Genomic DNA, 65,092 nt, shown 5'->3' with positions numbered 1-65,092 from the left:
CCTGTCTCGCCTCTCCTGCCACTCCTCTCTCCTGTCCTGCCTCTCTCGCCTCTCCTACCATCCCTCTCTCTCATGTCTTGCATCTCCCTCTTCTCTCCTCTCCTCTAATTCTCTCACTTCTTGCTTCCCTTCCTTCATCTCTCTGACTTCTACTTCTCTCAATCTCTCTCGTGTCTCTCTTTCCTCCGTCTCCTCGTCTCTCCTGCCAGTGTCATCGTGTCTCCCTCCTCTCCATCTTTCCCTCCCCTCTCCTCCCTTCCCTCCCCTCCTCTCCTGTCTATGTCAACGTACCTGCCTCCCAATCCAATCTGTCTCTCTCCTTTCATCTCTCCTATCATCCTCCCTCCCTCCCTCCCTCCTTCACCCCCTCCACTTTTTCTCCTCCCTCCTTCACCCCCTCCACTTTTCCTCCCCAGTTTCCTTCACTTGCCCCTCCTTTATTCCCAATCTCTCTTACTCCTTCCCTCCTTTTCATTCCTCCCCTCCTCTTTTTCCTCCCCGCCTCCTTCTAATTCCGCGCCATTATCTCCCTTACTCCTTATTTTTTTTCTCTTCCTGCCTCTCTCCTTCCTTCCTCCCTCTTTTTTTTTTTTTCTCTCTCTCTCTCTCTCTCTCTCTCTCTCTCTCTCTCCCCCCCTGCCCTCACTCCCCCTTTAACCTGTTCTCATTGAAGACTGTGACTGGTACCGCTTCTGGGTTTGTTTTAATCCCCCCTCCCCTCCCCTCTTGTGTTCTTCCACCTTTCCCCTTCACCCTTCCCCTTCCTTCTCTTCCGACTCATCTTCTCTCCCAGTCCTCCCCTTCCTCTTCCCCGTCCCCTTCCCTTTTCTTTCCCCCTCTTCCTTCAGCTCCCCTTCCCCTATGCCATCTCTTCCCCTCCCCCTTCCTCTTCACCCCCACCTCCACCTCCTCCTCCCCACTTTCAGCTCTCCTTCTCTCCCTCCCCTTCCCGCTCTTCCTTTTTACCTCCCTTCCACCTGACTTCCCCTCCCCTCTCGTTCCCCTACATATCTCCTTCCCCCACTTCCCCTCCCCCCACTTCCCCTCCCCTTCCCTCTCCCTCTCAGTCTTCTTCTCTCAGCCCTCCTCTTCTTCCAGTCATCCTCCTTTCCACCTTTTCAACCTCTCCACTTCCTCCCACTTCCACCCTCCCCCTCTCCTTCACCACATTTCCTTTTTCTTTCTATTCCAGCCCTCCCAGTCATCATCATCATCATCATCATCATCATCATCATCATAATCTTGAGAGTAACTGATGTGTTGTAATTGTGTACTTCTCTCTTCCCACAGGATCCAGCAGTGCAGTACATTGAAGAATACCGGTAGTACAGTACACAGCAGTGCCACTCAGCCCACCGTCCTCTGAAGGTGAGTGGAAGAGAGAGAGAGAGAGAGAGAGAGAATTACACACCATCCTCTGAAGTTGAGTAGAGAGAGAGAGAGGGATAGAGAGAGAGAGCAGATGTACGGGACGGCACGAGAACAGCAAACAAGATAAAAGACAACAACAGTTACATCGACCCTCATCAACAGCAGCAACAGTAACAACACAACAATCACCCCCACCGCCGCCCGAAAATCTGCAACAACAACAACAACAACAACCTTCCCCCTGGCGGCCTTTGACATCGTTTTCATCTTCCGCCGATTTCACAATTCTCTCTCTCTCTCTCTCTCTCTCTCTCTCTCTCTCTCTCTCTCTCTCTCTCTCTCTCTCTCTCTCTCTCACATTATTATTATTATTATTGGTGATGGTGGTGGTGGTGGTGGTGGTGGAGTATGTGTCTGCTATCCATCCAGACGTAGGTTCGATCCCGCCTTGGCGTTGCATTTAAAGGAAAGCTGTAGTGTGTCCTTGCATGTGTTCCTACAGTTTCCCACTCACTCAAGGTTGCCTAAGTGATATATATAAATGTTCTCTCTCTCTCTCTCTCTCTCTCTCACACACACACACACACACACACACACACACACACACACACACACACACACACACACACACACACACACACTTGATGATTTATTATTATTATTTTTATTATTAGTATTAATATTATTATTATTATTATTATTATTATTATTATTATTATTATTATTATTATCATCTCCTCCGCTTCCTCCCCCCCCTACCTCTCTCTTAATTCACCCCACCTCCTTTCTCCACTCTACTTCAGTCTTCTTTCCCCTCTTCTATCTCTCCTCTCTCGCCTTCACACCCTTCGACTCCCCTTCTCTTTTTTCCCCTTCCTTTCCCCTCCCCTCCCATCATCTCCCATTGGTGACACATTCTATTTCTTTCCCTGCAGACCCCCCCTCCTCTCTCTCTCTCTCTCTCGTTTAATTCTGACGACCTCCATCCATTCTCTCCCTCCCCTCCCCTCATTGACGTCATCAGCGTGCTAGGAACTCTAAGCATTTCCTTCATAGTTTTTACTAGAACGGTGACTAGGAACTGGGTGTGTGGGAGGTAGGAAGGAGAGGTAGGACTTGCCACGTGGGATGGAGGAAGGAGGGGAGGAAGGAAGGAATGATGGACGGAAGGAAAAGTGGTTGGATGGATGGATGGAAGGAAGGAGGGAGGGAAGGAGAGGAAGGAAGGAAAAAAAAGATGAAAGAAGGAAAGAAGAAAAAGATGAATGAATGAAGGAAAGAAAGACGAAGGAAGGAGGATTAAAGGAAGGTGAGGGGAGGAAAGTCAATGGGATGGATTAAAAGAAAAAAAAGATCGAAGAGAATAAGTTGTTGAAAAAAAATGAAAAGAAAGGATAATATAGGCAGCTAAAAAAAGGAAGAAAGGAGAGTGATGAGAAAGGTTGATAGATGGAAGGGGAAAAGGTAGAGAGGGAAGAGGATAGATGGAGGATGAAGGAAGAGAAAGAAAGAGGGAAGGAAGGATGGATGGATGGATGGATATATGGTTGGATGGGAAAAAAATGATTAAATGGTAAATTGAGAGAAACAAGCATCGAAGAAAGATAGATATTAATGTGTGGAGAGAGAGAGAGAGAGAGAGGGGCACTCCTACAATGACGCAAGACACGAAAACACTCCTGAATGAAGCGAAATAAAATGAAAAAGATGTAATGTACAAACAGCCTTGAATTTCTGACTCTTGATATATTTGTTTTTATTGTCAAAAGTTTTCGTTCGATTTCACTTCCTTTCGTTGTTCTGTTTTCTTCATTTTCTTCAGTTGTTTGTTAAGATCTTCCTTCCTTCCTTTCTTTCTTTACTTTCCTCCCTCGTTATTTTTTTCTTCCTCCATCCTTTCTTTCTTCCTTCTTTCCTTCAATCATTCATATCGATTTCATAAGTCAGAGTTTACAGCGTAGTTTTAGAGAGAGAGAGAGAGAGAGAGAGAGAGAGAGAGAGGTGGGAAGTAAGTGTGGAGGAAGTAAAGAGGCTGATTGCAACAGGTTGAAACAGGTTAGAATGGCACAAGATTTAACAACTCCCGCCTTGAGCATCACACAGTTTTCTGCACCCCCCCCCCTCCCTCTCTCTCTCTCTGTTTAGTTCGCCATCACCCATTACACCATTTTTTGCAACTGTATCTATTTGTCTATGTTATCTATCTATGTCTGTCTCATCTGTCCACTTTCGCCACGATTGCACCAGCAGGAAGTATAAGAAAAACTGCAAAAATAATAATGAAGCCAGTAGTAGTGGTAATAATAATAATAATAATGATAATAAAACACACACACACACACACACACACACACACACACACACACACACACACACACACACACACACCTGGCATGCTCACCTGTTGCATCCTGGCTCATTTACTTCCTTCGCTTCTTCTTTCCTTCCTCTGCACCAGTTCACCATCTCTTTCGTCCTTCATTTCTTCTCTCCCTCCTTCGTCCCTAACCTCTTTCTTCTTTTTCTCACCCATACATTCCTCCGTCCTCTCCCTTTTCTCTCATATTTTTGTGTCTTTTTTCCGGGTTTCCTTTCCCCCCTCGCCTCCTCTCCTTGTCCCGTTTACTTCATCCTTCTTTTTAACCTATCTCCCGTCGCCCTTCTTTCCTACCTCTTCCTCCTTCACTCCCACCCTCCTTGTTTACTCCGGTTCTCCTTCACCACTCCATTCTCTCGTCTCCCCTGCAAAACTACCTCCAGTCGTCCAACATTCCTCTAAACCCCTTCCCCCATCCTACCTAGCCCAACCTAGCCATGCCATCATCCTACTTACACAGCCAGCCCCCTCCTAGTCTACCTCTGCCTGCCTAACTCCAGCTTACCTCCGTCCTACCTATAATTCTGCCTGTCTCTACAATCAGTCAACCTAACCTACTCCGTTTGCTTGATACCCACAACCCTACCTCCATTTTTCATACAGTCCAACCAACACTTACTTCCATCCTGCCTACTTAAGCAAAACCTACATACCGGTACCTAATAGTCTGTGACGGATTCAGAGTGGGTTGAGGGAGATTGAGAGTGAGAGTAATATTAAAAATTGCTGTGTATCATTAACAACTTAAGCATAATCAAACCTACCTAACAGACTTAACTGCCTTCATCCAACCTGACCTAACCTGTCTAAGCAAACTCCCTGCGTCTTACCTAACCTAACCTAACCTGGGTGCCTGAGCGTGTGTAGTCTCCGCCCTCGTCAGGTATGCAGGGCTGCCTCCTACCTGTACCCCGATGACTCACACACCTTAGTCACTCCCTACACCACCTCACCTCACCTCATCTCACCTGCAGACTGACCTCCCATGACCTGTAGGGGCCATAGGTGTAGGTGGGTGTATGTAGGTGGTATATGTAGGTGTAGGTGTGTATAGGGGTGATGTAGGTGGGGATAGTGTAGATGAAGGTGTGTGTGTGTACGGCGGATGTAGATGATTAGGTGTAGGTAGGGATAGTGTAGATGGTGATGTATATGCAGATTGTGTACTTGTTGGTATGCGTAGGTGTAGTGTTGGTTATGAAACATATGGCAGGGAAAAAAAGTGTGAGTGTGGGTGGATATGGAGTGAGTAGCTAATGATTAATGGATTGCATCATGAAAAACACGTTGCTTTACCCTAACGTATCCTGGTGGGTGTGCAGAAGTTGACCCCAGGCTGATGCTAAGTGCCGCCACATTACCACACCAAGCACCATACTACCACACCAAGCACCACACTGCCACACCAATCAGAGGCAGGAGTGAGGTGTAGCTATCAAGAAGACCACCTAATCTTTCCCCTCAGTTACGAATACGACCGTACCTGCCTTTCCACCAATAAACACCCTGTCGAGGTTTTCTCTATCCATTCTCTCTATTACTCATTATCTCTACCACTCCTAACACATATCCACATTTACCCCTCACTACTTCAAACTTTATCATCCATAGTACCTCATATACGCGTGAATGGGAGTAGGTCATCTAAGGTCATCCTGCAGTGAGTGAATGTAGTGTTCCTTTCCCCCGCGATGTGTTACCCTTCAGAAGCCATAAAACATAACTTGAGTATGTATGGGCCAGCAAATCTTCCCTGCGTGTAGGCGTGTGCATGCCGGTCGCTACAGTTCATTCATGTGTGTGTGTGTGGAAGTGTGTATGTCCATATAAGGTGTGGATATGGGTACGGGTGTGAATGACGAGGCTGTGGATGTGACGAAAAGGATGTGTGTGTGTGCTCTTACCTAATTGTTGTTACCTAGCATTTTGACAGGACTGAGTCAGACTTCCAGTATCTTGTCTTATGGTTGGATTTTATTATATATGGTATTTATGGAAGTGTGTTGTTACTTTGTGTGTGTGTGTGTGTGTGTGTGTGTGTGTGTGTGTGTGTAAGAGAGAGAGAGAGAGAGAGAGAGAGAGAGAGAGAGGCAGGCGGATATGAGGTAAGGATGAGGTGAGTGTGGAGTGTCGTCATCACTCCTCCACCTCTTCCATTCTCTCCACCTCCACCACCACCTCATCTGTTCCTTTCATAACCTCCACCTCCCTTCACCTCCTCCTCGTGCCACTCCCGTATACTCTTATGCGTCACCGGAAGCAGACACTTTCTTCACTCCATTCACAGTTATTCACCTTTCTGCATTTATACCTCTTTATTTTTTTATTTGTCGGTACACATTTATTTATCGCATTTATTTATTTGTTTAGTTATTTATTTTATTTTATGCATATTTTTTATTTACAGGTATTTATTTATTTTTATTCTTTATTAGTATTTATTTATTTATTTGTTTTATTTATTTATACATTTTTTCTTTGTCAGTTTTATTTGTTTATTGTATTTATTTTTGATTGTTATTTCCCTACCGGTATTTTATTTGTTTACTTTTCATTCGTGTATACAGTATATTTACAGGTATTTCTTTCTTTTTTCTTTGACTAATGTAGGTTACAGTACATGACCTTTTTCAGTAAGTATCGTTCATTCACCTTAACTTGGCAGAAATTTTCGTTCTGTTGCAGCTCCTTTCCCGTAGCTCAGTGGCGGAATAAGGCAATACTATTACTCTACAGCCTGTCCATAGCACTTCTTCGTGACGAGCACCGTATTCTAAATGTTAATTCTATGTTACAGCTTGGCATTCACGGTGCAGAGATGGCAATTTTACGGCAAGTTAAGGTGATCTGCCTATACACCCGTTTTACTCCGAGTTGCCCTAAAATTGCCATCTATCCATCTTAAGTTATAGCAGTAGATAAACCCTAGGATATGATACTAGTCACGAAGAAGTGCTATGGAATGGATGTGCAGCCATAGCATTGTCTTTTTTCTGCTACTTAGCTACTTGAAAATAATAAACCACAAGAGAAAAAATCCGGGCCAAGTTAAAATGAAGAGTGCATAGTATATCAAAAACATTCTGGTGTAAACGTGAATACGATGGTAGTCACGAAGAAGTGCTAGGAAAAGGATGTATAGAGTTTTAATAGTCATATTTTGCCATCTAACTAACGGGAAATAAACTGCCAAAGGACGGAAATCTGCACCAAGTTAAAATGAATGAACTACAGCCTCCTAAATTCTGTAATGGCCGCGTCAGCTGTTACTTATATGAGCTCACGTGGCAGTATTTTACGTTAGGAAGATGGCTCAGTCGGCTGGTGTGGGTGTAGGTGTGGCAGTGGGAGTAGGAAGCGGGGTTAGAAAGTAGTGTGGCGTGGGTGTGGCAGTGGGAGTAGGAAGCAGGGTTAGGTACCGATGACACGAGCCGTCCCCACAAAAGACAAGAAATCGCCCGACAGAGTGGAAGTGGTCACCCTGTACATAGCCTTCATTAACCCTTTCACTACGACAAAACCATCCTACTTTAAATATTGTCTAAGTAAGAGAAAATAAATACGAGAATACGTCATCGAACTGAAGAGGCCAAAACTGGAACGCGTGTAGAACCGGATAGACTCGAGGCATTTCTGCTGTCTCAAGGAAATAACCACTTAAAATTCTCTCCAAAATTCTCTCTAAAATTCTCTCAAACTTTCTACTAGGCGATTATCTCATTTCCTGTATCCTGTGAGCTTTTCTAACCCTCGGAATTCGTGGAGGACGCTTGTAGTGCCTTCAGTAATTGATTCTTGCTACTATTGAGCGATTTTTGATTGATTGAGAGAGAGAGAGAGAGAGGAGTAGTAGTAGTAGTAGTAATGGTGAATCATTGTTTTTCATACTTGCCACATCAAACAGGAAATTTCGAAAAAGGAGATTGGAGTTGTATTGGCTTCATTGTGGCACTGCAATACATGTGTCACGATTAATAATGTGGATGAAAATAAGTGTGGCAATAAATAAATAAGTTAATAAATAAGAGCAAGTAAATAAATAAAAACGAATAAGAAGGAAAAGGAATGATGAGAGTTGTAGAAATTTAACATAGGCATTATAACAATACAGAGGTTGTGTGTGTGTGACTGTGTGTATGTGAGAGAGAGAGAGAGAGAGAGAGAGAGAGAGAGAGAGAGAGAGAGAGAGAGAGAGAGAGAGAGAGAATGTTATATCTTGGTTGCAGTGAATGAGGTCAAGCTTTAGCAGTGTGGTGACGTCATTACAGGTCACGCCCTAGCTTCCCTCTCGCTCACGTTTCCGCTGAGAGAGAGAGAGAGAGAGAGAGAGAGAGAGAGAGAGAGAGAGAGAGAGATTTGTGTTTGTGTTTAGCGAGTAATTTATAAAGAGGATTTGTTGGGAAAAAAAGAGGGAACCCATATTTTTAGAGGAAAGTAATTAGGGGAGAAGAGGGGAGGTGTATTTATAAGAGATGAACATTGGGAAGCTTGAAGGGAGGAGAGGAGGGAGTGTAAGAGAGGGAGAAGAGAGGAAATGCAAGAGGGAGGAGAGGGAGAGGAAAGAGGAGGGAGAGAGGGAGAAGAAAGAGGCAGGAGAGAGGGAGAGGATAGGGAGAAGAAAGAGGCAGGAGAGAGGAAAAAGGAAGGAGAGAGGGCTAAGAAAAAGAGAGGAGGAGGGGGAGAGAGGAGATTTCGTTTTGTTGGAGAGAAAAGGTCGAGGTGATGGAGGGGGTGAGGGAGGCGGAAAGGAGGGGAGAGGTCACGATGGGAGGGATGGGGAAGGTGAGGGGGGGGGGAGAAGAGGATGCGGGAGTGTAAATAATGATACTGAAGAATGTAATGGGGTGGGGGGAGGGAGAAGAGGGTAGGGTGAGGGTGTGGGTGAATGGATGGTGACTGTGGAGGTCAATGGGTGGTGAGGGTGAGGGTTGGATGTGGTGGATGAGGGAGGTAAAGGTAGCGATGATAGGGTAAAAGTGATGAGTGAAGAGAGACGGGGGTGGAAGTGTGGTGAGTGAGCGAGATGCAGAAATGATGAAACAGACAGTTGAAACGCAAGTGATGAGTTGATGAAGGCAGTAATAAGCGTGGTGAAAGCGACTAAAATTTTCCTTGATTTCGAGGTTCACCTGGTTATATAGAAAAAAAAAAATCCATAGCTAAAATAATATAGGTAGAGGAACGTGTGTGTGTGTGTGTGTGTGTGTGTGTGTGTGTGATTCATTAGAGTTTGTGAAATAGACGAGCGAATGAAAAGCTTTAATTTGGAAAGAGAGAGAGCACAAAACTGACGTGAAGCTTTGCAAACTAACGCCTGCCTACCCGCTATGTGTACTGAATTCTCGCAACTATTTCCCACACATTGCGACATGGCTGTTTTTCCATTGTTTTCGCTGCTCGTGGGTAAATTTCCATAAAAACAAAGGTCTCTACATTCCACAACAACATTTTATTTGTATATATTTCTTGGTGGAGGCGATGTGGATGGAATAGAACGTCATTTGTTTATTTTTGTTTACATGACGCGGACGTTCGGAGGTGGGTATATTCGGTTAGTTAGCTTCGTCCTAGACTTATTATTATTATTATTGCTATTATTATTATTATTATTATTATTATTATTATTATGGATTTTTATACACATGCACTGTTTTAGCAATTTTTTTTCATTAGTTTTGAAGTTATTAGGGTTAGGCTACGAATTTTATGCCTAAAAAGTTGTTGCCGAAGTAGGAAAGAGCAAAGTATATAGACTGGTTGAGTCAAATTGGTAATCTCTTTCTCTCTCTCTCTCTCTCTCTCTCTCTCTCTCTCTCTCTCTCTCTCTCTCTCTCTCTCTCTCTCTCTCTCTCTCAAAAATAGGTAGTTAATTAAGCTAGTATTTCCCAACCTACTTAGCTTCACTCGCTCTCGTCTCCACACACACACACACACACACACACACACACACACACACACACACACACACACACACACACACACACACACACACACACACACACACACAGATGAATAGATAGTTGTACAGTATAATATAATGGCTTTCGATACCCATTAATAGACACCCATTCATTAACCTAGAGCTTATTTAAATCCTGTATCTGTAATTTAAATCTGAGTTATTAATTACATCTCTGAAATATTATTGTTATTTGCTGTAAAATATATATTAATGATATCGTGGGATCAGAGGTTGAGAGAGAGAGAGAGAGAGAGAGAGAGAGAGAGAGAGAGAGAGAGAGAGAGAGAGAGAGAGAGAGATTTGCTGTTCTTCACTTATAACGAAAATCTCTCTCTCTCTCTCTCTCTGAATTTAATCCCGTCCACCATTCCTCTTGTGTTTTATAATGAAATAAATGGAAAGTCAGTATTGAATACTTGTGTGTGTGTGTGTGTGTGTGTGTGTGTGTGTGTGTGTGTGTGTGTGTGTGTTTTATGTAAGGGAGAGTTTGATATTTTGCTTAGTTGTATGTGATGGTTTAATGTGATGTATATGTGATAGAGTATGGTGTTATGCTATGTCATATGATGTGATGTGGTATGTGAGGGGTAGAGTAGGTTGTTGTGCTGTGATGTGTTAGTCCTGTGTGACAAATAGAGTATGCTGTTATGCAAAATGGTATGTGAGGGATAGAGCACGGTGTTATGCTGTTATGTGATGTGTTATGTACTGTTATGTGATGCGTTATTTACTCTGTTTATGTGATGTGTTATGTACTCAGTTGTGATGTGTTATGTGATTTACTATGTGGTATGATGTGATGTTATGTGATGTGATATGAGGGGTGGAGTATGACAGGAACTCAAGATCCGGGGTATCATATGGCAGGGGGGAGGGGATTGGATTGAGAGAGAGAGAGAGAGAGAGAGAGAGAGAGAGAGAGAGAGAGAGAGAATAAATAATAACCTACATAGAATTAATAGTATTTGTGAGTAATTCTTTTAGGGTACTTCTCATATCGTCCTTCCAGCTCATTCTCGGCCTTTCTCTCCTCATTCTCCCATCAACTCAGCATGAACACACTCCTTCAATCCTTCATTCTTCAAGCAGTCTTCCTCTTCAAACCTCCTCATTCTTGGTCTTCCACTCCTCATTCCCCCATCAGCCTAGCATGAACACACTCCTTCAATGCATCGTTCTCTAAGCGGTCTTCCTCTTCAAACTATCTCATTCTTGGTCTTCCTCTCCTCATTCTCCTTTCAACTTTGCTTCTACACCTTCCTAAAAACGTTCGTTCGAATGACGTCACGCTTGGTTTGCCTCTGATAAGCAGTATGGTCAGACTTGAGAGCGAGTTGACCCGGTGCAAGTGAAAGTATTGGAGAAAAGGTTGATGCGACTCTCTCTCTCTCTCTCTCTCTCTCTCTCTCTCTGTCAAGAAAAATGTGAGTAATTATTTTCTAGCTCCTCCCAGATGATTTACATTCAGCTTAGGGATGGGTTACCGTATTATAATAAGGTAATGGTGTTGAGCTTATTAGTGCAGGTGTGTGTGTGTGAGAGAGAGAGAGAGAGAGAGAGAGAGGGGGGGGGATTTGTTGTAATAAGAAGCCATAGAGTGATTTAGTTCAGGATTGCGAAATGGATAGGCTCGGGATGGTTGGAGGCGACAGTCGTGTTGGTGGTGGGGATGGTTGTGATGATAGTAGGTGCAGTAATGAGAATAAGTATTTGGTAGCGTTACTGGAACTGGTAGAAATAACGATTGTGGGTGGTATGATGATTGTAGTATAGATGATGGCTGTAGTACTGGTTGTGCTGGTATGATGGCTTATGAGAGGGCTGGAGGGAAGCCACATGCATTATCTGAAGGCTTGGTTGGCTGTCACGCAGTCCCACCATCACCACTCCCACTCTATCTGTATATATATATATATAAATCTTTTTTCACATGCGTATCTATATCTTTGTGCCAGCCTATTAATCTGTCTCCCCCTGTATATGTTTGTACCCCGTCACCACATTTGTAGTTCGTGCGAGATAGTTACAACAAAGAGCCTTGACGCGACCTTGTCGTAGCCCATGCTGTGGTCCATCATTCTGTCAGAGAAATCCATTCAACCATTACCAGTATTTGTCTCTGTATTGCTCTTCCGTCATGTGCATAACGTTAGTTTTAGCCACGTTAACCGTGAAAAGCGAAGTGAAAGTTAAATCTGTCTATTCACCAAATCCGGCCCCTCAATCCCCTGCATCCCCAAGCAAGCGTTTTTTCCCCACCTGATAGCCACGCCAGAATGCGCTCGGGTCCTGTGTGTACTTTCACTCGCCCCGCTGCGTCAACGTCCGTACCCACACACAAACGCCGACGCAAATACTTAGGGACTCTCCATAATTTTGCCGGTGGATTAAATGCGGAGGCGAATTACTGTTATTACGTTTTTCAACTCCATCGTCAGGAACGGTGGGGTTTGTGTGTGTGTGTGTGTGTGTGTGTGTGTGTGTGTGTGTGTGTTTTCTGGTTAAGGTACGTAATTTCGTTTGCTTGTGAGATTTCCTAATACGAGACTGTTGCCATTACCGACTATTGCTACGGTTGTGCAATTTTTCCTATACCCTTACTGCTTGCAGCTGCGACCACGGCAATTTCTGCTGTGATCGTTTGCTCTCCACTGTTATTCCTGGTGTAATAGCCTTGTGGTATTTAGTCACACCGGCTTTAACCCTTCTGTTACACTACTCTTCTTCATTCTAACTTGGTGCAAATTTTTAACCCTTTTAGAGCATCATTCCCATAGCTCGTCTTCATGGCCAGCAGGATATTCTAGTATTAAATCAATTGCTACAACTCAGCATTCAAGATGGAGAGAGGGCAGTGTTAAGTCAAGTTTGAGTAAAAGCAGTACAATATTAGAAGACAAAAAAGATTACGCGATAGTAGTATTAGTATTAGTAGTAATAGTAATAACAACAGTAGTAGTAGTAGTAATAGCAACAGTCGCAAACCCAGCCCATCTGAATATAAACAAAGTGGACTACAGGTTAGAGTTGCCCTTCATCCACAGTCCTTCATTCACCTTTCGGATAGTAGGGAGGCCATTAACCCTTTAAGGAACGATTGTAGAACAGGGCCGCTCCACTGCCCGGCCCTTTCGGCGCCACCACGTGAAGTCTCTCTCTCCAGCACTTGATTACAGAAGAGTACGAGACGACAAGGAACAAATTGGAAGGACTGAGGATGATACAAGAAGTACAAGGAAGGACGCATGAAGAACAAAGGAGGGTGCGGAAAGGAGAACCAAGACACAGGCAGGACATTGGAAGGACAAGGCAGGATACAGACGAGACAAGGCAGGACACAGGAAGGACAAGGCAAGACACAAGAAGGACAAAGCAGGACAGGGCAGGGTAAAAACTTTGAGATGGGATGCAGGCGAGCTTGAAGGAGTGGATTTCCATGTCGCAGGTGTGGTGATGGTGGTGGAGGGGGAGGGGATTATCTCTCTCTCTCTCTCTCCCCCCCCCCCTCTCTCTCTCTCTCTCATTGTGTGTGTGTGTGTGTGTGTGTGTGTGTGTGTGTGATTTACATCTCTTTGTCTTTATCTTAGTCATGGTGCATTTTATAAGTCTTTGTCTTGCTCTCTGTCTCATTCTTCTTTTTCTGTATCTATGGTCTGTCTTTGTGTCATATGGACTCCCTTTGTCTCCTTTCCACTTGTCTCTCTCACCCTTCATTCTCTGTGTCTCATCTTTGTCGCACATCATCTTGTCTGTATCATGTGTGTGTGTGTGTGTGTGTGTGTGTGTGTGTGTGTGTGTGTGTATACAAGATGGATGAACACCCCATGTCATCAAATTTATCCTGTTGTCATACCTCACTCTTCACAGCACAGTATACCGTGCGTCACCAGGCTACGTGGTTTAACAAAAATACACATGAATAGAGCAAAAATATATATGAATAGAGATTGTATGTCTTGGTTATGAGTCGTGTGTGGAGTGTAGCCAACGTGAAAAAGTGTGTACCATTACTTTTTATGACGTCAGTTTGTTTGTGATGACTCGTGTAATGTTTATGAAATATTATAGCACAAAGGATTGCCAGATGTGACTTTGTAATTTATAGCTCAGTCAGTCTTTATTTATTTATTTATTTTTTATTTTTTGTCTCTGTTACAGCCATATGGAATGTGAAGTGTCCCATTTATGATTTATCTATCTCTGTGCATCTTCAGGACAGTAAAAAAAAAAAAAAAAAAAAAAACTGAGTTTGTATTTGTGTTATGTTTATGTGTTGTATTAATGTGTTACGTCTGAACATTTGCTGTGTTATCTCAATATTAGTTGTGTTATGGTATGCAACATTGGCGGCAGATGTCTGTGTATTGTTGCACGGTAATGGAAGTGGAGATTTTTTTTTTTGTCTCCGTTTTGCTACAGACTTATCATTTAAATAGTTGGCTTAATAGACTTATCATTTAAATAGTTGGCTTAATGTTCAGGAAGGGAGAGTGTTGGATCAGATGCCATTGCTCTCTAGAAGGCGTTGGGTGGGATATTCAGTGTATTTTCCCTACTTTCAGACGCTTTTGTTAATTTTGTAGAAAGTGGTCTCCGCTAACGATTCACTGCCTGTTGTAACACCGTAAGTAAAATTAAATAATGTGAAGGTATTGAGAATGAAGTTACAATATGTTATGTGAGTAGGGTAAAGATGTCACGAAAGTTAAGGGAAACGTGGCTGGATGATACCGTAGATTTTCACCACCTAGTTTGCTCCCTTCCCTCCTTACCCTACCAGTACTCCGTTTATCATTCCTGCAGATTGCTCTTTTCTTTCTTTTTATCGCTTTTTTTTTTTTTTATACAAACTTTTATAAACTTTGGCGAAAGTGCTACTCTATATTTCAAGTATGTAACTGTCAGTGTTTATAAAATGTATGTACTACTGCGTGTACTGTGCTGTTATGTTCGTTTTGCCTTGGTATTATATTATTTTACTTATGGAGTGCCATGAAATAGGTGGGAGGAAATATTTTTAAGAAGGGATTTTGATTTACCCCAAAATTTAGGTTGTCTACTGTTCTAAAATTTACGTTTGTACTTGAAATCCAAAATGATGTTGCTTCTTCCCATTTTACTGTACTGCTGATTGCTAGAGGATGGATTGCAAGGGTGGAGGGTCTGTTGTTTGCCATTTTTTTTTTTTTAACTTTTGTAATTTTTTATAATTTTTTAGGCTGGACCATCTCGTAAGAAGCGAGAAATGTGTGTGACTCTCTCTCTCTCTCTCAGCCTCTCCATCACGTGCCTGCCCCCCCTGAGGACTTCTGGGGGGAAGGGGATAGCACGCTGCCTCTCTTTTTCTCTCTCTTTTCCAACTCTTTCTCGCTCTCTCTTCTTTCTTCCCCTCTCCTTTGTCTTTTCTTCTTTGTCCCCTTTTTTACTTAGCTTCTATTTTTATCTTGCATCTCTCTCTCTCTCTCTCTCTCCCCTCACCTTTCTCCCTTTTCTTTTTTTCTTCTCTCCTTTTTCACACTCCTTTTCTGTTCATATTTCTTCCATCGTTTTTCATTTCCTCTTTTTCTCCCTTTTCCTTCCTTCTTCCTTTTCCCTCTCTTTCTTCTCTCTTTCTTCTTTTCTCTCCTCTTTCTCCTTTCTTCTGTTTTCTTCCTTCTCCTCTCTTTCTTTTTTCTTTCTTTCTTTTTTCTCTTTCTTCTCTGTTCCCATTCTTCTTTTCTTTCTCCCCCCTTTCTTCTTTCTCCTCTCTTTCTTCTTTCTCCTCTTTCTTCTTTCTCCTCTTCTTTTCCATCTCTTCTCCATTCTTCTTTTCTCTTTCCCTCTTTCTCCTCTCTTCTTTCTCCTCTCTTTCTCCTCTCCAGCATAACTTCTGCTTTTAGCCCGGCAAGTCACTTTAATTTTGATTTTTCCAGGAATTGCTCTCATGCACCTCTCTCTCTCTCTCTCTCTCTCTCTCTCTCTCTCTCTCTCTCTCTCTCTCTCTCTCTCTCTCTCTTTCATTCACTCTCTTTCTCCCCGGTGTACCTGACCTGCACCATTCTCTCTTTAAAGTTGCACTTCCTTCAAGCTAGCTCTCTCTCTCTCTCTCTCTCTCTCTCTCTCTCTCTCTCTCTCTCTCTCTCTCTCACACACACACACACACACACACACACACACACACACACACACACACACACACACACACACACACACACACCATTGAGCATTATTAACACTGAAAATAATAATAATAATAATAATAATAATAATAATAATAATGAAAAATGATAATAGTAAACACAATACACCATTGAGCATTATTAACACTGAAAATAATAATAAAAATAATAATAATGAAATAATAATAATGGAAAATGATAATACTAAACACAATAATAATAATAATAATAATAATAATAATAATAGCAATGTGAATAATTAAACCATTGAATTACTGATAAAAACTGGGAATAAAGATGTCAGGAAGAGGACAATGAGTCTTGATAAATGAGGTGATTAATTAGCTGGGTGAGAGAGAGAGAGAGAGAGAGAGAGAGAGAGAGAGAGAGAGAGAGAGAGGTATTGTTTATTGCTTTATAGGTTTATAGGTAAATTGAGAGAAAGATAATGAGACAGATGGATGAGTAAACGGATAGATAGATATAGATAGATAGATACATACATATAAAGATGGACACAGATATCAATAGACAGATAGATAGATTGATGGATAGATAGACAAGCATAAAGACAGATGGATAGATAGGTGTTACCAGATGGACAGATTAATAGATAGATATAAGATAGATAGATAAATAGACATAGATTGTTCGTGATGTAAGGGATAAAACCAGGGATGAAGGTCAGGGTTGGAGAATTGAGGTTTCGTGAATTATGTATGCCTTAAGTGTGTGTGTGTGTGTGTGTGTGTGTGTGTGTGTGTGTGTAGGGGGAGGGGGAGGGAGAGAGAGAGAGAGAGGCTATTAAAACTTGTGTCTGCCAGAGAGAGAGAGAGAGAATTTTTGGTACGTGAGGTTGAGAACATTAATTTTATTATTATTATTATTATTACCTATCAGTCGTCACATCCACCACCACCACCACCATCATCATCATCATCATATCATCATCATCATCATCATCATCATCATATACTCATACATAAATATCAAGGAAGAAAAACACATTGGACGAACACATATACAAAAAATTATTACACTCTGAGGTGCCTAATAGTGTAGATTTTGGCCATTTTGAGTTATGCGGAACAAAATTACTCCCATACCGTCAGCAGAAATATAAATACGTAAATGAAAATGAAAAAAAAAAAATCCTTCGAGACTTGTGATGGTGAAGGGGCAAAGTTACACGATGTGGTGGGTGGAATTAATTGAAATGTACGTGGTGGAATTGAAGGGGTTAACCACTGCTGTATAGTGACGTGTATATAGGTGATTTTTATTGCTACTAGGATAGGGTAGAATAGGGCAGGCAGGGCAGAACAGGACAGGACAGGACAGGGCATGGTAAGACGGGGCAGGGCAGGGAAGAACAAGACAGGGGAGGGCAGGGCAGGATAAGACAGGACAGGACAGAGCAGGGCAGGACAGGGCAGGGCAGGGCAGGGCAGGAGTGTGGGTAGTGGTATTGATCAGACAATTATTTACCATCAGTTCCGCCAGGGTCCTCCACCCCCCACTCCCCCGACCCCAACCCCTGCCACCTGCATCCGCCCCCAGCTGCTCCACCCGCCGCCCTCCCCTCCCTCCCTTCCTCCCCCCACTCCCCTGCCCCTTCTATGGACCTCCCAACTGGTGTATCGGGTGTGGGTGTGGCAGAGGTGAGGTGTGGTACGAGAAGTGTGGCAGTGGTGTGTGGTGTGGTGTGGTAAGGCAGTGTGGCAGTGGTGGGTTACAGTAGCTGTTGCGGGAGTATAATAATATCGCATTTTGATAACATGTTATTCGTAGCTCCCAGCAACGGTATGAGACGGTTCAACACTGTCCCCTCCAGGCAGTGTTCAGACACATTCTTGCTACAAATTGCAGTGGAAGGTAAAAAGCAACTACCGTACTGCTCCTTTACGTATATATATATATATATATATATATATATATATATATATATATATATATATATATATATATATATATATATTAGCGATACTTTGTATAGTGACGGTGGCGATTTTGATTTTGTATTTAAACTCTTTGTTGTTATTCTGTTTTCATTATGTGTGTTGTGTTTGTCACTGGGTGTTGGCAAGTAAGGTTAGCTCATTATCACCCTCATATATAACCCCGCTCACCCAGCCGTCATATAATTAACGATAAACAAATACCGTTAATCACATCCAGGGCAATAACTGGCCATGCATTTTAACGAGGGAAGGGTAATTATGATCGGTTTTTGGCGCTGCGTTGTTAATGAGGGTGATTAAGAGTAATAAGCTGTGATGAGGCACTGGCTGCGGCTTCCATAGGTGTCATTGCTAACTGATGTGCTACAACACTTTTTTTTTATTATTTTTTTTGACTATCTTATCCACTTTGATGATGGTGTTGATGGTGATGATGATGATGATGATGATGATGATGATGATGATGAGGAGGAGGATTATGTTGGTGGTGATGATGATGATGAACATTTTACACTTCTGCCCACAGGTTGGACAAGGGTCGCGTGCAGTATTTTATTAGTCATTCAGTGTCTTGCAGTTTCTTAGTAAATTATCTTAAAATATGAATCAGTGAATCTTTTGCTGCGGTGGTGGTAGTGGTTGTTGTGGTCGCAGTGTAGATGGTGATGGTTGAAGTTGTGGTGCTTGAGGTGGTAATGGAAGTTGTGGTGGTCGTGATGGTAGTTGTTGTGGTAATGATAGTTGCTGTTGTGGTGGTGGTGATGGTAGTTGTTGTTGTGGTGGTGGTGGTGTTGGGGGTACTAGCGGTGTTGGTGGTGGTGGTTGTTTGACTCTGTAATGGTACACTTGCCCTCAAACACACACACACACACACACACACACACACACACACACACACACACACACACACACACACACACACACACACACACACACACACACACACACACACACACACACACACACACACACACACACACACACAAGCAAGCACGTACACGTTACTGAGCACTTAGCAATACACACACACATAAATCCACACACACACTCCCACTCTCACGCGAACGGATCAGTTGGAGAGAGAGAGAGAGAGAGAGAGAGAGATCAAATGCTTCATACCGCCTTTACCCCATCGTGTGGGCGGAAACCTAAAGCGAACGAAGGCACATAAAAGGCTAGGATATCACACACACACACACACACACACACACACACACACACACACACACACACACACACACACACACACACTGCCTTGTTGTTGTTGTCATTGTTGTTGGCGAGGTTAATATGGACGTGATTCCGGTGAAGTACAGGCTGAGGTCCTTTCTTTGCAGTCCACCACCGTCCTCCTTCCGGGGGATAGGGAGGGAGTTGAGATAAGGGGCGTCTTTACAACCAGGCAGCTCCGTCTCCCAGTTATATCAGTGTCACCGCAAGAAGGCGCCCAATTTCAGCACTCAGTTCAGCACCCAATTTCAGCACCCATTTTTTCTTTTTCAATAGGCCTATCTATGGGAAGGTGTCTTTAGTTCCAGTCTCCAGGCGATTTTATTTGGTTATTCTCCCAAGCCTTCTACGCTCAGACTCATGCATTATACTGAGAGAGAGAGAGAGAGAGAGAGAGAGAGAGAGAGCATGCAGTAGAACGTTAAGGTGCTGTATGCAAAATAAAGCGCTTAGGAAGAGATGCCACGCAACTTCACAGGTAACCGCAAAACACGTCGTACACCCGTACGTTAATGTGGGCTCTGATACACGTTCAAGCAGTGTGTGTGTGTGTGTTTGTGTGTGTTTTAATATCTCTCTCACACACACACACACACACACACACACACACACACACACACACACACACACACACACACACACACACACACACACACACACACACGCACACACACACACACACGCACACACACACACACACACACACACACACACACACACACACACACACACACACACGCTAAGAAAATCGAAAAATAACCGCCCTCAATTTTAAAACCCGTAATGAAGACTTCCCATTGGTTGCGCGGGCTGTGACGTCACGAGGGGAAGCACCAATAGAGATATCGTCTAATCTGGTGTGTTTTTTACCAAGAATTGAACCTGTTTTTTGAGATAGAATCATATATGTGGGAATTATGGGGGTGGAAGGGTGGGAGGTGAGACGTAGATTCTCTCTCTCTCTCTCTCTCTCTCTCTCTCTCTCTCTCTCATAAACATGCATTTTCTTTAGAGGAAGGAGAACTGAGAGAGAGAGAGAGAGAGAGAGAGAGAGAGAGAGAGAGAGAGAGAGATTGATTCAAAGCCTGGAATGTTGTTTGAAAGTATGCGTGATATACCAAGTTATGTTATTCTGTGTTATTGATGGAAAGTATGTCGATATTAAAACTGTATATAAAAGAGAATAATAAGGTGCAAAATAAATCACTAAAAGAGCGACCTTTCGAAACCTGCTCTGTCACTTATAACATGGACCGTGAGCCATACCAGTGAGCGATTTTTTTTTTTTTTTTAGTCTACTGTTTTTTTTTTTTTTTTTTTTTTTTTATGCGAGGAAGAAGGAACCAAAGGCCATGAGCCCGCAGTAACAGTTCCCTCCAAGAGAAAAACAAAATACAAGAGAGAGCCAAATTCAAGATCCGATCATTTTGAGATGCCTGGACACACTGCGTTTGAAAGACTGGAGATCATAGGCAGGAGGAAATACAGACAGAGGGAGACAGTTCCAGAGCTGACCTGTTGCATGAATGAAAGACTGGGAGTAACGGTTAACTCTTGCATTAGAGAGTTGGACAGAAAAGGGATGAGAGTTTGCTGCCAGACGGGTGCTACGCGCCCGTCGTAGAGGTGGAGGAATGCAAGCAGACAGTTCAGAGGAGCAGTGACCATTAAAGTAGCGATAGAAAAGAGATAAAGATGCAACAGTGCTGGCGAAGAGACAGAGGTTGAAGGGAGTCAGTAAGAGGAGGAGAGTTAATGAGACGAAAAGCCTTTGACTCCACCCTATTGAGAAGAGCTGTATGTGGGGAGCCTCCCCACACATGAGAGTTGTACTCCACACAGGGGCGGATAAAACCCCTGTATAGAGTCAACAATTGTGCAGGGTAAAGAAAGAGCGGAGTCGGCTTAGCACACCCAATCTCCTGGAAGCAGATTTTACAAGAGATGCAATATGATCTTTCCAAGATAAGTCCCGAGCAAATGAAACCCCAAGCATGTTCAAGGATGATGCAGGATTAATCTGAATATTATTAAACATTAGTGGGTATACCTGTGGAAGATTTTGTCGGGTTGATAGGTGTAAGAACTGAGTCTTAGAAGCATTAAAGACAACCATATTATTTTTACCCCAGTCAGAGATATGAGCCGAGGGGGGGGGGGGGTGTGCCATAGCCTCATCCCTTGTTTCTTGAAGTAACTGTTGAGATGGGCGTTGCGGGAACCGAATGGAAAGGTGAAGGGTGGAGTCATCAGCGTATGAGTGGATAGGGTTAGATGTACAGCTTAGAAGATCATTGATGAATAAAAGGAAGAGAGTTGGTGATAGGACAGAGCCCTGAGGAACACCACTGTTGATAGATCTAGGAGAAGAACGATGGCCGTCTACGACAGCAGCTATAGAACGACCAGAAAGGAAGCTAGCGATGAAGGTACAGATAGAAGGATAGAAACCGTAGGAGGGCAGTTTGGAAATTAAAGATTTATGCCAGACTCGATCGAAAGCCTTTGAGATGTCAAGTGCAATGGCAAAGCTTTCGCCAAAGTCCCGAAAGGAGGATGACCAGGAGTCTGAAAGGTAGGGTGAGAAGATCGCCAGTGGAGCGTCCCTGACGGAACCCATACTGACGATCGGAAAGAAGGTTGTGATAGGAAAGATGCCTTAAAATTTTTTTATTAAGAATTGACTCGAAAACTTTTGAAATACAGGACGTTAAAGCAATTGGACGATAGTTGGAGGGTTGGGAATGGTCACCCTTCTTTGGGACTGGCTGAATGAGAGCAAACTTCCAGCAAGAAGGAAAGGTACAAGTTGACAGACAAAGGCGAAATAGTTTGCCTAGGCAGGGTGTAAGCACAGAAGCACAGTTTTGAGAACAACAGGAGGGACCCCATCAGGCCCATATGCCTTGTTAGTACTGAGGCCAGTAATGGCAGAAAATACATCAACTGAAGAAATTTTAATGTCAGCCATGAGGAAGTCAGAGGGGGAAGTGATGGAGGAACAGCACCGGAATCGTCTAAGGTGGAATTGGAGGAGAAAGTCTGTGCGAAGAGATCTGCTTTATCAGTAGAAGAAATAGCTACAGAACCATCAGAGTAGAAAAGAGGAGGGAAGGATGATGAGGTAAAGTTGTTAGAAAGATTTTTGGCAAGGTGCCAGAAGGAGCGGGAAGAATTCGAGTTGGAGAGTTGAGAGCATTTAGTATGGATGAAATTATTTTTAGTAGAGCGAAGAACAGACTTAGCACGATTCCGGGCAGAAACGTAAAGATTATGTGATTCAGGGGTGGGTTGGCTCCGGTACCTTTTGTAGGCCTTCTCCTTGTTGCGGACAGCATTAGAACAAGCGTGATTAAACCAAGGCTTTCTTGCGTTAGTCAAAGGATATGAGAAAGGAATGTATGCTTCCATGCCCGAGAGAATAACCTCCGTAATGCGCAAGGCACACTCAGATGGCTCACGGCCATGGTGCGTCTATGTTTCTTAGTTAGAAATAGGGTGATGATGATGATGATGATCATGTATAGGGTGATAGTGGTGGTGACGATGATGTTAAGGATGGAGAGGGTGATAGTGATAATGAAGGTAGTGGTGGAAAGAATGATAGTGATGATGATGGAGAGGGTGATACTGATGATGGTAATGATAGTGGTGGTGATGATTGTGGTGGGAAGAATGATAGTAATTATTATAATCACTATGATGTCAAAGATAATTATGATGTTGATGATAATGGCAGTGGAGAGCATGAGATTGGTGATGATAGTGATGACGATGATTTTCCTAATACCTAGCGGGTGTAAACATAGCCTTGCTTTTCTCCTTCACAGCAAGAAGTCAGTCCTAAATTGAATACTGGAAATAATAATAATAATAATAATAATAAAGTTAATATTTATTCAGGACGATTTTAGCCACTATATTCAGACAATTTTATTTATTCAGTTCTATTTAACCTTTTCAGACGATTTACTTATTGTACTCAGACGATTTTATTCCAGCTTATAAAGGGCGTGCAGTAGTGAAGGGGTTAATGATGGCTGTGTCTAACCCCTCGTGTTGGAAAATGTGTATCTCGGGGTTTTAAAAGATCGTCTGGTATAGTTTGTTTAAGATCCCTAACCCCACTCAGCTCAGTTGATGGCCAGGTGTCAGATGGGAGGATAAATGCGACCAGGAAGCTATTTTCATTTGCTCTCGGCATTGCTTAAGAATTTTTGTAAGCCTATTTTCGTTTCCTCGGCCTTGCTTGAGAATTTTTGTAAGCCGATTTTGCTCTTGGTTTTGGTTAAGAATTTTTGTAAGCCCCTTTTGATTTGCCCTTGGCTTTGTGAGAACTTTTAGACATATTTTCACAACATTTTATTGCAGACACCTACTCCTTCGTCACCCACAATCATGTTTTTGTATAGTATTGTACAGTAGTACTCAGACCTATCAGTTCTGTCCTTCACATATCAGCCTTTTTCATTCATACTGGTTTCTGTTTTTTGTTTATCACAGCCACCAACACTAAGACAATGAAAAACTGTACACTGTGGAAAGGTAGCTTAAAAATAGGTAAATCTGAGCAACGTTTCCAAGATCAGTAAATTATAATGACACAGTTGTTGGTAACTTTTTACACAGGGCATAACTCCTTTTAACTTTTTGTCAACTTCCCTCTTAGCTACCTCAGATTCCATCTTGAACCAGTCAGACAATAATAATTGGAGAAAGTTTGTGTTCCTTATATCCCTGTTTACCCAGCAGCACAGTTGGGGACATGGATGTAAATTCAGTGGTTGTTGTAATGAAAGTTGTGACTTTAAAAAATAATAATAATAACCTATTAATAATATCCGCCTTAGTGACTCGCTTTCAGTCAACAGGCATTAATCCCAACCTGTTTCTTGCCTCAAGACAAGCAGATCTTCATCCCATCTCTGTTCAACTCGCTGTGCAAACGTACTGGTGTGTTGATCATTGTTGAAACAGTCTTGCCTTTTATTCTTTTCTTAGTTTTCATCTTTCAAATTCTGTGTTTAGGCACTTCAAAATTAATAGATCTTCAAGTTTGTTCCAATGTTGTTTAATCATTGGGAATTAGATTTTGACAGTCTTTCCTTCAGTGTGTAAGAATTTAGAAAAGCAGAGACAAATTTTTGATCAGGAAGATTTGAGAAACTAATGCACCACTGCATTTGTAGTTCCTGTGCTTACAGGTAATGAATGTTCAGCACAGTCATTTGTACTGTTTGTATTTAACACTGGTTCCTCAGTATTTCTGTAACAAGCAGTGTTACTGTATAAGAATATATTGATTCATAGCTGAGAGTGCTTCTCCTATTTAATTACTGTACCTTATATGTAGGAAGTGTACTTTTGTAGTGGTGAAGTCGTGAATCTTTGAGTACTGTGCTGTTTATGATAGCTTTATCCATCTTACAGTAATCCAGCATTAGAACTTTGTCACTGAGAGACTAAGCTATGCATGTCATGTTTTCAGGTTGATTGAAGATGCTGGTGGAAGGCTCAGGAGGTGGTGGTGGTGGTGGTGGAGGAGGAGGAGAGGGGCGTGGCAATGGGGTTGCCTCACCTGCCAAGTCAAGCGGACCCACAAAGGGAAACAAGACAGGCACTCTATCCAGCAGCAAAACCAACCCCAACATCAGCAAAACACCATCACCCTCAGCAGCAGCAGCAGCCGTCACCCCTCCCATGCCAGCCACCCCAACTAAGAGCTGCTCCAGTGCCTTGGATGCGCAGCTGATGTACACTCCACCTCATGTTCTCATCCGCTCAATCTCTTCACTCTCGCAGCACTCACTTAGGCCACCTACGCCTGAAACAGACCAGGTTAGGGAATCACTATCTATCTATCTATCTATATCCCGACTCCCTAATCCCGCAAAGGGTGGCCGCAGACAAAACGCCTCCAAGTCGCTTTGTCACCCACCATTTGACTACCCTCCCCCCAACTCACCCCCCCTCCCTCATATACCTCTCAACTCCATCCCTCCACCTCATCCTCGGTCTACCTCTCCCTCTCCCTCCCTCACTTGGTAAGCTGCTGTAGTCACGCAGTTGCAAGCGCTGGTTCGAATTGGGTGCCTAAATGGCTCACTTGGTAAGCTGCTGTACTCACGCAGTTGCAAGCGTTGGTTCGAATCCTCGTATACCCATGGGGGTAGGGGGGGTTTCAAGAATACTCCCCCAGTATCCCTGCTTGTCGTACGAGGCGACTAAAAGGGTTGGTGGTGGGTTAGTGCCCCACCCCGTAAAAAGAACTAACTAAAAAAGCGAATAAAGCGCCTCGGACCCGGACGTTAGGGAATCACGCTTTCTAAATTTGGTGTTTGATTCTATGTCCCATGTGTACATAAGATAATAATGATTTTTATCAGTAATGGAGTGCCACAAGCACGTTGTTGTATAGTGATAGTTCATCTTAAATTGTCACTTGAAATACAGACCTGTATGTCCAGTCTCCCTCTCTCTCATATATATATATATATATATATATATATATATACAGTATATATATAAAACCGATGGAGCAAAAGGCTGACTGACTGGACACCAAGATATTGTAAGCATAGCAGAAAAAGGACAGACAGGACGTGGAGAGATGAGATAGAGATGTTTGCAGGGAAAACGTGGCAAAGATTGGCTCAACCGAGGAATTCGTTGAGAAGGTTTGGAGAGGTCTTTGTTCAGCAGTGGATTTGCAATGGATGATGATGATGGTTTTATATATATATATATATATATATATGGGTTCAAGACTCATGATAAACTACACATTAACTGCTCTCCAGTTTCATTCACTTTGAAGAAAATTTTGTGACTCCTGAGAGCCCATTTTAGTAAAAAAACAAAAGATGAGAATGCTTTGCAAAAAGATAAATAATAATTAAAAAATAAAGTAATGTATTATTATTCATAACAAATGGATTGTTATCTTTAGTTGTGAGGATTTTTAATATTCCAAGCCATTGTAAAATTAGCAGTATGGGCCATCAGATGCGTCTGTACCCATAGGATCAATTGTTAGGGGAAGGAAGTTGGGCTGGAGAGGAAATAGGCTGGGGAGAGAGCCAGTCAGCAGCCAAAATTTGGATTATGATCAATTCAGCATTCTTGTTCACTGTTACGTGTCAGGCAGTGTTAGGATGTTTGGAATGACAGAACTACTGTTGGGAGTTAAGTCGGAAAGGGGAGGATCTCACGAACCTTTCATACTACTCTCTCTCTCTCTCTCTCTCTCGTGAGATCGTAACTCGTATATACATGAATTTATTATTTACACCGACTTCTCTCAGTTTACTTGTAAATTTTTAATTCGCCAATGGTTTAGCTTCTTGTCACATGAAAGTTTTTAATGGTTTACCATAAAATTACCTTGAAGTCAGTAACTACATATTGATTTTGTTTTTATTAACCCAAAAAGTTTTATAAAATTCACAGTAGGCCAATGAAATTGCCTCATGGTAGAATCGAATTTTTATAGGTGTCAATATATTGAAGAGAAAATGATTCCTTTAGTCCAAGGGGTCTTTTGTTAACCTCTGAAAGACGGGCATCGGAATATTTGATACGCTCAGGACCGGCATTATCGGCGGGTGCGATATGGTGGGGGGTTTGTGGGGGGGTTTGGTGGGGACTTGTGGGGGGGTTCGGGTAGGGTGGGGGTGGGGGAAGAGGGGTTGGGTATGGGTGGAGGATGGGAGTGGTCTTGGGGATGGGAGGGTTGGGTAGGGGGGGTTTGGGGGGTGGGGAATGGGTGGAGGGTGGGGTTGGTCTTGGGGTGGGGGGATTGGTAGGGAGGTTCGAGGGGTGGGGGTGTTGGGAGTGTGGAGGTGGGGGAGGGTGGGGGTGAGGAGTAGGGGGTGGGGGTTGGAGGGTTAGGGTGAGGAGTAGGGGGTGCAGGGGTTGGGGTTGGAGGGGTAGGGGGTGGAGGATGGTTTTGGGGATGGTGGGGGGATTGTGGGGGGTTGGGGGTTGGGGTGGTGGTGTTTGATGCGGGGATGGGGGTGAGGGGTGGGGGTGACAGTGGGGGAGTGATGGGGTGGGGATGTTGGATGAGGGGTGGTTGGGGGGTGGTGGGGGTAGGGTGGAGGGGTTGGGGAGGAAGGATGGAGGGGATGGGGGTGGAGGGGGTGGGTTGGGGGTTGTGGGGTGACTGCACATACAGACACCCGTCTTATAGCCCTAGTACCCTCGGACAGCATATGCAGACACCAGTCTTTCAGGGGTTAAAGAAGAGTCTGAGAGTAGTGAAAGCACTAAAGGTTATGACATAAATCTTATTTTGTTAGAGGTTAAGATGACATGTTTTAGTTACTGATAGTTGATGGCCAAGCTGTTGTACCCACACAGGATGATGGACTAGTGTGTGTGCCTGCCTTGAGAAAAGGTGTGCTGCTTCAAGCACGGGATCGCCTCTTCTCTCGTTGGAAGGAGCGGTACTTTGTCCTCACACGGGATTACTTGGCATGCTTCAGACGAGGCTCCACCAAGTACTCTGAAATGGGATCATTCATATTCAAGGTGAGCATTCAGGGGTAGTGACTGTTGCATGAGACAGTTATTCATTTTTTCCAATTACTGTTTTTATGGAAAATATTTTTCACATTTCCCATATATGCTCTTCATTGTACATTATTTGATCACAGTGAAGTTTTTGCTTGGTGTCTCATATCTATCCAGATCAGCCTGTATTTTGATATGTATGAAGTTAACCAGTTCTTTGTAACATTTTAGCATTGTACCTTTAAGCAGATTAATGAAGGTGTAAGAAATATTGGAGGATGTCACTTGATTTGCTTGTGATATTACTGAGTTATTGTTCATTAGGTGAACCTGGCATGTGTTGAGTGTGTAGAGTGGCAGGACAGGCGAGGTGGCCCAGCTCTGGCACTATCCTTGCCACGTGAGGGCCGGGTGCTACTGAGGGCCAAGAGTGGGCTAGACCAATGGTACCGCCTCCTCTTGGATGCCACCAATGCCTCACGACATCGCCGCTCAGCCCTGCGTCGCGGCACCTCAACCACTCATCTCAACCACACCAACAACAACCTCGACACAACACCACCTTCTAAATCAAGTGAGGGATCTCCTGGTTGTGTGCTGTGTTACTAGTAATTTTTGTGCAGTTAGATGATTGCAGATTTGTAAGTAGGAAGGAGCAACTGAGAATTGTTTTTACTGTGCACATTAGTAAGTACTTTAGGGAAAAGCTTAAGAGAAACAACTGAGAATAGTTTTTACTAAAATTATGATGACCTGTATGTAAATTTGGAAGTGAAAGTTTCTTCCTGACCTTGATTAAAGTCAGTGTCCAGTATGTATAAAATTCGTGTAATCAGACACACTGCCTCTCCTCTCCAGTGTATGTAAATATAGTTTATTTACCTGAGAATGTCTTCAGCTGTAGCACGTATTCAGGATGAGCAGCAAATATTAATATCCAAATTGTAACATGTGAAGGGTTGTGGCACTTGTGTGAAGGATGACTGCAGGGTTTTGTGAACAAACTTTGTAGTCTGTACATTGACTCAGATGCATTAAAATTACCATAAATTAAAAATCAGATCATCAATACATAATTGTTCTGCAGGAGTAGTTACTGTAAAGGGTTATTTGTTTGTGTAGGTGGTATCCAGTACAGCCTGAGTGGGTCCACCCCAGAGATCACGCGGTTGTGTGAAACTGTGTGTGATGACTCTCCTGGAGGTACCAGCGCCCGACTTGTCACTCGACACCATCGATTCTCTTGTAAGCTACCATAGTTCAGTACTATGTGTATGCAGTACTTTGTTGTACCTCTGTCAGGTTTAAGTTAATTAACATGTGTCACTTTTCTGATGTACAGTATTATCCATGTAGTAGCAAAGTGAAGTGGCTTGACTAAAGTGTGAAAGGTAGTTTGACTTATTTCACTGGGCATGCTGTTGACAGTTCTTACACTTTAATGCTTTTTCCTTGTTTCTGGATTCTCCTTGACCAGAGGGGGGGGTTAAAGATCAGAATTATTAGAATGGTCAGTCAGTGATAAGAATAAAAGTTCTGGTAATTTCAAAGGAACTTGCACTGTATGACAACAGTTTTCAAGGACAAACTTTTCTTAAAGAGCAGTATTATAATAATACAGCTGTGCAGAGTGAATGATATGGAAAAAGGCATCAGAGATAAAAGTGAAAGTCATCTTTTAAATGTAGTGAACTGGGTAATGTTGATGGAAACACATGACACATCCCTGCCATACAGTGAGAACTGCTTGTGTAATTGGGTGCCATAATATCTGGTCATCCATTACATCTGGCTTAGAGGTAGTTATAGCCAGGGTTTTGTACCAAACGAAGACCTGATGTGTTATGGTGGGACTTCAGATATTTACTAGACTACATGAGGATCAGTTCACCGTGACCTGTTACTTGGGCAGCCTAGAAATGCTTATGCAACAGGTCGCCATTCCTTGTGAAACCTCGGCTACAACTTCCTCACTCTGGAGTAATTATGTAGGGTAAGTAGAAACTAAGATTGATAACTGTTTTGTGTATTATGTGACCTGGTGTGATGATAGGTAACCTCAGTGTTTCTCCACAGTGCTGGCTGATTCAGACCTTGGGTCATGTGATACGGATGTTGCCACTCCACCCTCATCTGTCACTTCATCCAACAAGTTTTCAACCTCAACTTCTGCATCCAATACCTCAGGTACAATGTTTTACTCATGTTCTGTCTCTTTGCTGTAGGGCACCAGGTCATTGTAAATTCAGTACAACCAAAAGTCACATATGTGTGATCCACCATAGCTTGTATGGTAACTTACATGCATGTTCAGGTAATTCAGTAGATGTGGCATTATTATAGAAATCTAAACTCTTGAACTTTTATGGATAGATAATTTTGCATAGAAAACACAAATACAGTAAAATCATCCATCAAGGCAGGATGTGGAAAGCCTTGACAGTTCTCATGACTTCCAGTATGGTAGTTTGAGATCTCTTTTGTAAGCTGAATAAAATTATATGCTGAGAGCCAGAATGAAATTCAGTGGGTACTGACTTACTTGAGAGTTTAGTAGTCAAAGAGACCGTAATTACTTAGTATGGGGGCTAACAAGCAGTGTATGCAGTTGAAAAAACTTTTATTTTGGTGATGAGTATACCATTAATATATCTTTTAACCCTCTCAAACTCTTTCGACACAACCTGCGTTGAACAGTTTCTGAGTTCCACACCACCCCCACGGGCTGACCCAGACCCTACTCACCACACATCCCTCACTAAGTGATGTGCACGACATTGGAAAATGTTTCCAGACAACTTTCTCCCCTGCCCTTATTCATTAATGTATTGTTATGTAATTGCTACATGTTATAAATGAATAAATGATCTTCCTAATGGGGGGAAAAAAAAAAAAAAAATTACCATATTTTATCTTTCATTCATTTATTCAACACTGATTTCTCACAGATATATAAACAATTCGTCAATGCTTGCTGAGAGAAAGTTGTAGAGCATTTATTTGCAATAATTTTCATTTTAAAAATGACACTTCTAGCACTGTTAGAAAGATTTTTATGGCTTTCGGAACAGAAATATCTCGTTCTTTGGCAACGCCTGGCCGCTCTGGTAGCGGCTGGCTCAACATCGTAAAATATTTCCAAACATTTAATTCCTCTGCCCTTATTTGTAGCTGTATTGTTATGAAATCGCTACATTTTATAAATGAACAAATGATATTCCTAATGGAAGAAGGAAAAAAAAGTAAATTACTGTATTTTTTCATTCACTCATTTATTCAATGTCAATTTTTTAGAGATTCTGTATATCAGCATTTTGTCAGTGCTTGTTGAATGCTGTACAACTTTCATTCAGCAACATTGACGAAAGGTTTATACATGTGAGAAATCAGCATTGAATAAATGAGTGAATGATAAAGTATGTTTTTTTTTTTTTTTTTTTTTTTTTTTTTTTTTAATAGAAAGATCATTTATTCATTTACAACATGTAGCAATTTCATAACAATACAGTTACAAAGAAGGGCAGGGTAGAAAGTTGAATGACTCAACGGAAAATCGTGGCAAAAAAATATCACAACAACTTATATGGTTGGACGCAACCTGTGTTGAAAAAGTGCGAGTGGTTGGATTTCACTTGGATGCAACCTGCGTTGTAAAAGTGCGAACGGTTGGATTTTTACCGAGCCCTTATGTGTGAGAGGGATAATTATATGTTGCATATCTGGCAGTTGTGATATATTTTTTTTTTTTTTTTATGCAAGAAAAGGAACCAAAGGCCAGGAGCCTGCAAACCATTCCTTCCAAGAAAAAACAAAAACGATACAAAAGTGAGTCAAATTCAAGATCCGTTCATTTCGAGATGCCCCGACACACCGCATTTGAAAGACTGGAGATCATAGGAAGTAGGAAATACAGACAGAGGAAGACAGTTTCAGAGTTAACCTGTTGCATAAATGAAGGACTGGGAGTAACAGTTAACTCTTGCATTAGAGAGTTGGACAGAAAAGGGATGAGAGTTTGTTGCTAGATGGGTGCTATGCGCCCGTCGTAGAGGTAGAGGGATGCAAGCAGACAGTTCAGAGGAGCAGTGACCATGGAAGTAACGATAGAAAAGAGATAAAGATGCAACAGTGCGGTGAAGAGAGGGGTTGAAGGGAGCCAGTAAAAGGAGGAGAGTTGATAAGACGAAAATCCTTTGACTCCACCCTATTGAGAAGAGCTGTATGTGGGAAGCCTCCCCACACATGAGAGTTGTACTCTAAATGGGCGAATAAAACCCGTGTATAAAGTCAGCAACAGTGCCAGGGTAAAGAAGGTACGGAGTCGGCTTAGCACACCTAATCTCTTGGAAGCAGATTTTACAAGAGATGTAATATGATCTTTCCAAGATAAGTCCCGAGTGCATATAATATAATATAGTAGATGGTAGCTATAGTCCTGTTGGTGTTATTGATTCATATGATTTTACCAGCATGTGAATAATATACAGTATGTAACTACATAGTGGCGGTGTATGTTTTAGGATCTGGTGGATCATCCTCTCTGGCCTCGTCACCATCGTTACGTGGGTCATGTGCCTGGCCTCGACCTGCCTCCCCAGTACGACCTGGACTTCCTGATGCTCCACGATCTAGACTCTCTCTCTATGAAGGTGGTCGGGATTTGTCCAGCGCCGGCAAGTCCCGTCACTCAGTCTGCTTAGAGTCCCGTGACCCAGACATGGCCAGGAAGCAAAAGAACCGCCACTCAATTTGTGTGGAGCCACGTGACCTTGCCAGGACTCGTGCCTCCCTGTGCCTGGAGCCCCGCAATCCCCTCCTGGACCTGATGGAGAGCGTTGAGGCAATCCCTGCACTCCTTCCTCATGATGATCACCTCACTCACTCACCTAGGACCTCACCAGCCAAGAGTGAAGGCAAGTGCAACTTAGAATTTTTGAAGGTTAGAATAATGAAACCACTGATGTATTACCAGGATTCCATGGACTTGAATGATTCAGTGTCCCATTTCATCGGGGATGCTGTTGATAGTTCTCTGACTTCTCTACATTCTCCTCCCCTGTTTCTTCATACAACTTCATCCCATCCTTACATGGTTAAAAAGTCATGAGGATGAATAATGATCGAATGATCACCATCCCCAGCTCTGTTTCTGCACCTTGAATTATAACCTCTTATATAACCCCTTCACTATTTGTTACATGTCAAACTCACCCAAGACATCACCAGCCAAGAGTTAAGTTAAACGAAACCAAGAATGTTTGAAGGCTTGAGTGATAACTAAATGATCACCATTCCCCTCCCTCTTTTCACAACTCAAATCTCAATCTATCTTGAAACCTAATCCATATGTGTCCTAAATAGCCACAGGGACTTCACACAACTTATGTCTCACTTTATCACTAGTATTTAACCACTTGCTCAGAGATTCATATACTTTTACATGTGCTTCACTATCATCATAAAAATTCTTTACAGAATTCACCATTTTTCCATCCACAGCATACATATTAAAATCTTCCTTAATCCTTTGTTAGTCACATAGTTAGATGCTTTTATCAGATCTGTAAATGCCATACAGTCCTCCTTATTGCTTTCTTTATAGTGTGTTGTTCATTGCAGATGTCCAATTTACAGGTCCTGTCACTCATAAAATCACAGTGTTCATCACTTACTAGACATTCTTACTGCATATATTCCCTACCGTCTTTATAATCATCCATTTACATCCTGTTCTCACATATATTGTGTACAGTACTCAGAAAGCATCCCTTGACAAATATTTTTTGTATTGATGAAAAGCATTGAACTCCTACAATCTGATGCCATATATATTTTTTTATTTTGTTACTGCTATCCATAAGATTTTATTAACTTCAGGCTAGACTGTTCAGTGGGAAGGATTTACATATCGGCTTCATTAACTGCATTGCCACCAGAGATCCACTTAAAAGTTGGCTGAAGTGTCCTGTCAGTAGGAAATACAGCAAAGTTTTAGTAGTGAAGATGATAAATTTATAATACAGGTAGTTATAGTACTATACACTCATGGCAAACTGCTGCAAATGACAAAACAACCTATTTCAGGTGACAGAAGATCCACCAATGAAAGTATGGTGGAAACTGACCCACGGCCGAATGTGGGAGTGACCCCCCCAGCCTCTCGTCCCCGTGCCCACTCCACTTCCCTCACTCCAGAGCGCTCCCTTGGCCCACGCTCCCGATCCAATCTCGGCTTCTTCAGACACTCCGCCCTCTTCAACCATTAAGAGTTTCTATCCTTAATGCTTGTCATAGATGTGAGAGCAGGAATGTCACCTGAGTTTAGACTGCAAGTTTGTTATAGATTATTGTATACAAGAATGTTTAAGATGGGACTGTGAATGTTGTTACGGTTTGCTAACTTCAGATTTTTCATGGCATAGTGTCTTGTAAGCATTTTAATGTTGCATTAGTAGGAGTGTACTAAGCTGATGTAGCTTTATATGAAACATCTAAAGTATAAAGAAAGAATGTGTGTGAACCTGAGAGTTGTTGCAGCATAATGTTTTCAGAACTTGTTGTGGTATGGATGTAAAACCATCAAGCAATAAATTGTTATGATCAAACACATATTAAAATATACAGTAGCCATTAGGGTTGTGTGTTAAAATGAGCTGGGGAGTCAGTTTTGTGGTATTGAGTTGTTCAAAATTACACTTAACACACAGAGTTGACCACTAAGGTAGTTAATATTGCACTGAACCATGACTGTTACACAGTGAGATCTCAAAAATAATATTTATTTGCCCAGAAGAAAAGCAGAAGTCTTTCACTGATTAAGATTATATTTGCACAGTCATGCTGTTCATTATACTATACAAAATTGTTACAAGAACAGGTTATATTCATTTTAGGCACTGCTCCTGCATAAGATTTTTAAACACACAGGTGATCATTAGATATTATTTTATATCTTTGATGGTTGCCATTATTGTAAGTCGTAGTCCTTTCTTTATAACATTTAGATATGTTTCTCATTCATACACTCTAGCAACTGTAAAACCACAATAACACACACCCTTACTTTATGATGCAAAACAAGGAGTCAACATATTCAAAGCTTTTCTCAGGATTCTTTACATGAGTACAGTGCTAATGTATGAGTTACTGCACTGTAGTTACTGTTCAGAACTAATCTAAAGTGTGATTTTCAGAAGTTCACAGTAAGTTTTTAGGTATAGCATCCAAGATGTGAATTAAAACTGTGTTCTGTGAATTTTGGAGTGTTTACAATTTGGTATGTTTGGAATATCAGAGCTGGATGTGAAAAGTTAGTTAAACAGCATCCTTGTGTGGTAGTGTGCATGTGTATGTGCCTGAAACCAATATGGACAGAGTATGTGGAGTGCCTGAAGAGTGTTTTTGTCTGAATGAAGTTTAGTTAATGTGCGAACTGATGAACTGTCTTAGGCATTGGATATTATGCCTCTAATACCAAACCTAAAATTTGAAAAGCTTTCAGTTTGGAGAGAGAGAGAGAGAGAGAGAGAGAGAGAGACCTACCCAAACCGTTTCTTTTGCCAAAGGATGATCACAGTGCTTCTTTGAGTTATGCTGCCTATTGTTTAGTGTACTGTGTTATGTATTAAAAGCTCTGGTACTCTAAGGATGTATCACATTATAAATTCTTTATTTAATGAAATACCATTTTGATTTTGCTTAATTTAGTCACATTTTGTATGACAGTTGATACTGTATGTCTATCACTGTACAGTGGAATGCTTTGATGGCTTATACCTGAAAAGTATCCAAACCCAACATGACAATTAGGGAGGTTGTCACATCTCATATGTAGTGCTTGTATTGTAATTATTCTTTTGTCTTACTTCCATGTTTAAAGTTGTTTGAATTATCCATGTTTTAAAAAGATGAAATGTAAGTTCTCATACCTTTTCTCCACATCCTGATTTTGAAGAGTATTAGAAGAGTATTAACCCACCAGTCCAATTTGGAGAGAAGTACTGTACAGTCCATTCGCTTATTTGCGAGAATTTGGGCGGTAGAAGACCTCGCTCTTTAGAAATTTTGTGCCTCACAAGTAACATACCTTAAGGGGAAATTCGTTTTTTTGTACATTACAAATAACATACCTTAAGGGGAAATTCTAATCGATGGGTGGCCGGCTCAAAAGTCACCACTTTGGCTCCTAGTCTGTCATATTGCCTGTGTATTATGGGACATTAAACACATGAACACAATAAGTATAACCCACTCAGTAGTGCCCTACCTTAAAATCTAAGCAGGAAAGGCTTAGTTGACTTGAAGAGGTAGGGTTTCAAGGCAGGGTGAGACAGTTATGGTGCCCTGGCCCCACCACCCTCTGCACCGCCCTACTCCATCACACCACCACCACCACCACCAACGTGCTTCACATGTCATGAACCCCTCAGAGTCCAAGGCAGATGCAACAGATGCACCATCGTCATTATCCTCTGCTGATATTAAGGGCACTGGCTCTTTTTCTTGCTGTGGTGTAGTAAAGAAGTTTGTCGTCAGAGCCTGATGCCTTCAGTTCACTTCCATGGCATGCCCGTCTCGGTAGTAATGGAGACTGTTTTCTATGGCATTCAAAAACCTCTTGAGCTCTCACTTTACAGTTTTTGTTCATTGTCACTTGATCTTTAAGCTCGTCAGAGGCTGGCCAGGGTTTTGGTTACACTTCGGATCGGTAGATCTTCACTATCCATGGCAGTGGCTAGTGACGTCATGACTCATGTCAGTTCCTCGTGTGCTGTACAAGGGTAGGTTGCGCTCTGTGGCACGACACTGGATTCGGCTCAGTTTTGCAGCCCCAATTTCGCATTTTCAAAACAAACTTGCCAACTGCTGATTATTTAATTTTTTCACACCCCCATTGCGCTCTAGGTATTTCGCATCATAGAAACTCGTGTATTAAGTGAATGGACTGTATCCAATTTCTATTTTTATCATGAATTATACTTCAGTTGTGGCTCAGCATTCCAGTATTGTTTTATTTCTGTATTCAAGCATATGTAGAATTGAGTGGTGGGTGTTCTGTAATCACCTGATAGTATTGCTCCTGTGTACATGCAGACAGTAACCCTCTGAGTATGGTTGATATCATTTTTTATTTACTTTTGGTTCTCCTGGGTGATATTATTCAGCTTTGGAAATGTCTCTTGTATTGAAGGGGTTTATTAAGGCTATATCTAACCCTTCAAATTGAAGGACCTATACCATGTTGAATAAAGTGACCAGTAGATGGCAAGAATAAAATGAAAAAGACACTCTCAGGCTCAGTGGTTTAACTCTTTCAGTCAAGTGACGTATGTTTTGTTTTTTCTGGCAGCAGGTGAGGAGAGCATCCTTATACTGAAAGGTTAATAAAACTTGTGTTCTAAGCCCTCCAGTTTGAGTCTTTCCTGATCTGAATAATATGGTATGGAGATAACAGGAATTAGACAGAAAAGACATCATTGTGGTGAAAGTGTTAAGGATTATAATTGTCTTGAGTTTTTGGTAATAGAAATACTGTTGTGTGATGATACCTTGATGTGTATATGGTTATGGTATGTCAGTCCTGATCCTTGGATTCAGAATGGCAATCCAAGTATCTGAAGAACAAGTTATTTAGTTTGATAATCAAACACAGTTATATGTCCAGTCACAGTAGGAGGTGATGTCACAAAAGTCAGTTGATGTGCAGTGAACAGTGTGACATCACTTAATAACATGACTGTACAGTACTTAAGTTGTAATGGCAGCTATTTTTTTGTCTTTAAATGAAGGGGGAACACAGAAAGAAAGCTTCATTAAAGACCCACTCTTGTACCTTTCCCAGAAGCTCTCATACTGGGTCCTCATACTGTACTTTCATCTCTTATTCTTATACTGTATTAATACATCAACTGTTAAGTTGGCTAAACCACCTTTCTGTTCAGCTCATAATGACTGTTGTATCATAGGCTGTGCCAGTGTTGGTTGTATCATATAAATTTGCTCTCACTGAAGTAGTTTGAAGTCTGGAATGAAAGTATACAGAGTGCAGTACAGTATACTACTGAAATTATGTCATGGCTCACAGGTCACATGTTTGAGTAATAGCTCCTTATTCCAAAATCTTAGTAGCATATTTTGACTGTAGATAGTATTGGATATAAAATTTAATGAAATTTTGTTGCTTCTTTACTTATATTGTAGTTGTTGCTTTATGATGATTTAGCGTGCATGGCGTGACCAATGGAAGCAGATTTTGAAATAAATCAGCATGCATTGAGTGACTAATGGAAGCAGACTTTGGAAGTAATGGCTCAAGAACTGCCATTTTCTTAGTCATCATACTGACGAGGTGTTGTTAATCGCAGATTTTGGCAGAATAAATCCTTGTACTAGTACCATATGTATAATGAAAACAAAGTTTATCATTGTGACTACAATGTTATACAAAAACTCATTATCTGATGTCTGCCACAGGTTCCTGCTGGTATGTCTGCCACTACTGCAAAGTTGCTGCTAGATTAGATCATATTGAGAAGCAGTAAATAACAGTAACTGAAATGGGTAAGTCATATGTTATTAGTATGAAGCTTATAAGCATTCATGAACTTATACCACCCAGTCATAGTGTACGTGAATGTTTATGAATGTGTCATGTGTTTGTTTATAAAAGTACATATTACTTTGTCAACAAAAGGAAGGTAAAGAATACAAAGTACAGAATAATTTCACAAGATCTGAAGAAACAGCAGACTGTATAAAATGTGGCAGGAGGATGCAGTAGTGAGATATATGAGTATGTATGGTGTTTAAGTGTAACAGTGAAGGTAGCATGATGAATAATGGACTGCACGATAGCCTGTGCTTTCTGTGTAGCACTGAATGTGCTGGAGAGACTAGCTCTAGTATATGACAGTTTTTTATAACTGAGTGGTTTGACATTACTGTAATTGTTATTATGCTTCTCAGGACACACAGTTTTCCTACATTTATGTGGTGGCAAATTGCATAGATTTTTGGTCACTTTCTATGGCATTTATAACTACAGAATGGATATTGCCGTTAATTATTGAAACCATCATTTACCTCAACTCACTGTTTGCAGGAGATAAGTCATTAGCTGTAGGATTAGGGATAGAGCATTGTATTAGGGAGGTAGGGCTAGGGATTTTCTGTGGGTGACTGATAAAGGATTGATCAGCAGTTGCGGGTATTGAGCTATGATTAGAATGCTTATGTGTGTGCTCTGCTGAAAGAAATAAACATCAGGTAGAAGATGTGCAAAATGATTAAAACCATTACTATATTTGGCTTGTAGATTTAGGATGCAGTTCTTGATTTCTCCTCCCTAGTGTAGGTGGTATATGTCAAATTATAGGTTACCATCAGTTACACAGGAACAGTGTATCAGATGTTGCTCCACAGCTTCCATAGTTGTTTCTTGGTAAGAGTTAGTGTAACAAATCAGTGGCAGGTTTGTAAGTGTAATGTCTGTGAATATTTGGGGTCACTTGTTGACCATTAGGGTGTACATGGAGTTGTTTGTTGTTAAATGTGTATGAGACAGTTATTTGCATGAACACTAATTATGCAAATGTGATCAAAGCAATCATGGTGATACAAAGCCCCTAGGTGATCCCATGGCTATGTTACACAACAGGAACAGAACTTGGATTATTTCTTAGCTGGACCTGGCTTGGAATATTGATTGTATAAGCTGATTACTTACTACATAGCACACATCTATGTATAAGTTACTTGCAATTCTCAGTTTCCACATGAAGGTGTTAGGGAAATATTCATCTGATTGAAATGTCCACTCTTATACAAGCACTGTAGGAGTCTGACTAAGATAGTTAACTCTTAAGTATTTATGAAAAATTGCCTTTTATAACTAGTCATATGGAGTGTGTAAAATAGGTGTTGAGACAAAGGTCCACATTCTTGCGAGCTTAAGAGGCTTTCTGGCAACTCTTGCCAGTTTGTTTCTGCATATGGCATGTTAATATTCCCTTGTTTGGTATTTGTACAGCCTGTGTTGGTAATAAAAAGTACAGTAATAAATAACATACAAGTGAATGGTTAAATGTAGTATGCAAAATACAATATACAAATTAGGAGGCTCTAGCAAGTCTCCTAAGTGGACAAAAATATGACTCATCACGATGCACGTTTGTGGTGCATTTAGGATTTGCAGAGGATAATCTGTAACAGAGATGATTTATTTAATATGAAATTGTGCATTGCCAGGCTGTAGTAATGTCTGTTTACTAACCAAACTAAATCCAGACAGTAAAATGCATTAAGTTTTATAAAATATAGTAAAATAAGTTCAGTTTTGACTACATTGTTGCTGCTGTTTAAGGAGAATACTTGTCTAGGAATGTAGCTGTCAGTGTTACAAGCAAAATAATTTATTTTGCAAGTTATAATTAAGGTGTTCTTGAGGTGACACATTGCAGGTACAGTATACACAGGAAAGTGTAGGCAGTGTACAGATTATATTGTCTTTGACTTGATGATAATTTTGTACAATTGGAATATGACAATAATCTGTCATTAGAAATTCAAGTAAATAAAGAATTATAGTGCTAAGGAAGCCAGACAATAAATTTGTGATGGTGCTGCTGTGCGCTAAGCCATAGAAATGGATGTAGCCAAAGCCAGGGGTTTACCGTACATTGTTACAATCAAATTTTGTGTGTAATTGCTTTAATAAAAAATTTAATGATGAAATCCTTTGCGAACCTTTGTGGAAACTGTTATTGAAAACTATATAATGACTTCATAAGTCTGGTAACATAGTTTTCATTTTGTTCCTGTTGGCTTCAAATGATTTAATTTTGATTAGGGAGAAATGAACCTATGTCATGGTTGATGGAGACTGGTTCTAATCTTGTTTTTACAAGTGGTCCCTCCAGATTTTAACAAAATCATCCGTAATAATAATAATAATAATAAAAACGTGGTAAGTGGGGGCACTCACCATCCACTCACTTGATGTAGTGCTGCTCTTGGGTGTCTACTCTTTCCTCTCCCATCCTTCTTTCCTTCCATCCTCTTCTGTCTTTCTTTCCTTCATTCTTTCCTCGTCCTTCTGCCTACGAGTGACTTTACACTCACTCTTCTGTCTTTTTTTCCTTCATTCTTTCCTCTTCCTTCTGCCTGTGGATGACTCTGCACTGAATGACAAGCCAAATGGTTTCCTGTACACCAGGAAACCATTTACTACGCTGGGTGGTAACTATATAACCAAATTTTGGCACCTGGTGGTTTAGTGAGTAATTATGGCGCTCCAGTCGGATTGAGCCAGTGAAGGTTTATATCCAAGGGATGGTTGGGGTTTGTTGCTCACGTAATGCCACTCAGGGATGAGTGAGGATGGTCAGTCTCATCTTGTGTCAAGACCAACTTGATTAGCCCCAGGCTTTTACGCTTCTCATGGGGCAACGTAGGATTGGATGATGAATGAATGAACGAAAGACAACATCTTTTGGATGAACTAATCTACCCTGTACCATGATCTAGTGGATTAGAATGCATTAAATCAACTGAAGGTTCAAGCATTCAAACCCAACCATTGACAGGAAAGGTATTTGACTGGCATAAAGTAAGAGCATCCAGTCACAGAGTGCAAGCCTTCCTCTCTTCCTCTTTCTCCCATCTTTCATGTCACTTTTTAATACTCCTTTCCTTTGTGGCTTTACAGTGAGTGATTAGCCTAATGGTTTTCTGTAAGCCAGGAAACCATTTACAATGCCGGGTATAACCAACCGACACGTGTTCCCTACGTTTCAACAAATGGGTTGGCAGAGGGTTTGTTCCTGTCCCCACGAATTCAAAGACAAATGGCCACCCCTTATGGGATCATGGTGTCTGGCCATAGATAGTACTGTATTAAAAATTTGACAAGAAGGCTTAATCATACTAAAAGGATTGATTGCTCTGATAGCAGTCATAATGTTGAACATGACCCTTTGGTGAAAGAACTAAGCAGCAGAGGGAGAAAAGAATAACCTGGCAGAGTTGACAAAACAATGGCATTCAGAAACTTATAAATAGGTAACAAGTAACACTATTAAAATTATGAATTATAAACACCACCATACAAAATAGAAGTACAGGTAATGAGATAGGTATTCTGGTAGGTGGTGACCGTGAAGCATGATTGGTGGTGTATCGTCAGGCAGTGGTGATGTAGTCTAGTTTGGTGTCAGGTGGTTGTGCTAGTGTGTGGTGTCAAGCAGAGGTAGTGATGTGATGTGGTATGATGCCAGGTAGTGGTGGTAGTTGTGGCCAGGTGGCAGTGACATTGTGACAGTGGTAGTGATGTCAGTGATGGTGGTGGTGTCAAAGAGTGAAGGTGGTGGTGGGTAATGGTGTGGTGATGTGCCAGGTAGTGATGTGGTGACAGGAGGTGGTGGGGGTTGTGTTGTGGCATCAGATGTTGAGGGTTATGGTGTTGTGGCAGGTGGTGTAGTGGCAGTATGTGTTGGTCAGTGCGTGGTGTGGTTTAGTGTAGAGTGGTGGTGTGGTGTCATGGTATACCCCACTGAGTCATCTGGGACGAACTTAGCTTTACATTCGCAAAAAAGTTAAATGTCACTAAACTTGGATCTCACCATACTGTAATTATAAAAGCACTAAATTATGCTTCTGAAGTCATAATTGTTAGATCAGGTCGTCTCTATTCAACCTCGATTTCTATGCCTTCGACTCGTTGCCAGGCAGTTTGTTTACATTTCCCCAGATGATCGAACTCGCCAGTTCGGAGAGTCGGGAAAATAGTGATTGTCGAGAAGAAATTGCATCCTTTCCTGTGATCCATGACGTGTTAGACTACGACCAGTTCTTCAGGGAGTTTTTAGAAAAGAATAGGCCATGTCTGCTGGCCAGTCACTTTACGGAAGGTTGGCGGGCGAGGAGGGACTGGGTGACGGCTGCCGGGATTCCTGACGTGGGATACCTGCAACAGCACTTTGGTAAATATTCAGTATTATAGAAAGGACAGGGCTTGCTCATCACCATTAGAAAAATTGGGGGAATTTTTGTCATTTACTACGGTCGGGGTATTTTAATTTTTTTCTTTCACTAGGGTTCAAATGATGTAGAGATTTATTTCCAATCGCAAATGATCCCTAACCTCTATTTGGGCATGAAGTAAAATACGAAGTAAAATCCTCAAAATCAACTGAAATACATATTTTCTTTTTTCATTTTTTCACCAGGGGAAGGGTTTACCCATATTTCGAATGATTTTGAGACTAATTTCTGACAAAAAGCTTTTTTATGAAAAATAAATTAACCTTACCTAACCTGACATAACTTAATCAGACTTAACCCCTAATCTAAGACAAATTTGCAAAGGAAATGTCCTAGAGAAGACCCCCTATTTTGAGGAGTTTATGTCTTGGAAAAGGCTGGAATACCCAACGGGCTTGACTGTAGTATTTGACAATACAGTAATACCAGATTAGATGGGAGTTGCCAAAGTTCTCTTTGCCAGTTGTCAAGATTGTGAATGGGCCTATGACATGCAACTCAACCCTATAGTGTTTGTCTTCCAGCCATTACCAAGGCACATGTCAGTTTACTGCAAATTGACAGTCATTTTAAGTTTGCCTTGAGTTATCAACAACATTGCGACATAACAGCTGATCCCATTAACTGAAGCAGTAGATTTAGAGGTCAACATCCATTTGCCAAGTTTCACCAGCCTTTTACTACCATATCATATGATCTCAGAAGAGTCTGTTAAGATGCATAATAATCCAGTTTTTCAGCATCCCTGGTATGTTAAACATGTCTCTTTGACAACATTTTTTTCCCCATTTTATTTGGCATGTACAGGCAATTTTATGAAAATTAAAACCCCCTGTTAGCATAGGGATGAATTGAGGCTGTACTGAATCCCTTCGGTTCAGAAAAACTCTCGAGTTAAATTGTATGGAGGTAGAGAGAAAAAGAAAAAATGTAATTCTTACTAGGATACAGGACCACATTATTTATTTATTTATTTTTTCTTGACCTTGCTTCTGTTTGTAATTTTAAATTTTAATGTACTGGTATTCAGTTTGACAGTGTTGCCATAGATGGAGGGGCACCATTTTGATTTACTATTTGTCAGTAACCTCAACCACAGTATTCTAAAACACATTTTACACCTTTATAAAGTCTGACTCAGTCCTGAGGTAAATGAGATTTTTTTGTGAATATTTGAGGTGGTTCTTAGTCTCACAAGTTTACAGTGTACTTAGAGAGAGAGAGAGAAAAAAAAAAGAAAAAAAAGTGAACCATTCTTTACTGTATTGCCCCTTTTTTTATTCTACTTACATGTCCCCAAGGTGAAGCAGATGTCCCAGTGGCAGACTGTGACCAGAAGCATTATGACTCACAGGAGAAGAAGACCTACAAACTCAGTGACTATATCAACTACTGGACTGGTCTCAGGGAATCAGCATGTGGGGAAAAGTTGTGCCTCTATCTCAAGGTACTTATTTTATCTCCTTTATCTATACATCATTTGCTGTCACTCATGAGTGCTTTCTCCTCTGTGGGATGGTTCACTGATGTACAGTATGCAGGGAGATGAGTTGTTGGCCTTTGTGCTGGGAACTGACATGTTGTAGTACACTAGCTCTGTTGCCCTCATACAGTTCTTAGATGTCTTGATGTCTATTTAGTCAAGGTGCTTCAGCTGGATATGGCCCAGTAAGGTCTACATCTGGGGGGCTGTTGATATTAAATACTGACATAATGCCACCCAAGGGAAAGTAACTGGTTACTTTAACCTTAAATGTCTGGACTGAGTAGCCTGTCTCTGGGCCCATGTGCTCCTGATGGGGCAGTATAAGGTTGGATGAAGGGTTGATTTTTCTGTCTGTTTATCTGTCAATTTATCTATCTATCTATATCTGTCTGTCTGTTTATGTATATATCTTTCTGTCAGTTTATGTTGCCTGCATGTGAATCCGTTGGCCCACTGTAGTTGAATAACATTGGTGTTGGGTAGATAAAATTAGCCATGTAAGTTTGATGGCCTCAATATAGAAGTTATACCCAGCAGTACAGAATCATAAAATCATCCTTTTTGTTTCACTCTGTTACCATAATGAAGGGGTTTGAAACATCTCTATAAAGTTACATACAGTAGTCCCTCAATTATCAGACATAATGGAGCCAAAGGCATGTCCGGGTAGTGGCAGTGTTTGGATAATGAACAGTATCCCCCCTACAGTACCCAGACCCTACCAATACCCAGCCTCCTACCTATACCAAACCTATTTGTACAGTACCTCTGCTTACTTTGACAGTGTTTTCTGGTCATTCAGGCATATTTAGACATCAAAACACACTTAGGAATATTCAAATAATTTTTAACACCATGAAAAAAAAAAAAAAAAAAAAAATGAAAACCTAAAAACACTGTACTTGTACACTACTCTATGTACAGTACCCCTCCAAATTTGGGGAGTGTTTTCTGGTCATTCTGCCATATTTAGACATCAGAACTTACATAGGAATATGGAAAATAATTTTTAACACCAAGAAAACCATGAAAAAAAAAATGAAAACCAAAAAACGCCCTACCTATATATACACAACCGAATGTACAGTACTCCTCCTAACTTTGGCACTGTTGTCTGATCAATCTGCCATATTTAGACATCAAAACACACATAGGAATATCGAAAGTAATTTTTAATACCAAGAAAACCATGCAAAGAAAAACATTAAAACCCCCCAAATACCCTACCAATACACTACTGTATGTATAGTATTCCTCCTAAATTTGGCACTGTTTTCAGGTCAGTCTGCCATATTTTGATATCACAACACACATGGGAATATCCTAAACTGACATCTGCATACAAGGCTCACTTCCATTTGCCCAGGCAAGGGTTATCACATGACAGCAACAGTGAATGACTAATACATCACTGTCTCAGGCACTGTATGACTAATGCGGCCTGCCAGGCGACTGACTGTTCTGTAGGGAAGCCGACAGACGTGCATGGTGGGGAGTTTCTCACTAATCTCGGATGCCAGGGGTCTTCCGCCATTCAGTGTAGAGGCACACGGGCGCTTTTACCGTACATTTACTCATGGCTTGTGGTGTGTGTTGGATGCACGGTGGCCATTCGGAAACACAACTCCCGGTGATCAGGCGACTTTGGACATTCGGTAGCCAGGCAGACGGCCGCTGCCACCGAACATATACTTGTGGCTTGTGATCTGTGTTCGACGTGCAGAGGCAGTTGGGAAATACTTATCCTGGTGGCTGCGCAACCTTGGACATTCGGTGGGGATGCGTATGGACATTTGAACACTGCTTGTGGGTTACGATCGGTATTACTCAGGTGCTGGAGGTTCATTGGGAGTGTTTGGACCAGCGCGCAACTTTGACCATTCTGTACAGGGATGGATGGACATTTTAGCTCAGGTTGTGGGTTACGGCCTATTTCCCACTCACGGCTAGAGCCCAGCGACCATGTTACCAAATGTTTGAACATGTTGGCTGGCCAGCCGAAGTTCTTGAAGACTTTTACGTCCGGATAATAGAAGTAAATTCGGATAATGGTTTAGTAGAGCCAAGGTTCAGGATCCAGATAATGAACAGGTCTGGATACTGTACGTCCGGATAAATGAGGGATTAATGTAATATGATTGTGCTTTTTAGTGTATTCTGGCAAGTGCCAAATGATTTAATCCACCTAGGAGACAATTCTCAAAATGAATAGGTTAATATTGGTGTATGATTACCTGTATATATATAATGGCCATACCACGTTGAGTACACCGCTTCCCGTCCGATCAGCGAAGTTAAGCAACGTTGGGTCTGGTTAGTACTTGGATGGGTGACCACCTGGGAACACCAGATGCTGTTGGCATAATGTTCTCCCTGCGTGTCAAGTGGGGTTGGTGGAGGATTAGTGCCCCTCCCTGTAAAACAATTAACTCTGAGCCCTTGGCCACCCCGTTTGGGATACATGGCGTCTGGCAATGAAGGAATATATATATATATATATATATATATATATATATCAGAACTGGTAATATGTTATAGAAAAAATACAGTAATTGGAGAATGGTGTATCATAATAATATTTTAGAGGAGAAATGCAGAAGCTTTTTGATCCATCCATCCATTATCCAATCCTACATTGCCCCATGAGGAGCGTAGGAGCCCAGGGTTAGGCAATTGGTCCCGACATTTAAGATGAGAGTGACCAGCCTCACTCATCCCTGAGTGGCATTACATGAGCAATCAACCCTAACCATCCCTTGGATATAAACCTGAAAGATTTTTAGTTGATAATAATCAAACAATTCTGACTCCGTTATGTTGCATGGCAGTGGTACATTGTAGCTTATTCCTGCCTTAATGTAAGAAAGAATGTTACCTATATTATCCATGTATCATATAGAAGGGCTACTAATGTGGATGGGAGGTGGAAGCTGTACACATCATACAGTATTGCTTTTTAAATGTGGCAACTCCTTTATCCTCATTTCCTGCAGATATATCCCTGTATCTCCAATAGTGTGGGGTGGAGGGACATTGTGATTCATTTTCATCTTATGCATAACCTAACAAGGATCAAGGAATTTTTTCCCCATCTCCTGTGTACAATAGTGTTAAGAATGGAGGGGATTATTATTGTGAACCAGCATTTGGTTGATTTGTTGTTGTTGTTACTGTGGTAATGCTGTATGACAGTGCACTACTTTTCAGGGTCATTGTTACACCAGGAAGGGCATCCATCTTCCTAAAGAGTGATGATCATGACAAAACTCCATTATAATATTTTCATAATCATTTCCCAGTAGCAATATGATTTAAATAAGTGTAGCTCACTTATTTGATTATTTATAGATTACAAAATAGGCCACTATAGTAAATTATACTCAACATTTTTTTTTTTTTTTTTTGATTATCACCATTTGGTCCATTGTGGAAAAATTCACCCAGCATTTTATATCAAACTGAGTGCTTTGTGGGTTGTAAAAATCATAATGTGGCAACTTGTACTTCTACATTCACACGTTTCTTGTTCAGGATTGGCATTTTGTCCGAGCCTATCCGGACTACAGTGCTTACACAACACTGCAGTACTTTGCCTCGGACTGGCTAAACGAATTCTGGGAAGTGAGGGATGATATCAATGATGACTACCAGTTTGTGTACATGGGACCAAAGGGCAGCTGGTGAGTATGTGTGATTACTGTATTTAATGATTTTGTACATGGTATTAGATGAGTGTGAGTTGGAAAGAGGGCAGCCTGATGACAGAGGACTGAATGACATGGAGGCAATTCATTTAAGGCCACCTCTTCCAAGGTTAAGGCGTCTGGCTATAGATTGACAGATGTAGTTTCCATTTTTAGTATGTGAACATGAATGATGGTTTTATTTATTATGAAAAAGCTGGTATGGCACACCTTTCTAGATATCCAAAAGCTGGTTAGGCACTCTATTTCTAGCTCTCTTCCTGTATTAACATGGGAAATTGGGTTACAATGTTTGTGATGTCTAAGATATAATACCTCTAGCTGTGTTAGTTAACTCCTTTGCTGTGATAACTATTTTCTGAATTGTTGTGTCTACTGGCAGACAGTTTCACTGTGCATAGGTGAGATCTCTTGAACTCTGGGAGATAAGATGAGAGACTTTATCGCCATCAGCGTAAGTATGCGGCTGGGGCATGTACCCAGCTCAGGGAAAATGGACGCCCCTGCCCTGCATAGTCTTGAGTCACCCTTGGGCAAGGTGTAACACCCATTAATCCACCAAAAGGTGGCCAGTGGATGGTTACCGTCATCCCAGGAGGTACTACCATGGGAGGGACATGGGACCAAGACCCTGTAGTTGGCCTTGCACAACACTCCCAGGTGGGAAGTCATTATGATTTTTTTTTTTTTTTTTTTTTTCAAGCCCTCCACAGTAAGTTACAGATAAATTGTCCATGAAAGTTCCATTGCTGTCTGTGAAGCCAGTTTGCCAGCTTGCTTCACATTACAGTAAAAACTGTATGAAAATAGTATTATAATGATGACTGCCTGTACAGTAATTTAGATTATTATGCAAATCGTGCTACATCATAAAACAAATACTACAGGACCCCGTTCCATGCGGATGTGTTCCGGTCGTACAGCTGGTCAGCCAATGTGTGTGGACGCAAGAGGTGGGTATTTTATCCACCTGGGGAGGAGCAATACCTGCGTGACTCTCTCGGCACTCCTGTGTATGATGTCGACTCCCCCACCCTCAGGTATGCCCTCTTTCACCATTCATTCTCATTTGTTCAACACAGCAGTACAAAAGGTGGGTGCTTTATCCACTCGGGTAGGAGCAGCACCATACAGTAAAATCTTGATATAGTGGACTACAATAGACCGGAATTCGCTTTTATCGGACTCAAGGGTCTACTGGACTAAATTCCTATATATTGGAAAAAGTCCGATAAAGCCAGAAGCAGTCCGGATTGCCTAACCACTTCAGCTATGTTCACCACAACAAGGCAAATAATGGACATATTTATCAGTGTACAGTATGGTATTATTATATGTATAATACCATTTGAATAATGTAAAGAAGTTATAACACAGCACAGTACTGCAGTGGTAGTCAAAACAGTTTCAGTACCGTTCATGCAATCTGGACTAATGTCTGATATATCGGAAAGAAGTCTGGATTAGCAGGGGGAAGTCTGGATGTCGCTTTTATCAGAATTTTGCTTTTTTGGAATGGTTTGGGCCCCAGTTAATCCATTATAGTGAGGTCTTACTGTACTTGCATGAATCTCATGTACGACGTGGACTCTTCCTCCCTCGGTTAGATTCTCCCCCGCACTTCATTTCAGTCTCCCAGTAGCTACATAACTTTTTCACAGATGTTTATTTTTTCTTTTCACACTACATCATCCCATATCGTTCACACTTGTTTAAGTTTTCAAAACACAACTTTCTTGGGGTATGCAACTGGAACACGTGCATGACTCAGGGATGATGGATGTCTCTGCCCTGTGTTGTCCCAGGCCACCCCTGGGCAAGGTTTAGCGCCCATTATCCTGCCAAAAGTAGGTGGATGGTTAGGATTTTCCCAGGAGGTACTAACATGGAAGTAATGCCGGGCCAAATACCTGGTAGCTGGCCTTGCACAGCACTCCCAGATGGGAACTCGACCACATTTACCATGTAATCTAAGTCTGGGCTAAGACTACCACTCATACATATCTCCCTTGCACGGCTCATCCTCAGGGGAGTGATGCCTCCTCCATTGTCCCTGCACCTTACCGTGTGGAAGGACCCTGTTCTGGCCCTGGTGAGGTGCTGTGTGCAACAAGAAGGTGGCTGCATGCAACATAACTTTCAACAACTACATAACTCAGCCTGGCTGAGATGTGGGCATCATCCAGCCCTTGTAAGTTACCAGAGGAGACTGGATGACTCTGTCGCTTATGCGTGTCCAGAATGCAACACAGCACCCCATACTATTAAGCACATTGTGGAAGACTGCATTGCACACAATCACCTACGCCAACAACACGACACGCTCCTTGAGAGCTCTGTGGGAAAGCCCAGTCTCAGCCATGGCCTTCCTTAGGGACTCGGGGCTGTTTGGCCAGACTGCCTAGGGAACAACTACTACTACTACTAGTACTACTACTACTACTACTGCTACTACTACTACTACTATTACTACTACTACTACAGCAGCATAACTTTCTTAGACATATATTTTCTCTCCTCTCCCTACATCCTCCTCCACTGTCACATTTGTCAGACAACTATTCCCTCATGATTTTTTTTTTTTTTTTTTTTTTTTTTTTCTCCAGATACCCATTTGCTCTCTTCTCCCACCCACAGTGCAGTTGCAGACATGAACACTGATCCACTCCAGAATGGCAAGTAGCTAATAAGTGTATCTGTGATTTTTGATGCCATGTGATGAATTCTTTGGAGCTCAATATACTTTCCAGAGTATCAAAGAAAAGTTTCATAATTCCTTGACTGAAAAGTGCTGTGATATTCCACCATTGTATATCATTTCTCATCCTTCACATTACTCAGACAGTTCCTGCTTTAACCCCTTCAGCCCGATGATGTATTTTATATTTGCTTTAGCTTATATCAGTTTATTTTCAGTTCAGAAGGCCCCTTAACTTTGTATTAAAGAGATTAATGAAGGCTGTATCTAACTCTCTGCAGTCTGAAAAGTCCCTTCAAAGCTGAATAAAATTTTCTAGAGATTGCAAGACTAAAATAGACATCATCTTAAGATTTCATGGGGTGGAGGAGGTGAATTTTTTAATGTGTGGATGCTTGGTATTGTTTTCATAATTTGCTGCTACAGTAAACAATTATCCGGTAATTATCCAGTGTAATTTGGGGGCACTTACCATCCACTCACTTGATGTAGTGCAGCTCTTGGGTGACTGCTCTCCCTTCTTTCTGTCCTTCCTTCCTTCCTCTTCTTTCTTTCCTTCTTTCTTTCCTCTTTCTTGAGTCTCTGGGTGACTCTACACTGAATGACAAGCCAAATGGTTTCCTGTACACCAGGAACCATTTACTACGCTGGATGGTAACTATATAACCAGACTATGACGCCTGGTGGTTTAGTGGGTAATTAAGGTGCTGCAACTGGATTGAGGCTGTTTAGGATTACATCCAAGGGATGGTTGGGGTTTATTGCTCACGTAATGCCACTCAGGGATGTGTGAAGCTGGTCACTCATCTTAAATGTCAGGACCAACTTGCATAGCCCTGGGCTTGTATGCTCCTCAGGGCAACACAGGATTAGATGATGTATGTATGTGTTGCCTAGTAAAGCGAAATGCCAGATACTGTATTGCATAGTATCACCTGTTGACTCAACAATCATCATTAAGCATGATATTGTGTTACTATCCATCACAACCCTCCATCCAAAAAACTTTCCCGTGAGTAAAAGATGAACACGTTAACATAAAATACGATTCAGTACAGTACTGTATTACATTTCTGGTTGGCTACCGCTTACGAACCAGATGATACGCCTCAATGTTGGATATTGCATAGAACCACCAGTTACTTCCTGTTTTCATGCTGGATGTTGCATAATTTTGTCAGATATTGCTTTAATAGAGCCGAGCCAATAGCGCCAGATATTGTGACGACTTGTAATTGAGAGTTTACTGCATTTTTTTTTTTTTCTTATGTGTCCAATTTCTGGCCATAGGCTTGTCAGCCTGCTCCCAAGGCCCAGTAGTCCTCCTACATACCATACACCTCTACATGTCACCACTTTGGCACTAACACCCACTGTCCATATTGAATATATGCTAGGGCTGTCTTATACAGGACTGGTGTATTGGTATTAGCGGGGGTATTTTTACGACATGTCGGGCGGGTCTTCTGGTTGATCAGTAAAGTCTGCTTTTATTAAATTCAAATCCTTAAACTGTTCCCTGCCTCAGCGGGGATTTGAACCTGGGTCCCGTAGGACTGCAGGCCACCTCTCCACCGACTGATCAAGGGTCATTTGTGACAGAAGTGCCATACAAGAAAAGTGTTAGTAAATTATGTGTTATAAACAGAAAACTCTTCAGACTACTTGAATTCCAATTCTAGCCTCTGTTAAATACTGTATTGTCCAATTCTCCCCTATGGTTTTCTTGTATTTTCACTCCAAGTACTTCTACTTTGGTATTTCCACAAGTTATCCTTCTAGCTGTTGTATATGTATATAATCATTATCAGTTATCACATCTCTCAGCAGATTGTCCCTCCCAATCTTTCCTCCACACATTGTATTCCTTTCAGCATATTATCTGTATGTCAGTGTCTCTGTTCAGTTGGGTTTCAGTTAGAGTAACCCCCAGCATGTTCTTTTCAGTATATTCATACAAGTTCATTTTCATGGTTACAATTCCATTGTTATCCATTTTCATAATCATAAGGTTTTGTGACTCAGTGACTTTTACCATCTTTGTTGCTGTCATAACATCATTCACTGCTGTTATCTCTCACCGCACTTTACTTGTTTTGCAAAGCACATCTTGATTTCTGTGTCCATCATAAAATGAAAAACAACAGTACTGTAGTTCTCTGCTTCTTTCATTGTTTATTTTCCAACCCCTCCTTATAGTGGTTTTAGTTTTTGTCAGTGTTACTCATTGAAATGTTTCTCTAATATTAATTTCATGTAATCTGGTTTATCCTTAAATCTTCATGTTACAGTATGCTCAGGATTTCATTCACATTTTCTGTGTTAAACATATATTCTCATCAGCCTTGACTCACTTCTTATACCGGTACCGGTAGTTCTATTCTTCTCACTTTCGGTGCTTCCTGCTTCCATTCCCTCTGCTCAGTATTCTCTCACCCTGCCCAATTCTTCATGTACTCTAAGTACTGTATATCTTAAACATCTCACTCACGTTCAGATTCCTTCCGTAGATGGTTCTAGCAGCTGTTAGTGTTTACATCCTTCCATGATGATGCTGTGTGCAAGTTTCCTCTCTTAACTTGTCACAAAGAACGTGTGTGTTGATTTTAGTTCCAGCTCCATACAAAAAGCTGAACAATGTCTGCAAAACTTTCCATAAGGAAACCAGTACTACCCAAGTGGACAGTCTAGATGTAGTAATTTGGTGAGTTCAAGTCTTACATCCTTCTCCTCTGGATGTTATGTGTGTGTGTGCACATGCAGCCTGCACATGCAACACCACAGATGTGTGAGTGGACACATGCCCAAAAAAGTCTCTGCCCCTTAGGGTACAATGCTTGTGAAAATGAGCAGACACACATGACTCTATAAATCTGGTGCCTCAAAACATATACCACCTAGTATATGTTTTTTTTTTTTTTTTTTTTTTTTTTTTTACTAAAGATAACATTTTCACATAATCACAGAATGCCCCATATTTCACAGTGCTTCGTCCGTGTTTCAGAATGATACATGCCGATAGAGGGCAGATACTTTTTTGGGTGTATGTACATGCATCTGTGGATAGCGTAACTATCTTTATCATCCTATTTCACTATCAGTCTCCATGTAACTGAGTCTGTATGTGCTCATATACCCCAGGGATGTGAGCCAGTACCCCCACGCTGCATCAGTCAGTGGTCGCATGGAGGTGATACAGGAGCAGGGACAGACCATATTTGTCCCTTCAGGATGGCACCATCAGGTTTGGAACTTGGTAAGAGATTAATTGTAAAATGATTTTTGTGGGAAATAAATAATGTGACATTGGAGGCATAAAAGTGAAATTAAGACTACCTTCTCAAATGCATGTCCTAACGGAAGCTTTAAGAAATAACATGGATGACGATATATATTTTTTCATGTGTTTGTTTCATCATTTTCAGGGATCTGGTTTCATTATGGTATATTGCCTGTATATATACTTTGGCAGTAATATTAATGATAATAGTCTGGTCTTTTGTTTCTCATAAACCATACTTGCATTTACAGTACTCATATCTGCATTTGAAAATTTAAGAACCTGTGAATTCATGATCTTTTGTGAGGTTGTGTTGTGTGTTTTCAAGCATGGTGCCATAAGCATCCACACTTGTAGGCTGGAATCATTCAGTCAAACATAGGCTACATAAAGACAGTAGTTCAAGCAGAGACTTACATTATTACAGATCTTATTACACTTGTCAGATTAATTTTTCAAGTTTCCAGCATTCGTTGGTAAGCAATTAGCTAGTTTTGGCACTTTGTATAGCTTCCAGTCCACAGAAAACATCAGCTGAATCATGGCCAACCTCAATATGGGAATTCTTTTAAAAGGAAGCAAAGCATCATGTGAATGATTAGTTGATGGAATGTTAAATGGATAGGTGGATTGAATACTTACTTCTTTTCCCAGGAGGACACAATCTCCATCAACCACAATTGGATCAATGGCACCAACATTCACACTGCTTGGGATTTCCTTGTACAGTCCCTTAACCAGGTAAACTTCTTTTTTGTTACTAAGCTAAGTAGATAATGATTATGATAATGGTGATGATTAAAAAACTAAGTGGTAATGGTGATTATTTAAAGAGTCTTGGTCTTGATGATTGTGAGAACAGTAGGTATGCTTTTATGCTCTGGATGTGAATGATTGTCTTATTTCACTGTAACATGCTGTTGCATTGTTTCCCACTTTTGTACATTTTCTCTCCATGCTGGTGGATCCTACATCATCCCATCTTTACATGAAAACAAAGGTTAGGATGTTAGTGGTGGTGGTGGTGATACTTTTACTCATGTTACCACGTATCTTAACATCATCAGGTCGAGTTTGCCATCCGTGACTGTGAGGACATGGATGACTGGGGTGGACAGTGCCAGCTCCTGCTCAAAGCTACACATGGGATGGACTACCATGAGTTCTACACTATGTTGCGCACCATTGCCACCAGGAGACTCGATGTTCTTATGGGTGAGGCATATTACTATGCAAATTATCACATACCATAGGCCTTCTGTCAACAGCCCTATCTCAGCTCGTGCAGAGTTTGATTAAGTGTAGATTGTTTGCATATCCATGAAAATACTGACACTCTGAGTCTAATATAACAGGTAAGTTACTAACAGAATGGTAATGCAGTGCACACGTTTCTTGCTCAACTATCTCATTGCCATTTCAAATAGCTATCTTGAAAATAATTACTGGTAGCTCTCACTGAGGTTGCAGGCAGGTGACAGATGATGTACCGGTACGTGATAACGTTGTAATTTTTTCACTCTAGCACCAGAGAAGCACTTTTTTTTTAGGTGGACATAAATGACAATGGTAGTAATGTAAAAGCATTCGATAAGCAGTAAATTTATCAGCATGTGCCATTAAACCTGTGTAAGGTATACAAAAGAACTTTTTTTTTGAAAGTATGCATACCTGTAATCGGAAGATGGTTATGTTGTGAGACAGGACTTAATCCTCAGTGGGCAGGGCTTATCTCACCACCAAAAAGTTAATAAACAGTAGCCAGGGTGGAAATCTGGTGTTGTTAACATCACTTTTAATCCTTTAGAGGCTACTGGAGTTTTTTTTTATGTAATACATCAGGGGTTTAGTCCAACATGGAACTGATCATTTACATTTGATTGCGTATTGTATCGTCATTATTTGAATTTGATCTCCTCACCTGATATGTCTAAAATGAGTAGCCTAGCCCCAGGCCCCATACTCCTGATGGATGCAGTAAAGGCTGGCTAGATTATTATTTTCAATTATAATGAATCCTAAGGACTTCAGTGGTGAATGAATGCATTTGTGGCCCATTTCACTGGGTGTGTTGTTGAATTGTTCTCCCACTGTCGTATTCTTTCGCATTTCTAGCTTTTGTTAAAAAGAGGCAGGATGGTGATGATTATTAGGGTACCTGCCCTTTCTTCTCTTCCTTCCTTGTTTCCTGCCTTCCTCTTCTGTCTTTCTTTCATTATTCCTCTTCCATCTGTCTATGGGTGACTCTACACTGAGTGACAAGCCAAATGGAAACCATTTCTTACACTGGGTGGTATCCATATAACCAAATTATGGTGCCTGGTGGTGTAGTGGGTAACTAAGGGGCTCCAATTGGTTTGAGCCGGTGCAAGTTTATATCCAAGGGGTAGTTGGGGTTTATTGCTCACATATTGCCACTCAGGAATGAGTGAAGCTGCTCACCCTCATCTTAATGTCAGGACCAACTTGCCTCTCCCCAGGCTTCTACACTCCTCATGGGGTGGCATGGGATTAGATGATGGATGGATGGATTGTTATTTATTATTATTATTATTATTATGTAATAGAGTAATAGCACTGCAGTAGTAAAATAGTAATAGTATTCCTCACCCTATCCATAAGTGGAAAAAAAGTTCAGGATAATGACTGGTAGTGATGATTAAATCATCCTCCACACAGGGAAGAAGGAGTTGACCAGCTTTGGTCGGTGGGTATTAGGGCGTCGACACTGTCTGTATGATCTAGGACGGATTGAAGGGGTGCTGGAGCGGATGATTGACGACCCCAGAGTGGACGCCATCCCAGCGCTTGCAGACTCTGATCTTCATCCCACTCAGCTACTGCATACTATTACGTCAGCTCTTGCTTGACCTAGTCTCACTCATTATCACATCATGTCATCACATCTCTAATTCTCTCTTTCTGACTCTCAATTCTCACTTTATTCCCTTTGCTCATGTCATCTCAGTTTACCCAACCTCTGTTTCCTTCTTTTTTGCTGTACCACACCTCATCTTAATCACTTAACCCACATCACTTTAGATCTAAAATTCCATCTCCACCTATCATGCTCTCACATTGACTGGTCTTTTATTCATGTCTGACCACACATTACCAGCATCATTTCACCCACAGCATTTCACTTTGCTGTTTCTCATATTCCTTCATTTTTGTGCACCTCGTCTCATCTCACTTCAATACTCTATCACCCCGCTTTCTCACATCTCAGGTACCCTCTGGACATATCGTGGTCTTGTATCATGCCTTCTCTGTCCTCGCTTTTATCTTATTACATAAAGTTGTTATATCCTTTGTGTTAGCCAGAAGTTTTTGGTTTCAGTTTTTCTATCACGTTTGCTCTTGCAACACACCCTTCTTGTAACATGCCCCTCTTCACTTTTTTCTTCCTTTTTTTGTGACAGTGACATTATTGTTCTTCTGCCATATTCAGTTGGTTGATCAGTTAAGGTACTTAATCATTCTTCTCATTTACACTCCAACACTACTTATCCCTGTGTTTTCCCTTTCCATCCCCCTCATCACCTTCCATTCTGGGTAAGGTGGCAACTCATTAATCTTACTGAATACTGTATATTATCACATGGAAGGAAGATGGAAGCCTTTATGCAAGGTACTCAGTCTTTTTCACTTTTGCATATGGTCTGCTTTCATTTTCCATCCATGTGAGGATTGCACCACTAATGTGATTCTTGTGCCAATTTTGCATTTCAGAAAAATTGTATATTCTATTCTCTGCCTTGGATGAATATCTTGCTTGTGATAGTTTGTTTTCTTATAGCTGTGATTTCACAAACATTCAAGTCAGATCCACTCTTACTGGTGTAGAGGAGCTTGGAATTTCACTGAAGCTTTATTAATATTTACATTATTTTTACAGATTTTTTATGCAAAATTTTAGGGCTTTGTAGTTTGGTTCATTGCCATAATTCTACCATAATGTTGGTGTCAGAGAAGGTATCTGTGTATTGGTACTGATTTAAATTTAATGCATTGGAGCCTCAACCCTTGCACTACTGTATTTTATTGTTGCCACTGATACACATTTTAATTCCTGAATCCCAGCCAATGAAAGGGTCAAAAACTACATTCTTGACCTATTCATCGATATTTTTGTACACGGATATTTCTTTTTGATTAACCCCTTCAGCCCTGGGAGGTCATTTTGGTTTTGTTCTTGATCTCCTGATGAGTTTTTTACCAGTCCCCGCCCAGGAGGGGCTCGGGGACGGGTATTGTTTTCACCCGGTTTGTCTGTTTGCTTGTCTGTCTGTCTCTCTCTCTGTCTGTCTGCCCCCCCTCCCCCCAAAAAAAGTAACTTCTTTCTAATTCATCATATTGATATGAACCAAAATCTAAAGGTGCATCTTTCAAATCTGCATCCTGTAACATTCCTCATTACATCAGGGGGGTCACCCTCCACTTAGCAGTAGGGGGGGTCAGTGTCAGGTGGGTTGGGCCTAAAATTTCAAATGGGCATAAAATCATGAATTTTAACCTGATATACTACAAATTTGATATGTGATATCCTGTTGTGTTTACGTCAGCATTATAATGACTGCTGAGGACGGGTTTGCTGTGCCTTGGCACCCCTTCTTGTTTACCTTTGGATAGACTTTTCAGACTGAAGGGGTTTGATAGAGCCTGTGTTAACCCTTCAATACAATGTGTTGCCTTTGACCTGAACAGAATTGTCTGGTGGCAACAAGATTAACAGAAAATGTACAGTACATCATAAGCCAGAATGGGTTATTTGTGGGTGATTACATTCAGCTGTAGGAAACCTCAGCCATTGACAAGGTTAATGTGCTTATCAGGGAAGCCGTTATAATTAATTTGAAATTAAATTAGAAAAATTTATTCTAGTTGTTTATCCAGATGGTCAGAAGTATTCAAAACTAGAAACAAGTTAGTTTTTAAATTCTGAAAGAGGCCATTGAGAGGATGCTGTCACAGAGTAGCACGCTGTTTCAATTTTTTCTTGTGTTGCATGCGTGAAAACAGTCATATTTTTATATTGCAGTGCATTACTTCAGAAGTTAAGAATACCAGGTTTAAATGAACAATGATTTAGTCTTAATGGGCTGTTGTACACTGTAACTTACAAGTGTTGGATCCATTTCTCCTAACCAGATGCCAGTTTCAGTGCTGCAGTATGGTGTGCTGTCCTGTAGTGTGGTTGTTGTGTAACTACTGGTGTTCTTGAGGCAGATTTACCAGTTCTTTGACTTGTGGTGGAGGTATAAGCATTCACTCAGGGATGCAGGAGTAATTTTGTGAACCAAACCTGTGTCACACATCAGGGTGCTCTGCATGGCTAACACTCTGTTAATGTCAGACTGAAACATTCAGACGTAGGATTAACCCTTAAGCCTCTGAGGAAGACATATCTATTGTACTGAGGTTAATGCCAGATGATTTTACTCACCCTGGGGAAACCTCTTGAGATATGAGTGTTGAGGTTATCATACATATCCCTTGCTGGATGAAATATTTTAGCCTTACCCAAACTTAGTATCCTTTGTATACCTCAGCCAATGAAACGGTTAGTGATCTTTAATTAAGTACAATACAGTACTGCTTTTGTAATTTGTGCTGCACCCTTTCATACTTTATTCAGCTATACCAGCAGATGCTTATGTTTTTGACAAGAAGATACAATTTTAAAGTTTTGTGTATAACCTTGTTTATCCACTTGATTTCCATACTGGACAGGTTTTTAAATAGTTTTCCACTGCAGGAATGATTATAAGTGATTACCTTTTTGTTATAGGCTATTACTATCATCATGATGTTTGATTATTATCTTTTTTATTTATTCATTTATTTTTAATCTTAGATTGGTATGGCAGATCCAGACTTGCCACACCATTTCCTTTGGTAAGTCTTGATGTTAAAGCCAGTGAGACAGGAATCTGCTATAATAGGTGGAAAGTTGGGTTAGGATGAGGGAGAATGATTATATTATAATTAAGTACTGTTTTGTAGATACCATCATTATCTTGGTGTTACTATCAACCATTTAAATGTACAGGGCTATGGTCTAAAACAGAAGCAGATACAGTATCGCCAGGGATGGAGTAGGTCAGTGCTAATTATATATCTGTGTTAATTATATATCTATGCTGGAGTTCAGCATTAAGATAAAATGTTTACCTGCTTAGCATAAGAAAGATATTTATGTGAAGAGCTTTATTTCTTTTCTAGAGTGACTGTGGTTAATGTAAGCCACTTCCCTGTGAGCCTTATGTGATGGTGCTGCTTATTGGTGTATTTTCTTTATGCTGTTTAAATTATATATATTATACAGATGTTTTATGGCATACACTTGTATATCAGACAAGTAACAGATCGTAGTAGAATTACTTTATTATAAGCTCCCTTATATTTTTCTTCTCTCATTTTGATTTCTTTCTCAACTCAGTCCTGCTGAATATAATACAATACAGTACAGTACTAAATCTCTGTTCATTCTATCTCATTAACATTAGCTGCTTATTTGAAGTAGACACCGACAAAGCTCCTACATGTGGTGGTATTGTTTATCCTGGGTGAAGGTTAGTACTTGGATGGGTGACCGCCTGGGAACACCAGATGCTGTTGGCATCCCTACGTCAAGTGGGGTTGGTGGAGGATTGGTGCCCCTCCCTGTAAAACAATTCACTCTGAGCCCTTGGCCACCCTGTCTGGGATACATGGCGTCTGGCAATGGATGGATGGATGGAACCAGGTGCGGCATCCATCTGGTAGGTATTGCTGTAGGAAGGCTCCTGGTCCAACCCTGGTGAGCATTGTCTACCACAAGGGGATGCCAGAGCCCTACACAGTGCATGTATTGTATTGTATTTGTAGGACAGCCCCACAGAAGTGGCTGCTTACTTGTGGTTGACAGGTCTGCATGGTCAGACATATTGGAGTTAAGCAACATTAACAATACAGTATTGTTTAGGATGCTGACAAGTGGAAAATTAGAAATTTCTTCTGAACTTTGCTCTGGAGGCATTTTGATACTTCATTTTCAGATCACTGTACTAAATTATTGGCAGCAAAGTTCCTGTCACTCCTGCTTGTCTCTCTGTGGACTTTTTAAAATGAACCTAGTGTATCTACAGCAACTGACAGTGTGTAATTTGATTTGGCCATAGATCAGAGTCAGATGTTGTGGATTCAAGTGACTGATTTTTGAAGTTTTCAAAGCAGGAAAGGCAGCAGGACTTTTTGTTGTTGATGTCTCTCATTGCCTTCTGTTTGAGATGAAATTGGTGAATACCCAGTAGATGGATAAGCTACATTGGCATATGTATGGATTATTAAAAATCAGTTACTGTATAGTTAGCTAATTCAGTAATAATATACTCAGAGGTCTGCAGTCTGTTTTGTGCTTTACAACTGATTATCAGATGTAACATTAGTTCCTGACTGCCTTTTGTAATGTTCAGCAGGAGGCAGAATGCTCTCAGGTGGATGCTAGTTAATGCTATTGCCCAGTTTCTGATGAAAATTTTATATATATATATATATATATATACAGTATATACAGTAAGCCCTTAATTCACGCGAGGGTTACGTTCCCAGACCCTTCACGTAAGTGGTAAATTCGCGTATATGTTCTGCCCTTGTGTGCACATAATTTCGCATGTCTGCTATGTATATTACATCTGAATAATACTGTTTATGCACTACATACACCTTATAAACTAGCATAAAGTATGAAAAACAACAAAAATGTAAGAAATTTAACACTGAAACCTGACAAGCACAGAAGTAGGTGGAGACACTTCAGCAGTCTGGTGCACAAGCCCTCACTGCCTCCCTCATGCTACATTCTGCCTTCTTTATTATCCAAACAGTTGACTCATTCACCCCAAACATACGGTTCTGAGTCAGTTCACAGGCGTAGGTGGAGACACTTTAGCACAGTCTGGTGCACTAGCCCTCACTGCCTCCCGTATGCTTCGTTCTGCCCTCTTTATTGTAAGAACAGTTGACTCACCCCAAACACACAGTTCCGAGACAATTCACCATGAAGTCAATTCACCATCAAAACATGGACGATTCCCTGTCATTCTATATATATACTTATTATTAATTAATACTTTAATAACTAATTTTCAGGGGGATTTTATAACTCATATAAGTACAAAACTAGTGTACTGTACTTGCTAAATAAACTGGTATGTAAATAAATGACGGGGGATTGTCCTGACGGAGAATTGTTGCCGACATTCCTCCCTTAAGTTTGTCCAACACTTTAACTTTCTCTGTCAGCAACATCACTTTACGAGTCAGTTTTGGTGTGTTACCACATGCATCACTAGCACTACGCTTAGGCCCCATGTTGGCAAACAAGGCAAGCAATCACTGGAAGGCAGAAAAATAAGCCACAAATAACGATTCTCGAGTCACGCATGGTTCGACTGTCGGATTCAAACTGATTGTGTGGTGCATGGTAGACCGACCTCCCACACACACATACACACACACATATATGTATGCACACGGGCAGCAGGTAGGTATTTTTATATTTTATTTATTTCTCTTGTATATTAAAATTATTTTGAGTACTATAATTTTGTTTTAATTATTGTACGAAAAATTCGTGGATAACCGAAATCGCGTGAAAAAAGTTCGCGTGAATTAAGGGATTACCAGTATATATATATATATATATATATATACTATTATATTTTGGTTGGTGGGGGCACTCATCATCCACTTACTCAATGTAGTGCTGCTTTCAGGTGTCTGCCCTTTCCTCTCTTCCATTCTTCTTTCCTTCCATCCTCTTCTGTCTTTCTTTCCTTCATTTTTTCCTCTTCCTTCAGCCTGTGGGTGACTCTACACTGAGTGACAAGCCAAATGGTTTCCTGTACACCAGGAAACCATTTACTATGCTGGGTGATAATCATATAACCAAATTTTGGTGCCTGGTGGTTTAGTGGGTAATTACGGCGCTACAGTGGGATTGAGCCGGTGAAGGTTTATATCCAAGGGGTGGTTGGCGTTTATTGCTTACGTAATGCCACACAGAGATGAGTGAGGCTGGTCACACTCTCATCGTAAATGTCAGGACCAACTTGCCTAACCCCAGCTCCTATGCTCCTAATGGGACAATGTAGGATTGGATGATGGATGGATGGATATATGTTGTATATAGTGCGTGTACAGTACAGTTCTATACATATCTGCCTACAGGTATTTGAACCATGAGTACTTGAATGTACCCTGTGGAACATGCTAAAACATGGCTTCCTTGATGTGACATTAGGGCTTGGAAAGAAAAGAGGCAGTGTAAAGAGCTGTGACTGGAAAGGATTCTACCTGCTTTCATGGATTTGGGGAAAGCATTTACTAGGGTGTCTAGAGAAGTTTTACAGTTGGCAGTGAGAAAGGTTTGGGATTGCATGATTGGCTGGTATGGATGGTAATAGAAGTTTTTTATGGTTCTAGAACTTATGTGAAAGTAGATGGAATAGAGTGAGGAGTTTCATGGGTGAGTGTTCATTATGGACTTTTTAAAATGACAGAAGAAGATTTGTGCAGATCAAAGCATACTGAAAAGAATATGTTGAATGACAAAATAGCATGTGCAGAATGATGAAGACATTTGAGCATTGACCATTGGTGACATAGACTGGGGTGGTTTGGCTGTATGGAGAGAATGTACAAGAGGAACAGTGTGAAGCACTGAATATGCATGAACATGAAAGGGAGAGCCTCTGTGGTCAGACTAGAGAAAACTTTGGACAAAGTCCTGCTAAAAGGATTACAGGGTTAAGGAACTTTATCATATTGCTGTAGTAGACAATTCATCTTGGGGGGGGAGGGGGGGATCAGCTGAACACAGCTGATCCATGAAAACATGGAAAGTAAGTTGTGTGTGTGTATTTACTGTATGTACCCCAAGAAAGCATGAGCAAAAGCATCATTGTCACTTTTCGTTTTGTACCAACACAGCTTGTTATAATACTGCTTGGTGTCATGTCCTGATCATCTTACCTGAGTGGAGAGTCTGTCATATTATTAAGAAGGTCTCACATACTTTTTTTTTTTTTTAATGTATTACTTGCTGATGTAGCACCACTAGTAGTTGTAATTTTGCACCAGTATCAAGAAATTAAAGTGTATATGAGCTTGTACTTCATACTATGGTACACATATATTTCCAGTGAAATAATTGCACAGCTAACTAGAAAGCATTGAGACGTGTGTTTCGGCATACTGTTTAGATGACAAGCTGTACTTTGAGTTCTGATACAGGCTGACTGGTATAAAATTACAGTGGAGTCGCCTAATTTGTGTATCTGTAAGCCGCAGATTTGTAATCCGCGGTACTCTGCCAAACCAGTCCATATATTTTTTATTCTGCAGAAAAAATTCTCAAAATGCGGTTCCTAGGTTCCAAATTGGCTCATTTCCGAGGAAATTTATAATATCCGGGCACCCATGATGTATTTCGCGGCTGCTAGCTGCCCGGGCAGGGCCACAAGCACAACCTGAACCACAGCCAGGCCCTTCACACTTTGACAACAGTATGGATGATGCAGAATCAGTCATCTCTGTAGCCAACTTTGAGGGGTTCCTGAGGGAGGCAGAGGAAAGGCAACAACAGCATGAGGCTACACCACCCCCGCCTCATGCCTATCCACTTGAGTATTTTCGTCGTTGGAGTCAGGTGAGGCCCCTTAATTATTGTTTATTTCCACTTATTGTTTATTTCCATTAAATACATGCACTGAATATTTCTAAGGTTGTTTGTGTTTGCTGTTGGCTAGTTCGTGTAGGTAGGGTGCTGTAGGTGGGTTCCACAAGGGTCCAGACTAAATGTCCTTTTTTCCCAATAGTTCTTAACTTTGTAAACTGTGGATTTCGTAAACCGTGGGTAGGTACCAGTCTCAAATTGCCGAGGATTAGGCGACTCCACTGCAATTGAATCTCTTTGAATGTAAGGGTGTCAGACTTATTTGTTCAAAATATTCAAATATGTTAAATTATTTGTTTGTATTCATGCCTCTAGTTTCATTATGATTATTGCCTAAAGTTACATTATCTTCAGAAACCTTTAGTCATTCTTGCCTTTTTAAAAATAAATAACGGTAATTATGCAGAGCCTTGTACTCCAAGAAAGTTGTATTTTTGATCTCGAGATTGGTGACAGAACCCACACCTTATTAATCCACAAACTTATGATGCCACTACACTACTGGAGCTCCAGTTTCAATAGCCCTCAGGACTAGCTCCTGACCATCCCCCTTTGCTTACCTTTTTCAAAGTGTCACCAACACAGAGAGTAG

At 41.2% G+C, this 65,092-nt stretch overlaps 2 protein-coding genes and 1 non-coding gene across 3 annotated transcripts; all 3 read left to right on the top strand.

The window, feature by feature from the left end:
• The first annotated feature begins 24,558 nt into the window (after window positions 1-24,558).
• LOC145410626 (uncharacterized) lies at window positions 24,559-33,839 on the top strand. The gene is made up of 7 exons (XM_080280738.1): window positions 24,559-24,897; window positions 27,421-27,591; window positions 27,898-28,147; window positions 28,696-28,818; window positions 29,650-29,760; window positions 32,094-32,486; window positions 33,658-33,839. Exons 1-7 carry the CDS (start codon window positions 24,559-24,561, stop codon window positions 33,837-33,839), a joined length of 1,569 nt encoding a protein of 522 aa, XP_080136864.1.
• An 8,480-nt stretch (window positions 33,840-42,319) lies between these two features.
• On the top strand, window positions 42,320-56,970 carry JMJD4 (jumonji domain containing 4). The gene is made up of 8 exons (XM_080280937.1): window positions 42,320-42,551; window positions 43,914-44,059; window positions 47,630-47,778; window positions 48,690-48,842; window positions 53,642-53,756; window positions 54,435-54,521; window positions 54,848-54,995; window positions 56,460-56,970. The coding sequence occupies exons 1-8, from the start codon at window positions 42,320-42,322 to the stop codon at window positions 56,648-56,650; spliced, it is 1,221 nt and encodes a 406-aa protein (XP_080137063.1). The 3' UTR covers window positions 56,651-56,970.
• Window positions 46,342-46,460, top strand: LOC145410882 (5S ribosomal RNA). Its single transcript, XR_013899334.1, has one exon. It is a non-coding gene; the product is annotated as a 5S ribosomal RNA (ribosomal RNA).
• Window positions 56,971-65,092: the final 8,122 nt, after the last annotated feature.

The sequence above is a fragment of the Coenobita brevimanus genome, chromosome 86 (genome assembly GCF_032717465.1).
Source record: "Coenobita brevimanus isolate Jiangsu-jjx chromosome 86, ASM3271746v2, whole genome shotgun sequence".
NCBI classification, from domain to species: domain Eukaryota; kingdom Metazoa; phylum Arthropoda; class Malacostraca; order Decapoda; family Coenobitidae; genus Coenobita; species Coenobita brevimanus.
This window is presented reverse-complemented; position numbering and strand designations above follow the sequence as displayed.

Bases quoted from the DNA above. Each gene is read 5' to 3' on its own strand.
- LOC145410626 (XM_080280738.1), top strand. From the start codon at position 24,559: ATGCTGGTGGAAGGCTCAGGAGGTGGTGGTGGTGGTGGTGGAGGAGGA. The intron at 24,898-27,420 runs GTTAGGGAATCA...GTACCCACACAG, and splicing joins CTACGCCTGAAACAGACCAG to GATGATGGACTAGTGTGTGT. The intron at 27,592-27,897 runs GTGAGCATTCAG...ATTGTTCATTAG, and splicing joins TGGGATCATTCATATTCAAG to GTGAACCTGGCATGTGTTGA.
- JMJD4 (XM_080280937.1), top strand. From the start codon at position 42,320: ATGATCGAACTCGCCAGTTCGGAGAGTCGGGAAAATAGTGATTGTCGA. The intron at 47,779-48,689 runs GTGAGTATGTGT...CAAATACTACAG, and splicing joins ATGGGACCAAAGGGCAGCTG to GACCCCGTTCCATGCGGATG. The intron at 54,522-54,847 runs GTAAACTTCTTT...TAACATCATCAG, and splicing joins TTGTACAGTCCCTTAACCAG to GTCGAGTTTGCCATCCGTGA.